The following is a 71,088-nucleotide window of genomic DNA, read 5'->3' on the forward strand; positions in this document are numbered from 1 at the left end:
AGGATTCTCACAGAAGCTCTTGTTTTCCTGCCTAAAGTAAACTCTTGTTATATCCAATCAGCTCCTAGTTCAGATTCTTCTTCATTAATTGAACATATTGATATCTTCCCAGTTGAGCGCACCTCATTACCCTAGTCAAATCGCCCTTTATGATTTTTTTTCTTTCCGACTTAAACGGATCCATGCATGTAATAAGAATTAAAAAAATTAGCCACTGTGTAGAGATAAGCAGTCGGAGATACATAATCTTCGATTATGAGATTTTGACTTCAAGTACGCTATCCTCGTCGTGGTAACCGTGTACCCAGGAGCCCGGCAAGGGCACAGGCCACACCATCGACTCAACGCTTCTCACGGGGGAGCGCTGGGACCTGTCAGGCCTACATCGACAACATCAAGACCAAGATTACTCAAGGATCATCTCTACGACAACTTCATGGGGCCCTGGAGACAGGTCCTGGGTAGCTCATGGTAGCTTGCTGGCAAGAGCTTCACCTAGGGGCTCTACATCAACGACCCGCCCCTGGGAAGGGGATGTTATGTCCCACGCGCCACCCGGCGCATCGTCTGCCTCGTCGTCGTTTTCTCCGTAGATGGCGCAGCAAGGATGGGACGGGACGGTCCATGCAAGCTAGAGGGTGCCCGCCCGTTCCCGCGCGCCACATCGATAGGCATGCGCCATCCCACGAGCCATGCGCGATGCGTGAAGGGGCGCATGGGCAGTATTCTAGTGGTCATTGTGGAAACCCCTTTTTATTGTATAAAAGGAGGTCCTTAACTGCTGTTAAAAAGGTTTGGAACCTAGAGTAGCCAAAGTTAGACTTGGAGGAGAATCACTTCTGAGTAGAGACTTGGGAGAGCTAGTGAAACACGCCATCACCCATCGAGAGAGAGAGAGCCACACCGGCTGGCTCAACACACCGTTGTATCAGACAAGCAGGACGTAGGTTATTACGCCTCATGACGGCCTGAATCTGGGTAAAAAATCTTGTGTGTTTCATGTGTGCATTTTCCCTGTAGAGATTGTTCGGAGCGGCCTGATGACCCGTACCAAACCTAAAGGCAGAGTCCAAATCCTCAGTGTCCGTGGACGCACCCGCGACATCTGGCACACCAGGTAGGGGGCCCAGTTGTTCCAGACCTTCTTCATCATCGCCGACTTCTTCGACGACGACAGCAAGGATGGCGTCCACCCATGGGAGGGAGGTTCCTCGTGCCGCCACACATAACGACGTCAAGCTGGCAGGCTCCATGCTGGCTCCCGCGCGCCAATGCCCCGCTCAGGTGGCCCCAGCTGCTAGTTTTGCCACCAGTAGGCATCCGCAGCCCACACGACATGTTGGCTGCTGCGCAGGAGCAGGCTAAGGACCGCACCCATTGGATTTCGCGGGTAGGGCAGCTTGTCGGATACGCTTGCTCAGCGCTGACCCCGCAAATGGAGTCGCGCTGGGGAGGGCATCGTGCACGTCAGGTGGTGAATGTTGTGCTCGTGGCTGAAAGGGAGGAGGACCCAGCTAACGGGGTGGATGTGGCGTCTCCGACTGGCACTCCCGCTGTTGGGGGCTAACACAGCTGCCCCGGCAAGAAGCCAGACGCAAGCACCCTCAGGAGCCCAGAGAAGAACCTACACGCATCTCCACCAAGAAGCGCCTCGTGTAGCATCCTGTGTACTTTGTTAGTGTCATGTTGTGTGATGCTTGGGAACCCTACCCCAAGATCCAGAAACTGCTCCTGGGAGTCCTTATTGCCTCAAGGAAGTTCAGACACTACTTCGAGGCACACCGCATCACGGTGGTCACTTCCTACTCGCTCGAGCGCGTACTCCACAATCGTGAGGCCACTGGGTGTGTTGTGTAGTGGGCCCTGGAGCTGTCGGGATTTGACCTACACTTCACCAACACCAAGGTCATCAAGAGCAGGGCCCTCCCGGACTTCATGTTAGAGTGGACTCCAACCCCCATTCATGGGGAGGAATTGCAATCCAGCTTGCCCGGAAATGAAGACATCGACCGCTGGACCATGCATGTACTTCGAAAGTGCTTTATCGATCAACGGCGCAGGGGCTGGCTTGCTCTTCGTGTGTCCCACGGGTGAGCACCTCAAGTACATGCTGCAGATGTTGTATGATATAACAAGTTGTCCACCAACCATACCGCCGAGTACGAGGGTCTGCTCGGTGGTCTCCGGGCGGCTACGGACCTCAGCATCAAGCGCCTCGTGATGAGAGGCGAGTCTCAGCTGGTGGTTAACCAGGTGAACAAGGAATACGACTGCCCTATGATGAAGGCATACGCGGATGAAGTAAGGAAGATGAAGCAGCACTTCAGCGGGTTGCAAATGGAGCACGTGCCGCGCGCGCAGAACGCTATGGCAGACGAGTTGTCAAAGCTAGCCGCGAGGAAGGATCCTATTCCACCAGGCATCTTCGTTTAAAGGTTGTTCAGCCCCTTGATGACCCACAAGTATAGGGGATCAATCATAGTCCTTTCGATAAGTAAGAGTGTCGAACCAACGAGGAGTAGAAGGAAATGATAATAAGTTTTCAACAAGGTATTCTCTTCAAGTGCTGGAAATAGTAATAACAGATAGTTTGATAGCAAGGTGATTCGTAACAAGTAATAAGTAGCGATAGTAACAAAGGTACAACAAGGTGGCCCAATCATTTTTATAGCAAAGGACGAACCGGGAGTCTCTCTTTTATTAAGCAAAGCGTTCTCGAGGACACATGGGAATTCTCGTCTAGTCACGTTCATCATATTTAGTTGATCCACGTTCACTACTTTGATAATTTGATATCTGGGTGGACCAGTGCTAGGGTGATGTTCTTACTTGAACAAGCAACCCATTTATAATTACCCCCTCTCGCAAGCATCGCAACTACGAAAGACGAATTAAGATAAATCTAACCATAGACTGAAACTGTTGAAAATATGCCCTAGAGGCAATAATAAATTGGTTATTATCATATTTCCTTGTTCATGATAATCGTTTATTATCCATGCTAGAATTGTATTGATCGGAAACTCAGATACATGTGTGGATACATAGACAACAACGTGTCCCTAGTGAGCCTCTACTAGACTAGCTCGTTGATTAAAGATGGTTAAGGTTTCCTAACCATAGACATGAGTTGTCATTTGATAACGGGATCACATCATTAGGAGAATTATGTGATGGACAAGACCCAACCGTAAGCATAGAATTTGATCGTATTAGTTTATTGCTACTACTTTCTTCATATCAAGTATATGTTCCTAAGACCATGAGATCATGCAACTCCCTGACATGAGGAATACCTTGTGTGTATCAAACATCGCAATGTAACTGGGTGACTATAAAGATGCTCTACAGGTATCTCTGAGGGTGTCTGTTGAGTTGGCATGGATCAAGACTGGGATTTGTCACTCCGTGTGACGGAGAGGTATCTCAGGGCCCACTCGGTAATACGACATCACAACAGGCTTGCAAGCAATGTGACTAAGGAATTAGACATGGGATCTTATATTATGGAATGAGTAAAGAGACTTGCCGGTAACGAGATTGAACTAGTTATGGAGATACCGACGATCGAATCTTGGGAAAGTAACATACTGCTAGACAAAGGAAACTGCATACGGGATTGATTGAATCCTTGGCATCGTGGTTCGACCGATAAAGATCTTCGTGGAATATGTGGGAACTAATATGGGAATCTAGGTCCTGCTATTGGTTATTGACCGGAGAGGTGTCTCAGTCATGTCCACATGATTCTCGAACCCGTAGAGTCTGCACGCTTAACGCTCGGTGACGCTAGAGTAGTATTGGGATATTCATGTTGGTGACTGAATGTTGTTTGGAGTCCCGGATGAGATCCCGGACATAATGAAGAGCTCCGGAATGGTCCGGAGGTAAATATTTATATATGGGAAGTCATATTTTGGCTATCGGAAAAGTTTCGAGTTTTACCGGTATTGTACCAAGAAGCTTCCGGAAGGTTCTGGAACGTTCCAGTGGAGTCCCGAAGGGTCCCTCCAGCACCTAGGACATGCATGGGCTGTAGGGGGCATCCTAGCCTTATTGGGCCAGGGGCACCAGCCCCAAAGAGGCCCATGCGCCTAGGGGAAGGGAAACCATAAGGGGGATGGCCCTCCACTTGACTTGGAGGGCACTCCTCCCCCTTGGACGCCTCCCGGCCTTGGAGGAGGGGCTAGGGCTGCGCCCCCGGGCCTCCCACAACCCTATATATAGTGGTGTGGGCATGGGAGCTGGGCACAACAATTCCCATGCCCTACGGCCTCCTCTCTCTACCGTTCTTCCTCGTTCGTAGTTCTGGAGGCGCTTGGCGAAGCCCTGCTGGGATTGCTCCACCACGCCGTCGTGTTGGTTGAGATCCCATCTACTTCTCCTCCCTCTCTTGCTGGATCAACAAAGAGGAGACGTTATCGAGCCGTGTGTGTGCTGAACGCGAAGGTGGCGTCCGTTCGGCACTTGATTGGGAGTTCGTGGACGATCGTGATTGGATCGCGAAGACGTTCGACTACATCAACTGCGTTTCTTAACGCTTCCACTTAGTGATCTACAAGGGTATGTAGATCCAATCTCTCCTCTCATAGATGTGCATCTCCTAGATTGATCTTGGTGAGTGTAGGAATTTTTTTGTTTCCCATGCAACGTTCCCCAATAGAAACATATGGATCCAAATTAGCCCCTTATGGAATAGCGCATAGACTAAAGTTTAAACTTCCATCACTCTCACAACCCATCATCTACTTACTACTCCTTAATTCCTTCCCCTAGTCCCAATTATGGTGAATTGTTATGTAGTCGACATTCACATGACACCACTACAGGAAGAACAACATACATATCATCACAATATTGAAAGAATATCAACTTCACATGATTATTTATAACAAGACTTATCTCATGTACTCAAGAACAAATGGAACTACTCACAAAGCATGTTCATGCACATGATCAGAGTATAATATATGATTAAGTATTCGAACATATTATCCTCCACCAAATAAACCAACTAGCATCAACTACAAGATGTAATTAACATTACTAGCAACCCACAGGCACCAATATAAGGTTTTGCGACAAAGATTGAATAAAAGAGATGAACTAGGGTTTGAGATGAGATGGTGCTATGGTGAAGATTTTGATGAAGATTGGTCCTCCCATGATGAGAGGATCGTTGGTGATGTTGATGATTTCGCTTTCCCCTCCTGGAGGGAAGTATCCTGGGCGGAATCGCTCTGCCAGAGAGCAAAAGTGCTCCTGCCCAGGTTCCGCCTCGAGACGGCGGCGCTTCGTGTTGGGGAACGTAGTAATTTCAAAAAAAATTCCTACGCACATGCAAGATCATGGTGATGCATAGCAACGAGAGGGGAGAGTGTGATCTACGTACCCTTATAGATCGACAACGGAAGCGTTTGGTTGATGTAGTCGTACGTCTCCACGGCCCGACCGATCAAGCACCGAAACTACGGCACCTCCAAGTTCTAGCACACGTTCAGCTCGATGACGATCCCCGGACTCCGATCCAGCAAAGTGTCGGGGAAGAGTTCCGTCAGCACGACGGCGTGGTGACGATCTTGATGTACTACTGTCGCAGGGCTTTGCCTAAGCACCGCTACAATATTATCGAGAACTATGGTGGAAGGGGGCACCGCACACGGATAAGAATATGATCACGTGGATCAACTTGTGTCTCTAGGGGTGCCCCTGCCTCCGTATATAAAGGTTCAAGAGGGGGAGGCCGGCCGGCCATCATAGGGCGCGCCAGGAGGAGTCCTACTCCCGGAGGGAGTAGGACTTCTCCCCCAATCCTAGTTGGAATAGGATTCCCGAGGTGGGAACAGAGAGAGAGAGAAGGAGGGGGGCGCCGGCCCCCTCTCTCCTCGTCCTATTCGGACTAGGGGGGGAGGGGCGCGTGGCCCAGCCCTGGCCGCCTCTCCTCTTCTTCCACTAAGGCCCATTAAGGCCCATGTACCTCCCGGGGGGTTCCGGTAACCTCCCGGTTTTCCGGTAAAATCCCGATTTCACCCGGAACACTTCCGATATCCAAATATAGGCTTCCAATATATCAATCTTTATGTCTCGACCATTTCAAGACTCCTCGTCATGTCCGTGATCACATCCGGGACTCCGAACAAACTTCGGTACATCAAAATGCATAAACTCATAATATAACTGTCATCGTAACCTTAAGCGTGCGGACCCTACGGGTTCGAGAAAATGTAGACATGAACGAGACACGTTTCCGGTCAATAACCAATAGCGGGACCTGGATGCCCATATTGGTTCCTACATATTCTACGAAGATCTTTTATCGGTCAGACCGCATAACAATATACGTTGTTCCCTTTGTCATCGGTATGTTACTTGCCCGAGATTCGATCGTCGGTATCCAATACCTAGTTCAATCTCGTTACCAGCAAGTCTCTTTACTCGTTCCGTAATACATCATCCCGCAACTAACTCATTAGTTGCAATGCTTGCAAGGCTTAAGTGATGTGCATTACCGAGAAGGCCCAGAGATACCTCTCCGACAATCGGAGTGACAAATCCTAATCTCGAAATACGTCAACCCAACATGTACCTTTGGAGACACCTGTAGAGCACCTTTATAATCACCCAGTTACGTTGTGACGTTTGGTAGCACACAAAGTGTTCCTCCGGCACACTGGAGTTACATAATCTCATAGTCATAGGAACATGTATAAGTCATGAAGAAAGCAATAGCAACATACTAAACGATCGGATGCTAAGCTAATATAATGGGTCATGTCAATCAGATCATTCAACTAATGATGTGATCCCGTTAATCAAATGACAACTCTTTGTCCATGGTTAGGAAACATAACCATCTTTGATTAACGAGCTAGTCAAGTAGAGGCATACTAGTGACACTCTGTTTGTCTATGTATTCACACATGTATTATGTTTCTGGTTAATACAATTCTAGAATGAATAATAAACTTTTATCATGATATAAGGAAATAAATAATAGCTTTATTATTGCCTCTAGGGCATATTTCCTTCAGTCTCCCACTTGCACTAGAGTCAATAATCTAGATTACACAGTAATGATTCTAACACCCATGGAGCTTTGGTGCTGATCATGTTTTGCTCGTGGAAGAAGCTTAGTCAACGGGTCTGCTACATTCAGCTCCGTATGTATCTTGCAAATCTCCATGTCTCCCACCTAGACTAGATCCCGGATGGAATTGAAGCGTCTTTTGATGTGCTTGGTTCTTTTGTGAAATCTGGATTCCTTCGCCAAGGCGATTGCACCAGTATTGTCACAAAAGATTTTCATTGGACCGATGCACTAGGTATGACACCTAGATCGGATATGAACTCCTTCATCCAGACTCCTTCGTTTGCTGCTTCCGAAGCAGCTATGTACTCCGCTTCACATGTAGATCCCGCCACGACGCTTTGTTTAGAACTGCACCAACTGACAGCTCCATCGTTTAATGTAAACACGTATCCGGTTTGCGATTTAGAATCGTCCGGATTAGTGTCAAAGCTTGCATCAACGTAACCGTTTACGATGAGCTCTTTGTCACCTCCATATACGAGAAACATATCCTTAGTCCTTTTCAGGTACTTCAGGATGTTCTTGACCGCTGTCCAGTGATCCACTCCTGGATTACTTTGGTACCTCCCTGCTAGACTTATAGCAAAGCACACATCAGGTCTGGTACACAGCATTGCATACATGATAGAGCCTATGGCTGAAGCATAGGGAACATCTTTCATTTTTTATCTATCTTCTACAGTGGTCGGGCATTGAGTCTGACTCAACTTCACACCTTGTAACACAGGCAAGAACCCTTTCTTTACTTGATCCATTTTAAACTTCTTCAAAATCTTGTCAAGTTATGTGCTTTGTGAAAGTCCAATTAAGCGTCTTGATCTATCTCTATAGATCTTTATGCCCAATATGTAAGCAGCTTCACCGAGGTCTTTCATTGAAAAACTCTTATTCAAGTATCCCTTTATGCTATCCAGAAATTCTATATCATTTCCAATCAGTAATATGTCATCCACATATAATATCAGAAATGCTACAGAGCTCCCACTCACTTTCTTGTAAATACAGGCTTCTCCGAAAGTCTGTATAAAACCAAATGCTTTGATCACACTATCAAAGCGTTTATTCCAACTCCGAGAGGCTTGCACCAGTCCATAAATGGATCGCTGGAGCTTGCACACTTTGTTAGCTCCCTTTGGATCGACAAAACCTTCCGGTTGCATCATATACAACTCTTCTTCCAGAAATCCATTCAGGAATGCAGTTTTGACATCCATCTGCCAAATTTCATAATCATAAAATGCGGCAATTGCTAACATGATTCGGACAGACTTAAGCATCGCTACGGGTGAGAAGGTCTCATCGTAGTCAACCCCTTGAACTTGCCGAAACCCTTTTGCGACAAGTCGAGCTTTGTAGATAGTAATATTACCGTCAGCGTCAGCCTTCTTCTTGAAGATCCATTTATTCTCAATTTCTTGCCGATCATCGGTCAAGTCAACCAAAGTCCATACTTTGTTCTCATACATGGATCCCATCTCAGATTTCATGGCTTCAAGCCATTTTACGGAATCTGGGCTCACCATCGCTTCTTCATAGTTCGTAGGTTCATCATGATCTAGTAGCATGATTTCCAAAACAGGATTACGGTACCACTCTGGCGCGGATCTTACTCTGGTTGATCTACGAGGTTCAGTAGTATCTTGTTCTGAAGTTTCATGATCATTATCATTAGCTTCCTCACTAATTGGAGTAGGTGTCGCAGAAACAGGTTTCTGTGATATACTACTTTCCAATAAGGGAGCAGGTACAGTTACCTCGTCAAGTTCTACTTTCCTCCCACTCACTTCTTTCGAGAGAAACTCCTTCTCTAGAAAGGATCCATTCTTAGCAACGAATGTCTTGCCTTCGGATCTGTGATAGAAGGTGTACCCAACAGTCTCCTTTGGGTATCCTATGAAGACACATTTCTCCGATTTGGGTTCGAGCTTATCAGGTTGAAGCTTTTTCACATAAGCATCGCAGCCCCAAACTTTAAGAAACGACAACTTTGGTTTCTTGCCAAACCATAGTTCATAAGGCGTCGTCTCAACGGATTTTGATGGTGCCCTATTTAACGTGAATGCGGCCGTCTCTAAAGCATAACCCCAAAACGATAGCGGTAAATCAGTAAGAGACATCATAGATCGCACCATATCTAGTAAAGTACGATTACGACGTTCGGACACACCATTACGCTATGGTGTTCCGGGTGGCATGAGTTGCGGAACTATTCCGCATTGTTTCAAATGTACACCAAACTCGTAACTCAAATATTCTCCTCCATGATCAGATCGTAGAAACTTTATTTTCTTGTTACGATGATTTTCAACTTCACTCTGAAATTCTTTGAACTTTTCAAATGTTTCAGACTTATGTTTCATTAAGTAGATATACCCATATCTGCTTAAGTCATCTGTGAAGGTGAGAAAATAACGATATCTGCCACGAGCCTCAATATTCATCGGACCACATACATCTGTATGTATGATTTTTAACAAATCTGTTGCTCTCTCCATAGTACCGGAGAACGGTGTTTTAGTCATCTTGCCCATGAGGCACGGTTCGCAAGTACCAAGTGATTCATAATCAAGTGGTTCCAAAAGTCCATCAGTATGGAGTTTCTTCATGCGCTTTATACCGATATGACCTAAACGGCAGTGCCACAAATAAGTTGCACTAACATTATCAACTCTGCATCTTTTGGCTTCAACATTATGAATATGTGTGTTACTACTATCAGGATTCATCAAAAATAGACCACTCTTCAAAGGTGCATGACCATAAAAGATATTACTCATATAAATAGAACAACCATTATTCTCTGATTTAAATGAATAACCGTCTCGCATTAAACAAGATCCAGATATAATGTTCATGCTCAACGCTGGCACCAAATAACAATTATTTAGGTCTAATACTAATCCCGAAGGTAGATGTAGAGGTAGCGTGCCGATCGCGATCACATCGAGTTTGGAACCATTTCCTACGCGCATCGTCACCTCGTCCTTTGCCAGTGTTCGCTTAATCCGTAGTCCTTGTTTCGAGTTGCAAATATTAGCAACAGAACCAGTATCAAATACCCAGGTGCTACTGCGAGCTCTAGTAAGGTAAACATCAATAACATGTATATCACATATACCTTTGTTCACCTTGCCATCCTTCTTATCCGCCAAATACTTGGGGCAGTTCCGCTTTCAGTGACCAGTCTGCTTGCAGTAGAAGCACTCAGTTTCAGGCTTAGGTACAGACTTGGGTTTCTTCTCTTGAGCAGCAACTTGCTTGCTGTTCTTCTTGAAGTTCCCCTTCTTCTTCCCTTTGCCCTTTTTCTTGAAACTAGTGGTCTTGTTGACCATCAACACTTGATGCTCCTTTTTGATTTCTACCTCCGCAGCTTTCAGCATTGCAAAGAGCTTGGGAATAGTCTTATTCATCCCTTGCATATTATAGTTCATCACGAAGCTCTTGTAGCTTGGTGGCAGTGATTGGAGAATTCTGTCAATGACACAATCATCTGGAAGATTAACTCCCATCTGAATCAAGTGATTATTATACCCAGACATTTTGAGTATATGCTCACTGACAGAACTGTTCTCCTCCATCTTGCAGCTATAGAACTTATTGGAGACTTCATATCTCTCAATCCGGGCATTTGCTTGAAATATTAACTTCAACTCCTGGAACATCTCATATGCTCCATGACGTTCAAAACGTCGTTGAAGTCCCGATTCTAAGCCGTAAAGCATGGCACACTGAACTATCGAGTAGTCATCAGCTTTGCTCTGCCAGACGTTCATAACATCTGGTGTTACTCCAGCAGCAGGCCTGGCACCCAGCGGTGCTTCCAGGACGTAATTCTTCTGTGCAGCAATGAGGATAATCCTCAAGTTACGGACCCAGTCCGTGTAATTGCTACCATCATCTTTCAACTTTGCTTTCTCAAGGAACGCATTAAAATTCAACGGAACAACAGCACGGGCCATCTATCTACAATCAAACATACATAAGCAAGATACTATCAGGTACTAAGTTCATGATAAATTTAAGTTCAATTAATCAAATTACTTAAAGAACTCCCACTTAGATAGACATCCCTCTAATCCTCTAAGGGATCACGTGATCCAAATCAACTAAACCATAACCGATCATCACGTGAAATGGAGTAGTTTTCAATGGTGAACATCGCTATGTTGATCATATCTAATATATGATTCACGCTCGATCTTTCGATCTCAGTGTTCTGAGGCCATATCTGCGTATGCTAGGCTCGTCAAGTTTAACCTGAGTATTCTGCGTGTGCAAAACTGGCTTGCACACGTTGTAGATGGACGTAGAGCTTATCACACCCGATCATCACGTGGTGTCTGGGCACGACGAACTTTGGCAACGGTGCATACTCAGGGAGAACACTTTTATCTTGATAATTTAGTGAGAGATCATCTTATAATGCTACCGTCAATCAAAGCAAGATAAGATGCATAAAAGATAAACATCACATGCAATCAATATAAGTGATATGATATGACCATCATCATCTTGTGCCTGTGATCTCCATCTCCGAAGCACCGTCATGATCACCATCGTCACCGGCGCGACACCTTGATCTCCATCGTAGCATCGTTGTCGTCTCGCCAATCTTATACTTCCACGACTATCGCTACCGCTTAGTGATAAAGTAAAGCATTACAGCGCGATTGCATTGCATACAATAAGGCGACAACCATATGGCTCCTGCCAGTTGCCGATAACTCAGTTACAAAACATGATCATCTCATACAATAAAATTTAGCATCATGTCTTGACCATATCACATCACAACATGCCCTGCAAAAACAAGTTAGACGTCCTCTACTTTGTTGTTGCAAGTTTTACGTGGCTGCTACGGGCTTAAGCAAGAACCAATCTTACCTGCGCATCAAAACCACAACGATAGTTTGTCAAGTTGGTGTTGTTTTAACCTTCGCAAGGACCGGGCGTAGCCACACTTGGTTCAACTAAAGTTGGAGAAACTGTCACCCGCAAGCCACCTATGTGCAAAGCATGTCGGGAGAACCGGTCTCGCGTAAGCGTACGCGTAATGTCGGTCTGGGCCGCTTCGTCCAACAATACCGCCGAACCAAAGTATGACATGCTGGTAAGCAGTATGACTTATATCGCTCACAACTCACTTGTGTTCTACTCGTGCATATAACATCAACACATAAAACCTAGGCTCGGATGCCACTGTTGGGGAATGTAGTAATTTCAAAAAATTTCCTACGCACACGCAAGATCATGGTGATGCATAGCAACGAGAGGGGAGAGTGTGATCTACGTACCCTTGTAGATCGACAACGGAAGCGTTTGGTTGATGTAGTCGTATGTCTCCACGGCCCGACCGATCAAGCACCGAAACTACGGCACCTCCGAGTTCTAGCACATGTTCAGCTCGATGACGATCCCCGGACTCCGATCCAGCAAAGTGTCAGGGAAGAGTTCCGTCAGCACGACGGCGTGGTGACGATCTTGATGTACTACTGTCGCAGGGCTTCGCCTAAGCACCGCTACAATATTATCGAGAACTATGGTGGAAGGGGGCACCGCACACGGCTAAGAATATGATCACGTGGATCAACTTGTGTCTCTAGGGGTGCCCCTGCCTCCGTATATAAAGGTTCAAGAGGGGGAGGCCGGCCGGCCATCATAGGGCACGCCAGGAGGAGTCCTACTCCCGGAGGGAGTAGGACTCCTCCCCCAATCCTAGTTGGAATAGGATTCGCGAGGTGGGAACAGAGAGATAGAGAAGGAGGGGGGCGCCGGCCCCCTCTCTCCTTGTCCTATTCGGACTAGGGGGGAGGGGCGCGCGGCCCAGCCCTGGCCGCCTCTCCTCTTCTTCCACTAAGGCCCATTAAGGCCCATGTACCTCCCGGGGGGTTCCGGTAACCTCCCGGTTTTCCGGTAAAATCCCGATTTCACCCGGAACACTTCCGATATCCAAATATAGGCTTCCAATATATCAATATTTATGTCTCGACCATTTCGAGACTCCTCGTCATGTCCGTGATCACATCCGGGACTCCGAACAAACTTCAGTACATCAAAATGCATAAACTCATAATATAACTGTCATTGTAACCTTAAGCGTGCGGACCCTACGGGTTCGAGAACAATGTAGACATGACCGAGACATGTTTCCGGTCAATAACCAATAGCGGGACCTGGATGCCCATATTGGTTCCTACATATTCTACGAAGATCTTTTATCGGTCAGACCGCATAACAACATACGTTGTTCCCTTTGTCATCGGTATGTTACTTGCCCGAGATTCGATCGTCGGTATCCAATACCTAGTTCAATCTCGTTACCAGCAAGTCTCTTTACTCGTTCCGTTATACATCATCCCGCAACTAACTCGTTAGTTGCAATGCTTGCAAGGCTTAAGTGATGTGCATTACCGAGAGGGCCCAGAGATACCTCTCCGACGATCGGAGTGACAAATCCTAATCTCGAAATACGTCAACCCAACATGTACCTTTGGAGACACCTGTAGAGCACCTTTATAATCACCCAGGTACGTTGTGACGTTTGGTAGCACACAAAGTGTTCCTCCGGCACACGGGAGTTACATAATCTCATAGTCATAGGAACATGTATAAGTCATGAAGAAAGCAATAGCAACATACTAAACGATCGGATGCTAAGCTAATGGAATGGGTCATGTCAATCAGATCATTCAACTAATGATGTGATCCCGTTAATCAAATGACAACTCTTTGTCCATGGTTAGGAAACATAACCATCTTTGATTAACGAGCTAGTCAAGTAGAGGCATACTAGTGACACTCTGTTTGTCTATGTATTCACACATGTATTATGTTTCCGGTTAATACAATTCTAGCATGAATAATAAACTTTTATCATGATATAAGGAAATAAATAATAACTTTATTATTGCCTCTAGGGCATATTTCCTTCACTTCGTCCCTAAAGTCTTCTCTTTTTTTAGGAAAAATGGCTTCATGTAGCAGAAGGAGGATACCAGAGGGCATTGGTGGGCCCCATAAGACATCAAGGCGCACCCTGGGTGGCGGGTGTGCCCTGTTGCCTTGTGGAGAACTGGTGGGCCCCCTCCTGTGGTTCTTCGTTCCAGTATTTTTTTTATTCAATAAAATATCTCCGTAAAATTTCAGGTCATCTAGAGCTCCAGAGAATATCTATCTTTGATGAGCTTCTTTTAGGTTTGGAATTCCAGCTGCCGGCAATCTCCCTCTTCATATAAATATTGCAAAGTAAGAGAGAAAAGGCATTAGAATTGCATCATGATGATCAAAAACACTATAACTAATAGTAGGAAATCATGATGCAAAATGGGCGTATCAACTCCCCCAAGCTTAGACCTCATTTGCCCACAAGCGAATGCGGAACTCGATAATCACGACCACATGTTTAGAGAGAGAGGTGTCAACAAAACAAAATACGAGAATCATGATCATTTTTATAACAAAAACTTTTCATCATAAAACTTATCATGATTTAGTAACAATTCATCCACAAGTTGGAGCATAAAACGTAAATCTTCTTGGAAACTAGAAAAGTATGTTCTGGGTCATTGGAACAATTACAATTCATCATATATCTAAGACGAGTCTATGTAAGAGCTTTTGGTTTAGCAAGTTTCACATACTCAACCATCATATATTCTTCTCTGATTGCTGATATTTAAAGCATATATATTTTAGGAGCAAATGTTTCAGTCAGACACACGGGAAGATGCGGGTTTATTGTTTACCTTAAGGATAGTGTCAACAATAATAATTCATGATTACCTACATCCAACTGGATATGTGTGACTAGATCTTTCCCTACCACATGATGTTTGCCAAGTAGAGAAGAATTAAGAATGGAATAAGGACAAATACTCTTGACTCTTGCATAATAATAAAAACAGAAAAGTAAAAGATAGGCACTTCGTAGAGGGAAGCAAAGGGTGTCATGCCCTTTTTCGTTTTGGATGTGCAAGCTCTTAATGCAATGGAACGCCATGTTATATTGCACCTTATGGTAGCAACAGTCCATCGCTTTTATTTCTTTGCCATCACAAGATTACAAAGCTTATTTTCTCTTATAATAAAATATCAATACATATTTAAGAGCAATTTTTTATTGCTTTGCACCGATGACGAGGAAAGTGCTAGAAATCTGAAACTTATCCTTAGTGCCTCTGAGCAAATGCTGGATTGACTATTAACTTCCACAAAAGCGAGATCTTCCTGTTTGCAGAGGCAGCTCCAAAAGCACATATTTATCAGGAGATCTTCACTTGTGAGTTGGGCAAAATGCCCCTTAAATACTTAGGTATACATGTATCCGATGTTAGATTAAGTAACAAGTTTTGGAAGTGTGTTACTGAAAAAATTCAGAAGAGATGTGCTTACTGGCAAGGGAGGTTACTAAATATGATTGGCAGAGTAACTCTTGTTCAATCCTGCCTCACTAACATCCCAATGTTCATGATGTCTTTTTATCCTTTTCCCGAATTGAATCGGGAAAAAAGCTGATTTCTTCAGGGCGAGGTTAGTGTGGCAAGAAAATGAGGATAAAAAGAAATATATTTAGTTAGTTGGAAGACTTGTTGTCATCCAAAAAGTCAAGGTGGTTTGGGGATCTTAAATTTAGATCTCATGAACAAAGCCCTCTTAGTCAAATGGTTTTGGAAACTTGAGACCGAAGAGGGTCTTTGGATAGATCTACTACTTAACAAGTATGTCAATGGCAAATGCATATCTGGAGTTAAGAAAAAAACTAGAGGTTCCTAGTTCTGGGCTAGCCTTTTGAAAGGTACAGATTTATATTACTAGCATATTAAGAAAAAGCTAGGGGATGGAAGAAACACCCGATTCTTGGAAGACTGGTGGGTGGGCTTCAAACCTCTGAAAGAGGCTTATCCTAGGTTGTATAATATTAGTTTTGATCATGGTATCTATGTGGCAGATGCCATTGACAAAGGATGGTAAAACTTTTCCTTTAGAAGAAATTTGTATGGTGACACTGCTGAGCTGTGGTCCAGCCTGAAATCTAGATGTGAGGAGGTTAGAATGTATGGGGGAAAAGATAAACCCTAGTGTATACTGACAAAGGACAAAATCTTTTCTGTTAAATCTCTTTACTCATTTCTGATTACAACTGATGTTGGGTTCCCACATAAGTTCTTGTGGAAAATAAAAACCCCAGCTAAAATCAAAATGTTTGTGTGGTCAATTGTTCGAGGAAGCATTTTATCTAAAGATAATTTGATCAAAAAAGGTGGAAAGGAAGCAAAGAGTGTGTATATTGTGGTCAAGAGGAGGACATTGACCACTTGTTTTTTAATTGCTCTGTCGCGAGACTAATCTGCAGTTTGATTAAATGTGCTTTTGATCTGACATCGACCCCAAATTGTTTAAACATTTGGTTAAAACTTTCTAGGAACCTGACAAAAATCTCATATTAGTTGGGATCTCTGCGATGTTCTGGTCCATTTGGAAGTGCAGAAATGATGCCATTTTTAGAACAAAGAAAATTCATGATCCCATGATTCTTGTAAGACTAATGTGCAACTAGATCTGTGATTGGTCTATTTTGTAAATAAAAAAATGCAGATCAAAAGTTGTCGATGGTGGGGACAAGACTAGTCGAGCGGGTAGCAAGTGAGACTTATCGCGCGTCGTAGGGATGGAGACCGGGAGTGCAACGGCTGGGCAACTGATGGTGGCGTCGCTGGTGATCTCTCCTCTGACGAGTCCAAGATGATGAAGATGCTTGCTGATTCCGTCTACCCATGCTTGTTTCCTCTTAGCGTCTTGTATGCTTTAGAGCATCTCCAGCCGTCCTCCCAAGAAGCCCCCAAGAGCACTTTTTCAGCACCGGTGGACAAAAAAAGTCTCAGCCACGCTTCCACAACCTCACTTTTTGCCGGATTAGTCAAAAAATACAGCCGGTGAGCCCAGGCAAAACCCAAGATCCTGGGGGCAGCTGGGGGGCACCGGCGCTATTTTCTTTACCTTTCTGGCCCACTGTCCGCGACTTTCCCACACCAGGACGGCCCCACCACGTCCTTCTCTCACCCACCATGTCCTCTCTCTCCCACATTCTCTCTCTCCCTTTACCCCTTTCTCTCATCCCCTCCCTGTCGCTCAAGCTCCCAATCCAAAGCGTCCCGGCGCCATTGCCTCGACCCCCCTTCGCCCCCTGCGTTGCCGGCCGCTGCAACCCACGGCGCCGCCGGCCTCGGCCCCATCCACTGCACCCCACGGTGCTGACGTTGCACCCCACGGCCTCAGCCCCGGCCGTTGCGTATTCTTCCACGGCCGCTGCAATGGTGGCCGGCAGAGTCAAAGGCGGCCATGGGCTTCCAGCGCAGCCCAGCCACACCCAAGACCTCCTACACCACCTCCTCCCGCAAGACGCTGGCACCAGCGCCGTCGCAAATGTCATCCCTGTCCCGAGGGCGGCGCGGCCGTAGACGCCGACGCCGGGGCGGCGGCCCTCAGGCCAGTGCTCGCCCGTGCAGCCCAGTTTCGGGGGCAAGGGCGGCGGCAGCTCCTTCGCGCGCTCCTTCGGGGTCTACTTCCCGCGCTCCTCCACGCAGGTGCAGCCGATACGCGCGGCCACGGCGCCCAAGGCCGCCGAGCTCGCCCGCCTCGTCGAGGAGCTGCAGGAGCGCGAGTCCTGCCTGCGCACCGAGCTGCTCAAGCACAAGATCCTCAAGGAGACCGTCGTCATCGTGCCCTTCCTCTAGACTGAGCTCGCCACCAAGAGCAGCGAGCTGGGGCGGTGCGGGGATGCCTTGTCACGGCTCCAGGCCAAGAACGCCTAGCCGCGCGCTGAGCTTGACGCCGCGCGTGGAGGAGGCGGTCCTCGTCGGCGACGAGCACAAGAAGGTCGTGGGCGCGGGCGTGCACCTGCTCCTAGGGGCGCAACGAGTGGAATTTTTTTTGCCCCCAGACCAAAATTTTCGCCGGCAGCTCCCTAAGCAGCGAGAAAAATGCCTGGGGGGGGGGGGGGGGGGGGGGGCAACGGCTGGAGATGCTCTTAGTCTATTTTAGACTGTCTCCAGATGTTCATGCTGCTGGGTGGTTTGCAAGGTACACCCACGCCTCCCCTTGTTTGTCCGCGAATTTGATGTTGGTGTCCTTTTTAACTTGTGAGAACCTGCTTAGTTGCTGGAGGTAGTGTTTGACGTGAAAAAATAAATAAACACGGGCGTGCCGGTGTACATAGTACACAAAGAAAAGACATAGGGAAAGTGTACGTTTTTATTAATCTCGTGTCGAGAAACAAAAGTAAAAAAATCCCTATGAAGGATGCGTTCCGTTGCCTGCTGGCGTGGCCTATACGACTTCGGCGATGTGAGGTTCTGGTTCATGAGGCCTCAGAAAGCAACCGTTTAATTACGTCCGCGAGTCGTCATCTTCACGTCTTATCTTCTCCGTGATGTTGGAGTAGATGGTGGCGATGTGTTGATGATGGGGAAGGGAAGAGTGATACGCCCATCGCTCCGGCTATGCTTAGCCATAACCCTCCGCCATGCCGATATCTGATGAAGATGTTGGCGGCCTTTGCCTTGTCGGTGCTGGGCCTAGTAATGTTCGCCTTGTCGGTGTCGGACTGGATGGTTTGACATTGCCTCGTCGGCATGTCAAGTAGTAGTTTGCTTGATCGGAGAAAGACATGTCGGCGGAGTATAGCTTCGCCTCGCCGGTGCTAGGACGGTGTTGATGATGTGCAACGATGTGGATGTTGGAGTAGACTTGGGCGGTATCGCACACTCAACAAACGTGTCGATGTACGCAATAGCCTGATCGAGGCGGGAGTCGGTGCAGACAACACCCAACGATGGGTCGTGTCAGCAGAAATGTAGATGGCGCCCAGCCTTGGGCAAGCCCCGTGCCAGGCGGCGTGGACGGCCACCCACCTCGGGTGACCTCCACGATGGTGGAGCGTAGACCAAGCCAAGCCTGGGCCAAGCTCTGTGTGGATGGCGCTGACGGCGCTCCTGTATCGATGGGCTTCGTGTCGATGGCGGTGTAGGTGTCCCACCTCGGCCGAGCATCAAGGCGATGTAGAAGATGCCCGCCTTCAGGCGGGCTCCGTGTCGACCACGGTGCAGAAAAAAAAGCACGCCGACCTCAGGCGGGCTCCAAGGCCATGTAGACAGCACATGTCGTTGCCTTGAAAGAAGGGTGCACCAGGGGTTACACAGCCCCGACACATCGTCGCCGGTGGTGAATCCGGCATAAAGGAATCGTCGAGGGTTGAGTCAGCCCCAGCGTCGTTGTCTTCAAGGCAGGCCGACACGTGGAAGTCAGGCGGAGAGTGCGCCGGGGGCTGCACGACCCCGGCACGCCGTGTCCTGGGTGGAGAGTGTGCCATGGGAAACATGAGCCCGGCACGCCGGCGGAGAGTGAACCAGGGGCTGCACACAGCCCCGGCACACCGTCGTCCTTGTCCTTGAGAGAGTCGTCGATGGTGGAGAGTGCACCCCGGTGCATCATCGTCGTCCTCACGGGAGTCGCCAGTGATGGTCCGGCGTGAATGATCGCCGTGGGTTGCACACAAAACGACAACCCTGGCTCGTCGTCGTCGGTGATGGGTCTGGCGTGAAGGATCGCCAGGGGCTGCACACGAAACGGCAACCCCGGCGCGTCGTTGCTGTTGGTGAGTCCGGCGTGAAGGAATCGCAACTGATTGCGCACGAATGGCAACCCCGGCGCGACATCGTCTTGAGCGAAGGGCGCACCATCACGGTCGCGCCGTCGCCGGTGACGAGTCTGGCATGAAGGGATCGTCGAGGGTTGCACACCAACGACAACCCCGGCGTCGTTGTCGTCTTGAGCGTAGGACGCACCATCGTCGTCGCGCCGTTGGGTGACGAGTCCGGCATGAAGGGATCGCCGGGAGTTGCACACGAACGGCAACTCCGGCGGCGTCGTCTTGAAGGTAGGCCGGCACGTGGAAGTTGTTGACGGAGAGTGCACCGAGGGCTGCGCACAAGCGGCAGTCCTAGCCCATCATCATCGTGAGCGTGGGGCGCACCGAAGGCTTTGCACACAGCGTAACCCCAGCTCGTCATCGTTTGAGCGGAGAGCGCACCGGGGCTACCCAAACGGCAGCCCGGCAGGCCGTCGTCTTGAAGGAAGGGTGCGTCAGGGTTTGCGCATGTGCGGTAGCCCCGGCACGTCGTCATCTTCAGTAGCAAAAGATAGAGGGCGGCTGGCTCCGTATCCGGCCGTGCGGCCGTAGCTTCGGTCACCATCATCGAGAGAGGTGGAGGGAAACGAGAAGAGATTAGAAGAGAAAGGGGAAGAACTAACCATGAAAGAAGATGATCGTCATCTCCACAGACACTTCACCGGCCCGCGGCGCTCGCTCACTGGCCTCCTGCACAAGGAAGAAGCCTTCGGCTGCCGAACTTCTACTCCCATACGCAGACGGGCCACGAGGCGAGCTCGTACCCGAGCCTGGCCGGATGCGATCTCCGGCCACACCCTTATGCGTACGTCCCTCCCGGACGTGAGTTCTTCTCACGGATGCTCCGTGCATGAAGGCTGGATGTGTGATGGATGGATGTGCACGTCCATCTGGCCGTGCCTCCCTGCATACGCGCTGCCGTGGCCGGGCAGCGCCGAGCCGCGTGCATGTTGCCGGGCGAGCGCCCCGCCGCCACGGACACGCCGTCTCCTCTGGCTCCTCTGCCCGCGAGAGTTCTCCTCCTGGGTGCTCCTCTGCCTGCTGGCTGTGTATTTACAGGTGGAAGGTAGGGCGCTGCGCCTTGCGCCCCAGCCGGCCGATCCGATCTTCTTGGAAGAGATATGGACGGAGGCGGTTTAAGATATGTCCGTTGATGCTTATCTTTCAACCTGTGGCACACGCATGACCAATTAAGCATGTAATGTATGGCACGTCATTGATCGGGTATTCGGGTATGTATTCATACACCGGCAGGGTACTTGAATCGCGTACGCCCTGACCGAGACGGGTACACCCACGATAGTTGCATCAAATCTTACTGCATGCATGTGCTAGCAACGTGGGTAGTTTTGCCATGCATCAGCACATGTACGTACGAAGCGCAATATGCATGGCCATGCAGTGCAATTGCAGCCCAACGTACACATACATCAAGAACTTGGGATAGCTAATTAATTAACCCCGGCCATTAGTCCATAAAAATATCTTCCGCTCAGGATTTTCAATGTACGGACACTGTGCACGTGTATGATACACATGCAATAATCATGGGCACTTCCTGCTCCACAAAAAGAAAAAAGAAAAAGATCCTAGGCTTCTCCTCAACTTATGAGGAGTGGGAGAAAAAGATGTTGGTACCCATTCTCCTTAGTTTCGACTATATGTAGTACAAAATCTCGTCAAACAGGTAGAAGTTTTAGGTGGTCCGTGGACATCTCTGTTCGTCCTATGATTTCGTTATAATGAATCCGAGGGGGAACCCTCTTATGCTTTTAAAAAAAACTAGTAGTAAGTGAGTGAAGTTGACGACGATCGATCGGGCGATGCGAAAATACGATGGACGGTCGACAGACACGATGGTAACTTAGCCTCATCAATCATGTCGCTTTTTCCAACCAAACAACACGACGACAGTAGCCGTCCATCACGCATACCGGAGTATTTGGCACCTACTACTACTGGAGTAGTACGACGTTGACCGGCCTCTAGCTTGGTCCATGCGCGTGAGCTAGCCAGCATGGGTGAGAAAAAGCATAGTACTCTCTTCTGTCTTTTTTCCTCTGCATATTAGATTTATGTTACGTCAAACTTTATAAAGTTTGACCAAATTTATATTAAATATCAACATCTATAATATCAAATATGTATACTATGAAACTACATTTGTAATGAATGTAACAACAATTTTGATTTTGCATTAAGAATGTTAATATATTTTTTTATAAATTTGATCAAAGTAGAGATACTTTGATTTCAAACAAAACTTATATGCAAATTAAAAAGACCGAAGGGAGTACTGCATACAAGAATGGACAAAAGCACGGAAGTAGACACAAGAAAGAAACCCGAAGACTCAGATTCGTTTTCCACGAAGGAAACTTGCGGCGCGCCATCCATTCCATTCCATTCCGTGCGAGGAGGAAAAAGTAGCGCGCGCCATCACGCACGACCAAGATGACAGGCTTGGTTGGATGCCCAGGACGCGCACCACTCGCTTTCCACCACTTCACTTTACGAATTCCGCGTCCATCTGAAACGAATCCACACTCAGAAAATACGTACTCGTTATATGCAAAAGTGTACACTACTGTACTCACACAACACAACACCGCAGGATTATTACTTAGGGCATGTACAATGGTGGCATATGTATACATATGCCCCATGACAAAAAGTAATTTGAGGCATCTACATTTATTTTTTCTCTCCAATGCAAGCTATCACTAATGGGTCTCATTAAGAAATAGAAAATGACTTTAGTACACATGCATCTCTACTTTTCATTCCAACCTTTTCAGCTTTTATCGCCGGACCATACTTTTTCTCTTCAAGCACCCGCCTCCTGGGGAGGATCCTGCTTCTCTATCCAAACCTACTTTACGTCATATCCGATCCTACATGGCATGCGAGCCATCACCTTAAGGCTATGCACTGGACACACCCTTACCAGGTTCCAGTAATTAATTACAGTTTGCATGAATAATCGGTCGTGATCGCGAGTAGTAGTTAGCGTGCAAGGCAGAGGGAGAATACATAAACTGCTGAGCAACGCTTGACAAGGTAGGAAGGAAGGATGTATCATCCACGGCCGCCCGTCGAATCGCATCACCTATCAACGACGACGACGACACTTTCCCTGTGTGTCCACATGAGCATCAGCATGAGGCTGAGCTGAGCGTGGAATGGAATTTCAGCATGCAGGTGAAGATACCTTGACGCTTTCAGAAACAAACCGAGCCTCGACGCTTTCCCTGTCCACACGCTTGGTATTCGCCGGTTTTCCCTGATTAACAGTATCATATAGTACGGTTTTTGGGGCCCGTTTCTCCTATTAACCCGATCAACTCTCTTTTTCTTAATGCAACCGGATCAACAACTAGCAGCAGTAGTGTCTAGTAACAAAGATCCATCAGGCGACTCAAAAGACAAGGAGAAGACGGACGGCAACAAACGTAAGCCTCCCTCATCATCATCCTCGCATTCCACACCTGACCAGCAATCCATCATTCTCATTTCAGTTGCACCACATCGACCATGCCTTGGTCCGTGCGCGCCCACGCGTGGAACGGAATTTCAGCACGCACGCATTGACGGTGAGTGGAACGGACAAGTCGTTTTCGACGAACAAAAACAGAAAAAGGCACATCACCTGCATGCATGCATGCATTTTCGGCCGTCTTGTGAGTTGTGTCTACCACCTCACCCTCTGTGCTTCTGCTCCTTTCCAGAAAACCGACTCCGACTCGTTTCCAACCAAGGCCTCTTTTGGTTTGGAGGAATGTCATAAGATTTCTATAGGATAGGATTTGCATAAAAAAATTTCCTTTGAGATCCTTTGGTTTGTAGGAATGAATTTCTATTCCTATGTAGGATAGGAATCAATCATTCGTATTTTGAAGGAAAAAAAACATTAGCTAAGACTCAATAAAAAAATTCCTATCATATGCATCAAATGACATATTTTTCTCTATAGGAATTGAGATGCATGTCATCTTACTTTCTATGATTTTCCTATTCCTACAACATTTCTATCCTATGAACCAAAGGAGACCCAAACTTGCGCCGCACAGCTATCGACCACGAGGGAGGAGAAAGTTGTGCGATCCCGAAGAAGAAACTGGACAACTTGGATGCCAAGGAAGCAAGAAGAGTACGCCCACTTTCAGTTCCCCCGATCGCTTTTCCGTGCTCCATCTGAAACGAATAATCCACAGGGAAAAAAGAATACTAACTAAAATCAGTACAGTGGGTGATTCAGATGCAAAATGCTCTCTAATTGATTTAATTACCAGAGAATCAATCAATTGATGCCTCAGTCAGAATATACATATATACAGCACAAACCAGAACATAGTCCACATGTTGCCTAGAGGTGTGATTATGCTACTCCCTTTTTCTAACCAACATCTCTCACGCTGCTAAGTGTGATCTTATTCCTTCCTTCACAACCTCTACCTTTGAGAGCAAGAAACATCACCCACCCTCCACTCCAATCCACCGCCTATAAAAAAGACCCACTGATCACTTCATTCGACACAAACACCCACACCCGTTAGGTCACCCCTGTTCCACATCAGGAACAGGGATCAAAACAGAGTCCAAGAGAGCTTCAGGACCCATGGCGCCGTCCTATGACAAGACCATCGCGACGGCGGCCTCCCTCGCGGCGTCCCTCATGTTGGTCCGCAGCCTGGCGAGCGAGCTGCTGCCGTCCGAGGCGCGGGACGCGCTCTCCTCGGCCCTCAACAGCCTCCGCTCGCGCATGACATGGCAGCACACCATCGTGATAGAGGAGACCGAGGGGTGGTCCGGCAACCGCGTCTATGGCGCCGTCAAGGCGTACCTGGCCACGCGAACCAGCGCCACCCTCTCCATGCAGCGCCTCCGCGTCAGCAGCTCCGACGAGGAGGGCCCCGACAGCAAGATGGTGGTCAGCATGGAGGCCGGCGAGGAGATGGCGGACGTGTACGAGGGCACCGAGTTCAGGTGGTACCTGGTGACCAGGGAGGTCAAGGGCGACCAGAACAACAGCGGAGGCGGAGGCGGGGCGCGGGAGATCAGGTCCTACGAGGTCAGCTTCCACAAGCGCCACAAGGAGAAGGCGCTGAAAGAGTACCTGCCCTTCATCGTTGCCGCCGCCAAGGCCATCAGGGACCAGGAGCGCAGCCTCAACATCTACATGAATGAGTACGGCGACGAGTGGAACCCCATCGACCTCCAGCACCCCTCCACCTTCGACACGCTCGCCATGGACATGAAGCAGAAGCGGGCCATTGTTGATGACCTCGACAGGTTCATCAAGAGGAAGGACTACTACAGGAGGATCGGCAAGGCGTGGAAGCGTGGGTACCTGCTGTACGGCCCGCCGGGCACCGGCAAGTCCAGCCTAATCGCCGCCATCGCCAACCACCTCAGGTTCGACATCTACGACCTCGAGCTCACCGGGGTTGACTCCAACTCAGACCTCAGGAGGCTCCTCGTCGGGATGACCAACCGGTCCATTCTCGTGGTGGAGGACATCGACTGCACCATCGAACTCAAGCAGCGGGAGGAAGCCGACGAGGAACCTGCCACCAAGTCCAGTCCTACAGAGAAGAAGAAGGCAGAAGACAAGGTAACTTTGCATTTTTGCAGAATGAATACCTTACATCTATGCACAAACCTCTCTGCTTCTCCATTTTGACAGCTTTCTTTCTTACCTATGCTGATGGCAAATTAATTTGGTTGCTGTCTGCATAACAGGTAACATTGTCTGGGCTGCTCAATTTTGTTGATGGCTTGTGGTCGACAACTGGGGAGGAAAGGATCATCATCTTCACCACCAACTACAAGGAGCGTCTCGACCCAGCACTCCTGCGGCCTGGCAGGATGGACATGCACATCCACATGGGGTACTGCACCAAGGAGGCTTTCCGGATTCTCGCTAACAACTACCATTCCATCGACTACCATGCCACCTACCCAGAGATTGAGGCGCTGATCCAGGAGGTGACGGTGACGCCAGCAGAGGTCGCCGAGGTTCTGATGAGGAACGACGACACTGATGTTGCCCTCCATGATCTTGTCGATCTTCTGAAGTTAAAGAAGAAAGAGGCCACTGAGATCAAGTCTGAAAGTGTACGGGCGGGGGAGAAGAAAGATGACAAAGGGGTGGTGCTGAAGAATGAGTTCGCGGAAAACGGAAGCAGCTAGGAGTGCGGAAACTGACGGTGACCAGCGACTACGCGTGTATCGTGTAGATAGGTCGTACTGGAGATCCATTGGAACATATGTTGATCATTTTAACAGCTAATAACATTACATTTGTTGTAGTGGTTCGGCGCACTTGTCTTTAACTTGACACAATGTGCTTCTAAATAATTATGGAAGTGGTGTTGCAACAAGTTACATAGATGCAAACTTGACATCTTGCATAAGATATTGGCAAGATGATGCTAGCTACTGACAAGGAATGATGGACACTCTACTTAATTAGCCAGATAGATAAAGTAGTATGAGTAGTAATCTCATCACTCCTCCCCCAAAAGGAGACGAGTAGCCAGCCACCAGAGTCACGAAGCATATAGCTGCGACGACATCACCTCGGCGTACGTCGACCGGTCTTTGGTCAGAGCAGGCCATGTGTGGAATTCCAGCATGCAGGCGGAGTTGAATGACGGTGGAATGAAGTTTGACAAACTAAAGGTGCGCATGATGTACACCGCATACACGCACCGACTCACCCCAGCACAAGTATAGGCTAGAGAAAGAGTAGGCTTGCAAGGAGGACGTACGCACCTGCATTATTTTCTTCTTCTGCTGCTGCTGCTCTGTCGAGAAGCTAATTGAGCAAGCAAGAAACTTGGATGCCAAGGGAGCAAAGTAGCTTTCCATTCCACGGGCGCTTTACAAATCTGGCGAAACGAGAACCCCAGCCAGCAAAAGAAAAAGGAAAGAACCAATGAATGACTAGCTCAAAACATTGTCATTCACAAGAACATAGTACAGGTGAGTGCTTGATAATTTAGCCAAGAAACAATCAATCGAATGCTCTGCCAGGAGGGTAAATTATCATATGGAGATTCCAGAGGAATTAATGAAATAATTAATCACTACATCTGTGTACTCATATACGATGTTACCTTTTGGTAAGGAAGACCTCTTCTTCATGTGGTGGTTTGAAGTTTGAACAACATGCCTGGTCAATGTATGTAAATACTATTATTCAGACATCTTCCTTTCATCAGCCAGTCAACCAAGCACCCAGACCCAGTGCGCAACACGAATTTGGCCATCTACCTGAAAAGAGTCGTCAGAATTCTTTTCATACAAAAAATTAGCAAAAAGACACACAAAATTGGCAAAAGAATCAAGACAAGTTGCAGCATTTGTCACGGTTCCATTCGGCGATGCAAAAGGACACGCGTTCCGACGTGGACGGTCAGCATGATCATTGGCAACGTAGCCTTGTCAGTTTTCCCAAACAGACAGCAGTAGCCATCCATCACCCATATATTTGGCACCTACATATACTCCATTTTCCAGTTGCACGACGTCGACCCGTCTAGGCCCATGCGCGTGACCTAGCAAGCGTTGAATGGAATTCCAGCAAGCACGCGGCAGCCAACGCGGACTGACCGGTGGAGTGGAATTTATTTTTATTTTTTGACAAACAAAAGGCATAGTACCTACAGCACAAGTAGACACAAGAGAAAAATGGCAAGTGGTAGAAGAAGCAGTAGGCCGCAAGGAAGATATAGACACAACATAGCACCAACATTTCCTGCTCTCGTCCGTCTACCTCCACCATCCATCCTTCCACTCCAGTTTCTGCTTCTTTCAAGAAACCGGACTAGTTTCCAGCAAACTTGCGGCCGCAAGGAAAAAGTTGCGCAATCCCGACGAAGAAACAAACTTGGATGCCAAGGAAGCAAGCAGAGTACGTGACACACCACTGGCTCGCTTTATGATGAATTCCACGGTCCATCTGAAACAGATCCAGAGAAAAATACCACAGTAATATTCAGTAGGTGATTCAGATGCAAAATGCTCGTTAATTATCAAAGAACCAATATATTTTGATGGCTCAGAATATATATACTAGTACAACCGTAACATCACATGTTACTAATAAGTGCCACTTGCAGGCTGCATCAACAACCTACCTTTCCAGGGGGGTTAATTAATTAATTGATGTGGAAGGAAGCCAGTCCAGATTTGCCTAGTGATGTTGATGCTACTAACATTTTCCAACAAAGACCTCTCTTCTTCTCTGTTAGGTGTGATTGCAACCTGGAAGGAAGACCATGCCAAGTCCATTTCTTATTCCCTTTACTAAGATAAGAGGAAGAAACACCTCAATCTGTCAATTCCACCCACCCCACTCCAATCCATCTCGCCTATAAAAACACCACTCATCCCCAAACCTCAACTCATTCAACACACATACACACCCTCATTTCCACTGTTCCCCATCAAGAACAGAGAGGAAACAGAGCTCCCAACCCAACCCACCCTCACCAAGAAAAAGAACAAACATACAAGAGAGGAGGAGCAACAGGGAGCCATGGCGCCGTCCTACGACAAGACCATCGCGACGGCGGCCTCCCTCGCGGCGTCCCTGATGCTTGTTCGCAGCCTCGCGAACGAGCTGCTACCATCCGAGGTGCGTGACGCGCTGTCTTCAGCCCTTGCCAGCCTCCGCTCGCGCATGACGTGGCAGCACACCATCGTCATCGAGGAGACCGAGGGCTGGTGCAACAACTATGTCTACGATGCCGTCAAGGCCTACCTTGCCACGCGCATCAACACCAACCTCAACATGCAGCGCCTGCGGGTCAGCAGCTCCGACGAGTCTGAGAAGATGGTTGTCAGCATGGAGGCAGGCGAGGAGATGGCAGATGTGTATCAAGGAGCGGAGTTCAAGTGGTGCCTGGTCACTCGCGAGGTCAAGGCCGACCCGGACAGCGTTAGCGGCGGGGCCCGCGAGGTCAGGTCCTATGAGGTGAGCTTCCACAAGAGGCACAAGGAGAAGGCGCTCAAGGAGTACCTGCCCTTCATCGTCGCCGCCGCCAAGGCCATCAACGACCAGGAGCGGAGCCTCGACATCTACATGAACCAGTACGGCGACGAATGGTCCTCCATCGTCCTCCAGCACCCCTCCACCTTCGACACGCTCGCCATGGACATGAAGCAGAAGCGGGCCATTGTTGATGACCTCGACAGGTTCACCAAGAGGAAGGACTACTACAAGAGGATCGGCAAGGCGTGGAAGCGCGGGTACCTCCTATATGGCCCTCCAGGTACCGGCAAGTCCAGCCTCATCGCCGCCATCGCCAACCACCTCAGGTTCGACATCTACGACCTCGAGCTCACTGGGGTTGACTCCAACTCCGACCTCAGGAAGCTTCTCGTCGGGATGACCAACCGGTCCATTCTCGTAGTTGAGGACATTGACTGCACCATCGAGCTGAAGCAGCGGGAGGAAGACGATGAGGAGCACTCCAAGTCCAACTCTGCAGCAAAGAAGAAGGCAGAAGACAAGGTAACATTGTCAGGGCTGCTCAATTTTGTTGATGGCTTGTGGTCGACGAGTGGGGAGGAAAGGATCATCATCTTCACAACCAACTACAAGGAGCGTCTCGACCCGGCCCTCCTGCGGCCTGGCAGGATGGACATGCACATACACATGGGGTACTGCACCACGGAGGCTTTCCGGATCCTTGCCAACAACTACCATTCCGTCGACTACCATGCCACCTATCCAGAGATCGAGGCGCTGATCCAGGAGGTGACGGTGACGCCTGCAGAGGTCGCCGAGGTTCTGATGAGGAACGACGACACTGATGTCGCCCTCCATGATCTTGTCAAGCTCCTAGACTTTAAGAAGAAAGAGACCACTGAGACCAAGACTGAAAGTAAGCAGGTGGAGGAGAAAAAAGATGACAATGAGGTGGTGCTGAAGAATGAGTTGACAGAAAACGGAAGCGGCTAGGAGTGCGGAAACTGATTGTGACAAGAGACTGAGCGTAGTACAATGTAGATAGGTCCTACAGGAGATCCACTGGAACATACATATATATGTTGTGATCATTTTGACAACTAATAACATTGCATTTTTTGGACTTGTTCGGCGCACTTGTATTTAACTTACACACGGTGTGCTTCTAAATAATTATGCAAGTGCTGTTACATACTCTATATGCAAATTAGACATCTTGCATATGATATTGGCCAACAGAGCCATGTGACACTACACACAGCCGCCCCTCCTGGCTATGGAGGATGAACAAACGAGGCATGTGGGCTGTGGCCCATACTTGTCCACCAGAACAGAACGATCTTCATCTTCACAGAACAAGATAGTGCTACTGATAAGGAATGATCGACACTCTATTTAATTAGCCAGATAGATAAACTAGTATGAGTCGTAGTAATCTCATCACTACCCCCAAGAGGATACGAGTAGCCAGCCACTGGAGTCAGGAAGCATATAGTTGCGACGACATCACCTCGGTCCTCGGCGTACATCGACCGGTCTTTGGTCAGAGCAAGCCGTGCGTGGAATTCCAGCATGCACGCGGAATTGAATGACGGTGGAATGAAGTTTGAAAAACTAAAGCTAGGCGTAATGCATACATAATACACCGCAGCACACGCACCGACCCCAGCACAAGTGGTAGTAGAGGCGGTTAGCTAGAGAAAGAGTAGGCCGCAAGGAGGACGCACCTGCATATTTTCTTCATCTGCTGCTGCTGCTTCTCTCGAGAAGCCGAGTGACCAAGGAAGAAGCTTGGATGCCAAGAAAGCAAAGCAGCTTTCCACACGCGCTTTGCGAATCTGATGAAAAGGGAACCCCAACCAGCCAGCAGCACTTGTACTTAGCAAAAGAAAAAGAAAAGAATCACAAGATGCAAGCGAGTGCTCGCTAATTTAGCCAAGAATCAATCAATCGAATGCTCTGCCAGGAGGACAAATAATTTAATAATGAATGAAGTAACTAATCACTACATCTATGTATGTATATATGCAAGTTGTGTAGCAATGTGATGTTACCTTTTGCTTTTGGTAAGGTTGAACAACATGCCTGGTCTATGCATTATTCAGACAACTTGCTTTCATCAGCCAGTCAACCACGCACCCAGTGCACAACACGAATTTGGCCATCTGCCTGGAACAATGGCCTGGAACGAGTCGACAGAAAATAAATTATTTTAAAAATTAGCTCGGACACATGCTAATTACTCCCTCCGTTCCTAAATATAACTCTTCTTAGAGATTTCAATAAAAGACTACATACGGAGCAAAATAAGTGAATCTACACTCTAAAATATGTCTATATACATCCGTATGTAGTTGTATTGATGAAATCTCTAAAGGGTCTTATATTTAGAAGCGGAGATTTCAATAAGTCTTTTTAGAGTGTAGATTCATTCTAAACATAAGTCTTTTTAGAGATTTCAATAAAAACTACATATGAATGTATATAGACGTGTTTTAGAGTGTAGATTCACTTATTTTGCTCCGTATATAGTCCGTATTAGAATCTCTAAAAAAACTTATATTTATGAACAGAAGGAGTAACTGCCAACTACAGACAATCGACCACATGCACCCCTCCCTCATCACACACACCAATAGCAAAAAGACAACGATCCACCACATGAGATTCCAGAATATTAATTTATCTACTACTATGTGTTTACCTTTTTGCTAAGCAAGGCTCACTGGTGCAGACCAAGCCAAATCTCTTGTTCAGACCTCTTCCTTCCGGACCAAGACATCACTCAGTCGGTTCACCACCCACCCCACACTCACTGCCTATAAAAGCTTACCCACAGCTCCCCACCCAATTCAACACACACCCTCATCTCCTCACAACCCTGTTCCACATCAGGAACAGAGAGGAGGAAGACAGCCCCCAACCAAACCCAGCACTCCATCAATCCCCTCCACACACACACACACAAAAAAGGCCATGGCGCCATCGTACGACAAGACCATCGCCACGGCGGCCTCGCTGGCGGCGTCCCTGATGCTCGTCCGCAGCCTCGCGAACGAGCTGCTGCCGTCCGAGGTGCGCGACGCGCTGTCCTCCGCCCTCGCCAGCCTCCGCTCGCGCATGACGTGGCAGCACACAATCGTCATCGAGGAGACCGAGGGCTGGTCCAGCAACCGCGTCTACAACTCCGTCAAAGCCTACCTGGCCACGCGCATCAACGCCAACATCAACATGCAGCGCCTGCGCGTCAGCAGCGGCGAGGACGCTGAGAAGATGGTCGTCAGCATGGAGGCCGGGGAGGAGATGGCAGATGTGTACGAAGGAGCGGAGTTCAAGTGGTGCCTGGTCACCCGCGACGTTAGTGGTGACCCGAACAACGGCGGCGGTGGGGCCCGAGAGATCAGGTCCTACGAGGTGAGCTTCAACAAGAGGCACAAGGAGAAGGCGCTCAAGGAGTACCTCCCGTTCATCGTCGCCACGGCCAAGGCCATCAAGGACCAGGAGAGGAGCCTTAGCATCTACATGAACGAGCGCTACGACGAGTGGTCCCCAATTGGCCTCCAGCACCCCTCCACCTTCGACACCCTCGCCATGGACCACAAGCAGAAACAGTCAATTGTCGACGACCTTAACAGGTTCATCAAGAGGAAGGACTACTACAGGAGGATCGGCAAGGCATGGAAGCGTGGGTACCTGCTGTACGGCCCTCCGGGCACTGGCAAGTCCAGCCTCATCGCCGCCATCGCCAACCACCTCAGGTTCGACATCTACGATCTCGAGCTCACCGGGGTCGACTCCAACTCAGACCTCAGGAGGCTTCTTGTCGGAATGACCAACCGGTCCATTCTCGTGGTTGAGGACATCGACTGCACCATCGAACTCAAGCAGCGGGAGGAAGAAGACGAGGAGCAATCCAAGTCCAGTTCTACAGAAAAGAAGAAGGCGGAAGACAAGGTAAACTTTTGACAGCTTTCTTCCTCACCTATGCGTATATATAAACCTCTTTTACTTCTCCTTCAATTTTTGACAGCTTTCTTCCTCACCTATGCTGATGACTAATTTGGTTGCTGTCTGCACAACAGGTCACACTGTCTGGGCTGCTCAATTTTGTCGATGGCTTGTGGTCGACAAGTGGGGAGGAAAGGATCATCATCTTCACCACCAACTACAAGGAGCGTCTCGACCCGGCACTTCTGCGGCCTGGCAGGATGGACATGCACATCCACATGGGGTACTGCACCACGGAGGCTTTCCGAATTCTTGCCAACAACTACCATTCCATCGACTACCATGCCACCTATCCAGAGATCGAGAAGCTGATCGAGGAGGTGACAGTGACGCCAGCAGAGGTTGCCGAGGTCCTGATGAGGAACGACGACACTGATGTTGCGCTCCATGATCTTGTTGAGCTCCTAAAGTTAAAGAAGAAAGATACCACAGCTGAGATCACAACTGAAAGTAAGAAGACGGAGAAGAAAGATGCCACTGGTGACAGAAAGATTGAGGGTACGCAGGTGGACGGGAAGAAAGATGGTGATGGGATCAAGACTGGAAGTGTGCAGGTGGAGGAGAAGAAAGATGACAAAGAGGTGGTGGTGAAGAATGTTCTCACAGAAAACAGAAGCAGTTAGGAGTGCGGAAGCTAACGGTGACGAAGAGTGCGCTTACCATGTAGATAGATCCTACAGGAGATCCATTATTGCAGCACACATATATATGTTGTGATCATTTTGACAACTAAAAACATTGCATTTTTGGAGGAGTTCGATGCATCTGTACTTTCTAACAGTGTGTTTCTAATAATTTGTAAGTACAGTTGCAACGAGTTACATATATGCAACTTAAACGCTCTGCATAAGATATTAGCCAAGAGCCATGTGACCCTACACACAGACACTAGCATAGTTACTACTCCCTCCGTTCCAAATTACTCGTCGTGGTTTTAGTACAAACGGAGGGAGTACCTGGTTGCGGGATGGATAAACCCAATAATATTCTTGATGACATGCAGAAAACTAGCATATAGTGCCCTCGGATTATCCCCTAGCTAGAAGTGAATAGAGCAGAGTAATATGAGAAAAATGGAAGTATTCTCTTGGAATATAGTATACTAGTAACTGACTGGCGTTCACTATGAACCATCGGGTGACGCAAAATAAAAAAATAAAAAAAACACGTGCGCCGATCTGGACGGTCGACTCGATGGTAACGTAACCTCATCATCACTTTCTTCCAGAGACACAAGTAGCCATCCATCCAGCCACTGGAGTCATCCATGAGGCATATATTTGTCACTTATTGTTTCAGTTACACGACGTGGACGGGTCTTGGCCCGTGCGCGTGAGCTAGCATGGAATGGAAAGTAATGACAAGTAAAAGCATAGCACGGAATCGAAAGTAATGACAAGCAAAAGCATAGCACCACATACAAGAATGGACAGTACACACAACAGAAAATGACAGGTAGTAGAAGGAGTAGGCAGCAAGGATGATACCTGCATTTTCTGTTATGCTGTGTGTTGTGTGTGTACGTCCACCCTCCTTTCAGGAAGGATCACATCATCTTCTGCTTTTTTCGAGAAACTCTATATATGTATGTTCTTCCCCGACAAAAAAGAGTGCAATCCCACATAAGAGACGAACTTGGATGCCAAGGAAGCAGAGTACATGACACACGCTCGCTTTACGACTTCCCGCGGTCCATCTGAAAAGAATCCACGGAAAAAAATATCACATTCAGTAGGTGATTCAGATGCAAGTGCTCGTTAATTACCAAAGAACCAATTGATGCCTAGTGCACTCAAAATAGTATGTGCCAGTTTCAGACTGCATCAACAATCTACCTTATGCACACAAGGGGAATTAATTGATGTGGAAGGAAGCTACTCCAGTTGCTTAGTGATGTGATGCTACTCTGCTACCTTTTCCAGCACCCACGCAGATGGCAGCCAACACGCATTGACGGTGGAATGGAATGTAGTAATGACAAACAAAGGCACAGTGTCGTAGGCAAAGGTAGACAGGACAGAGAAATGGCGAGTAGTAGCAGTAGAAGAAATAGGCAGCACCTGAATTTTCAGCTGTGTCTACCTCAGCAAGCTTAAGTGATTCGGATGCAAATGTTCATTAACTATCAAAGAATCATCTTTTTTTCAAACAAAAAAAGAGAGAAAAAACTATCAATTTATGCTTCAAAATATGTACTACTATACTCCCAGAACACCACATGGTTAGTAGGTGCCGGTAAGCGGTAATTACAGGCTGTATGAATAATCTGCCGTAAGTAGGAGATTGATTCCCTTGCAGGGGAAGCTAATGGCTTATTAGTGATGTGACGCTACTACCTTCTTCTAAGGAACCTATTATATTCATTCACACCTATTCCTTTCAAAGGAAGAAACACCAGTAAGTGAGTCAGTCAATCAACCCCACCCACCCCACACTCCACTCCATCCATTGCCTATAAAAGCACCACTGACCAAGATCCCCAGCTCATTCAACACCCTCTTCCACGCCAGGAACACGGAAGAACAGCCTCATTTCCCCACACCAATCTCCCACATCAACAACAGACAGAGCCAGAGCCCCAATCCCACCCACCCTAGCACGAGGAAAAACAGAGCATAAGAGACCTTAAGAGAGGCATGGCGCCGTCCTACGACAAGACCATCGCCACGGCGGCCTCCCTCGCCGCGTCCCTGATGCTCGTCCGCAGCCTCGCGAGCGAGCTGCTGCCGGCTGAGGTGCGTGGCGCACTCTCAGCGGCGATCGCCGGCCTCCGCTCGCGCATGACATGGCAGCACACCATCGTCATCGAGGAGACCGAGGGCTGGTCCAGCAACCGCGTCTACAACGCCGTCAAGGCCTACCTGGCCACGCGCATCAACGCCAACATCAACATGCAGCGCCTCCGCGTCAGCAGCACCGAGGAGGACGTCAAGAAGATGGTCGTCAGCATGGAGGCAGGCGAGGAGATGGCAGATGTGTACGAAGGAGCGGAGTTCAAGTGGTGCCTGGTCACCCGCGAGGTCAGTGGCGACCCGAACAACGGCAGCGGCGGGGGCCGGGAGATCAGGTCCTACGAGGTGAGCTTCAACAAGAGGCACAAGGAGAAGGCCCTGAAAGAGTACCTCCCGTTCATCGTCGCCACGGCCAAGGCCATCAAGGACCAGGAGAGGAGCCTCAGCATCTACATGAACGAACGCTACGACGAGTGGTCTCCGATTGACCTCCAACACCCCTCCACCTTCGACACGCTAGCCATGGACCAGAAGCAGAAGCAGTCAATTATCGATGACCTCGACAGGTTCATCCAGAGGAAAGAGTACTACAGGAGGATCGGCAAGGCGTGGAAGCGCGGGTACCTGTTGTACGGCCCACCGGGCACCGGCAAGTCCAGCCTCATCGCCGCCATTGCCAACCACCTCAGGTTTGACATTTACGACCTCGAGCTGACCGGGGTCAATTCCAACTCGGATCTCAGGAGGCTTCTTGTCGGGATGACCAACCGGTCCATTCTCGTGGTTGAGGACATCGACTGCACCATTGAACTGGAGCAGCGGGAGGAAGATGAGGAGGAGGATTCCAAATCCAGTTCTACAGAAAAGAAGGCACAAGACAAGGTAAACCTTGCAGTCAGAATGAACACCTTATGAGTATATATAAACCTCTCTGTTTCTCCTTATTATTTGACAGCTTTCTTTCTTACCCATATGCTGATGACAACTTTGGTTGTTGTCTGCACAGGTTACATTGTCTGGGCTGCTCAATTTTGTAGATGGCTTGTGGTCGACAAGTGGGGAGGAAAGGATCCTCATCTTCACGACCAATTACAAGGAGCGTCTCGACCCGGCACTTCTGCGGCCTGGCAGGATGGACATGCACATCCACATGGGGTACTGCACGACAGAGGCCTTCCAGATCCTTGCCAATAACTACCATTCCATTGACTACCATGTCACTTATCCTGAGATCGAGGCGTTGATCGAGGAGGTCTCGGTGACGCCTGCAGAGGTTGCCGAGGTTCTGATGAGGAGCGATGACACTGATGTTGCCCTCCATGATCTTGTCGAGCTCCTGAAATTGAAGAAGAAAGATGCCACTGAGATCAAGACTGGAAGTAAGCAGGCGGAGGAGAATAAAGACGCCAATGAGATCAAGACTGGAAGTAAGCAGGCAGAGGAGAAGAAAGAGGCCAATGAGATCAAGACAGAGAGTATGGAGGTGGACGGTGGCGATGAGATCAAGACTGGAAGTGTGCAGGTAGAGGAGAAGAAAGATGACAAAGAAGCGGTGGTGAAGAATGAGTTGACAGAAAACGGAAGCGGCTAGGAGCGCGGAAGCTGACGGTGACCAGCGACTACGCTACCTTGTACATAGGTCCTAAAATAAAGGAGACCCATTGGAACGTATGTTGATCATTTTGACAACTAATAGGAGTAGTGAGGCGCACCAGGGCTTGAGACATTGTGCTTCTAAATAATTTTGTAAGTACTGTGTTGCAGAAAGTTACATATATGCACCTTAACATCTTGCAAAAGATATTGCCCAACAGAGCCTATGCGACGCAGAGATTATGGAGAGAACAAGCCAGGATAAAATTTGAGATCGCTATAACTAGTCGGTAGTGCTTAGCCGGAGATTGGCCGCAGGGTTGATAAACCCAACTATTTCCTTGATGACATGCAGAATATTAGCATATAGTGCCCTCACATTATCCCCTAAGGCCCAAGCTGTGTAGTGGATGGAGCAGAGTAATCTGAGCAAAAAGGAAGCATTCTCTCGGAATATACTAACTGCCTGACATTCACAACGATCCATCGGTTGATGCAAAAAGAAAAGAAAAAACACGTGCACCGACCTGGACGGTCGACACCATGGTAACGCAATCTCATCATCACTTTCTCCAGACACCAGTAGCCATCCATCCAGCCACTGGAGTCATCGATTTGGCACCTGTTGTTTCAGTTGCACGACGTGGACGGGTCTTGGTCCGTGCGCGTCAGCTGGCATGGAACGGAAAGTAATGACAAACAAAAGCATAATAGCAGAAAATGACAGGTAGTAGAAGGAGTAGGCGGCAAGGATGATATATACACAGCACCTGCATTCCAGGAAACTTGCGCCGCACACAGGAGTATCTCTGTATCTTCTTCCCTGCCGAAAAGGTGCAATCCCACAGAAGAAACGAACTTGGAAGCCAAGGAAGCAGAGTTCATGACACACACCGCTCGCTTTACGAATTCCGCGGTCCATCTGAAACGAATCCACGGGAAGATACTACATTCAGTAGGTGATTCAGATGCAAAATGAACATCCATTAGGAAATAATCAGTTGATGCCTCGAATATATACTACTACTGCTACTACGCTCCGGATAGTAAGTGCATTAACAATCTACCATATGCACAGAACGGTGATTAATTAATGCTGAAGGAAGTTACTCGGTTGCTTAGTGATGTGATGCTACCAGTACCTTTTCCAGCACCCACGCGGACGGCATCCAACGCGCAGTGACAAACAAAGGCACAGTACCATATATATAAAGGTAGCAGTAGAAGAAATAGGCAGCAAGTATGATACATGCACACAGCAACTGAATTTTCGGCTGTGTCTACCTCAGCAAGCTTACGTGATTCAGATGCAAATGCTCATTAACTAGCAAAGAAAAAGAAAAACAATCAAAAAGAGGAAAGGACCAATTGATGCTTCCAAATATATACTACTCCTATACTCCCAGAACACCACATGGTTAGTAGGTGCCGGTAATTACAGGCTGCATGATTAATCTGCCTTAAGCACGAGATTCCCTTCCGGGACGAAATAAATTAGTGTGCAAGGAAGCTAGTTGCTGATTACTCATGTGACGCTACTCTACAACCTAATGACCTATATATATTTCTCTCTGCCAAGTCCATTAATTATTCAGACCTCTTCCTTTCAGAGGAAGACGCCACACACCTCTGCCAAGTCGGTCAGTCAACCCCACCCACCCCACACTCCAATCCAATCCATCGCCTATAGAAACCACCACCCATACCCCCAGATCCCCATCTCACTCAACACACTCTTCCACATCAACAACATACACAACCAGAGCCCCAGACCCACCCATCCACCCACCCCCACACAACAAAAAAGCAGAGCTTCAAGAGCCATGGCACCGTCCTACGACAAGACCATCGCCACGGCGGCCTCGCTGGCGGCCTCCCTGATGCTCGTCCGCAGCCTGGCGAGCGAGCTGCTGCCGTCCGAGGTGCGCGACGCGCTCTCCGCAGCCCTCAACAGCCTGCGCTCCCGCATGACGTGGCAGCACACCATCGTCATCGAGGAGACGGAGGGGTGGTCCGGCAACCGCGTCTACGGCGCCGTCAAGGCCTACCTCGCCACGCGCATCAACGCCAACATGGACATGCAGCGCCTCCGCGTCAGCAGCACCGAGGAGGACGCCAAGAAGATGGTCGTTAGCATGGAGGCGGGGGAGGAGATGCTGGATGTACATGAGGGAGTGGAGTTCAGGTGGTTCCTGGTGACCCGGGAGGTGAAGGGGGACCTGAACAACGGTGGCGGCGGGGCACGGGAGATCAGGTCATACGAGGTGCGCTTCCACAAGAGGCACAAGGAGAAGGCCCTGAAAGAGTACCTCCCGTTCATCGTTGCCACAGCCAAGGCCATCAAGGACCAGGAGAGGAGCCTCAGCATCTACATGAACGAGTACGGCGACGAGTGGTCCCCCATCGACCTCCAGCACCCCTCCACCTTCGACACCCTCGCCATGGACCACAAGCAGAAACAGTCAATTGTGGATGACCTCGACCAGTTCATCAAGAGGAAGGACTACTACAGGAGGATCGGCAAGGCGTGGAAGCGCGGGTACCTGCTGTACGGCCCGCCGGGCACCGGCAAGTCCAGTCTCATCGCTGCCATCGCCAACCACCTCAGGTTCAACATTTACGACCTCGAGCTCACCGGGGTCAACTCCAACTCCGACCTCAGGAGGCTTCTCGTCGGGATGACCAACCGGTCCATTCTCGTGGTCGAGGACATCGACTGCACTATCGAACTGAAGCAGCGCGAGGAAGATGGCAAGGAGCATGCCAAGTCCAATTCTACAGAAAAGAAGAAGGCAGAAGACAAGGTAAACTTTGATGTCAGAATGAATATCTTATATGTATACATAAACGTCTCTGCTTCTCCTTAATTTCAACAGCTTTCTTTCTTACCTATGCTGATGACAATTTTGTGGCTGCCTGCACACACAGGTCACGTTGTCTGGGCTGCTCAATTTTATTGATGGCTTGTGGTCAACAAGTGGGGAGGAAAGGGTCATCATCTTCACCACCAACTACAAGGAGCGTCTCGACCCAGCACTCCTGCGGCCGGGCAGGATGGACATGCACATCCACATGGGGTACTGCACCACGGAGGCCTTCCGAATCCTTGCCAACAACTACCATTCCATCAACTACCATGCCACCTACCCAGAGATTGAGGCGCTGATCCAGGAGGTGACGGTGACGCCAGCAGAGGTCGCCGAGGTTCTGATGAGGAACGACGACACTGATGTTGCCCTCCATGATCTTGTCGATCTTCTGAAGTTAAAGAAGAAAGATGCCATTGAGATCGAAAGTAAGCAGGCAGAGGAGAAGAAAGACGCCAATGAGATCAAGACCCAGAGTATGCAGGTGGACGAGAAGAAAATTGTTGATGAGATCAAGACTGAAAGTGTGCAGGTGGAGAAGAAATAAGACAAAAAGGTAGTGGTGAAGAATGATTTCACAGAAAACGGAAGCGGCTAGGAGTGCGGAAGCTGACGGTGACCAGAGACTCTGTGTACCCTGTAGATAGGTCCTACAGGAGATCCATTGGAACATCTGTCGATCATTTTGAGAACTACAAATATTCCCTTTTTTTAGTAGTTCAACACACCTGTACTTAACAGTGTGCTTCTAAATAACTTTGTAAGTACTGTCGCAACAAGTTACATATATGCAACTTGACATCTTACATAAGATCCGACGTCTTGCCATGTCACCCTACACACAGCCACCCCTCAGACACAAGCAGAGGTTGCATAGTTACCTGCTAGTTACCATGAGATGATGGAGAGAACAAGCCAGGATAAAATTTGGGACTAGCATTAATATGCCAGGCCCAACTAGTTAGTAGTGCTTAGCAAAGATTGGTTGCAGGATGGATACACCCAATAATGTTCTTGATAACTGAAGAAAATTAGCATATAGTGCCCTTGCATTACCCCCCAGCTATGAAGTGAATAGAGCAGAGTAATATGAGCACATATGTGTAAAGATAACTTGCATGCCAATACATAAGCATCTGAGTTACATTGCCCAGATTAAATCATAAGCTGCCAATGCAAAAGTATAGCTCATAAGCTGCAACTACTCAAACAAGATTAGATCTTCATAATTCTGAGAAAAGATGGGCGGTGATACCAGAAACCAAGACAAGTTGTAGCATTTAAGCTAAGTTGCCGGGTGTAGTGTTATTTGTCTCCATTCTTAAGACAAGATCCTTCCAAGTATCCCCTGAACAAGACATCAGAAAGATAGTATTAATCACAGGGAGTGGACACCTCTTGTGGAACAAAATTTAAAGACGAACTTCAAGATAATGAAACATGCAGTTACATATAGAAAGATGAGCTGGCAAAATTACCCTTGGGAAATTGGTGACATAATTAAGCGCCCAGCAGAGCACAAGTAGTGCAGCAACAACTACAAAAAGGGAAACCAGATCTTGTATGCAAAGATATAAAAGCAGCAAATGGGCATACAAAAGAGAAACTGCAAGAGATCAGAATCGTAAATGGAACATTAAGCGGATAAAATCCGATGGTTTGACGTACAGACTGGAACCAACCCTGAATTGTTTACAGGTATGGTCCATGCTGTTGGTTTCTTTACGAAGAACAGAGAATTAGATTGATGTCATCAGGAAAGGCAATGCAAGCAAAAAAAGATGAACGGGCAACAGAAAAAATAAATAGAAAGAATTCTCATGCCATTTCAACTTTGAAAGATGGCCAGTACAGAATGATCTTATACATCAGGAAGAGGCAAAGAGATATGCCATGTCCAGTTGTCCACAGGGAGCAACATGCTCATAGAAATAAAAGAAGAAATAAATTTACTCTGCCTTCTAGAAAAAATCATGCCATCTACAATACAACACTCTGTTAATATCTACTCTTGTCAGCGCCATTGCTTCGCAATCTCCTCATCAAGCATATGGGTGGCCTGCTGCCTGGACCTATCATCCAGGTTGGTATTGCTTGCCAATAAACTTCGTAGGGCTCGCAGTTCATCTGGGCTAGCTCTCTGGAAGAGCCCCCTCAGGACAATACTTGGTGGATTCTGAGGTAGGGTATGTTGATTACTAGTGGCAGCATGAGGCCTGTATCTCCAGTACTCTGTACAGATGCGATCTCTATCCCGAGCCTCAATTGCCTGTAAAGGATTAGGAAATAAGTTTACTGCAAAAATACCAGTGACCTATCGCTCCAACAAACTAACATAACTGGAAAAATCTTCAGCAGTGAATGCCAACTGAACCACTAAGTGCCATTCATGCAAATTAAGCAATCGTGAAAACTTAGCACCTGAACTGGGTTTATAGTTTTGACCATACATATCACCTACACTGTTTGTTAAGACATCTGTTTTTACGGAGAACACCAATAGGATTGTTTTATTAATAATAAAATATCATTTTATAAGAATATGTACAAAAAATTAAGGGATTGGCAAGTACAAGGTCAAGCCCCAAAGAAAGACACTACTGACAGGATTAGTGTTGAACTCATCCCTAATTATATGTGACTGCAGGAGCAAGCCTTTCTTAAAACCGGTCTACCAGGATAGGAAGCTGGGGATGACATTTTCAAAATAATGGTATTGGTCCTGAAATTAGTCAAGTGAATGCCAAGCACCAATGTCTCACCCGAACTATTTCTGGTGATAAGAGCCCAAACATTTCAAGACCATCGATAGATCCTGGAGGCTGCAGAGTAGGAACGTTAGGCCTTCCCATACTGAGTTGCCTCCGTATTTCCATGTTCAGCCTCTCTCTGACCATGTTCCAGCACTTGGTAGGCGACTCATTAATGAAAACTTCACCTGGGCAGTTCTCTACAGTAACCTGAAAATGCATCAAGTAAGTAAGATATCAACGATGCTGAAGAAGAGGTACATAGTACAGTAGGCACAAAACTGGAATTTACCATAAATAGAGGTCCTTGCAACCCAGCGTCTAATATTTCGGAAAAGTAGTATGCCATTTGAATTGGATCCACGATGCTCCAGTATTTTACTCTGCTCCTAAATCCTGCATTTACAAAGAGATGGCATGTTAAGAAAAAGCACCAAAACAGATGAAACTGCCTAAGAAAGAAATCATATACGAAGAAATAATATGGATAATCCGTAACATTAATGGGTAAAGGCAGTAGTATATTCAAGAATAATAATAGAAATCCTCCAGCATCGACCAAAACTGAAAGAAGTATCAAACTATTAGCCAACGAACCTTTGGGGAAGATTGCTTGGCCTGAAGACCACATTCTCCCTGATAACACAGTACCAATTTCCAGAGGTTCAACAGAGCATTTGAATCGATGCACGACATTTGCTATGCGAGGACCCCTCTGTGGACCTCCATTCCTGGTGTGCATTTCCAGAGCAGGGTGTGCTATGGCAGATGGATGGGCATGTTGTGCTACGGCAGATGGATGGGCATGTTGTGGTGAGACAGATGGATGAGCATGTTGTGGTGAGACAGATGGATGGGCATGTTGTGCTGCGACAGATGGATGGGCATGTTGTGCTGCGACAGATGGATGCCCCCTGGCTCTAACCTCTACGGCAGATTGAGATTCAGGTTTTCTTTGAAACCATCCATTGTTTGGTTGCTGATTGAAAGTTAAATTTCCATGATGGGCACTGGCTGAAGGAAAACGCCCGTGTGGATTTTGAACACTAGAAGGGTCTATGGGAACAAAGACACTGCTTGATGCTTCCTGTGACACACTTGGTGTCCGTGAAACATTTTGGTTAAACTGCTGACTTGACACAGTACGGAGCTGGCTGTTGCCTTTCTCAAGCATTATTGTGGCATTAGTCTCTGGTGTTATAAGTGCATGATCCCTGTCCGAGTGACAGAGAGTTGCATTAGAGTCGGATGCAATCAACCTGTGAGAAGTGTTTGAGCTATCTAAACTGGGCTTCATGTTGGTTCCGTCATGAATCATAGTAGGTGACCTGTTATGATGCTCAACAAATGATGATCTATATTCTCCAGCTTGCAAAGAAGATTCTCTACTCGCCTTCAATACTGCCAAGCCATGCACACTTTTCGTGGATTCACTTGAAGTATTGAAGGGTCTTGTCACAACATTTGAAGAAAATGATTGGCTGGAAGAAACTGGTAAGACGGGTGCAGAGCTTTTCTGGTCTCCAAGCCCTCCATTATATTGCAATCTGTTAGTGTCATTGTTTGTTGGACAGGATGGCTCATCCTTCATGGAGGACTGCTTTGATGGTGAAACATTTCCCAGTTTCATCTGCTCTACAGAAGGGCAGGCATTGCTAGCCTCTGGGCTAGCTAAGCTTGGCATCTTATTTCCTTTATCTTTCTGTTCATTGCAAACAAGGGAAGGTACCAAGGATACTGTTGACGCCTGTGACATGTAGGACCTTCTTGGGCCATCAGTTGCTCTGCGAACAGTCTTGGAATCCTGGACCTTTTCTCTTTTGACACATGAGCTCAAACTTAAGCCAAGATCAGAGACACCCCATCTGTGAACAGCACTCAACTTGCCCCCCAAAGCATCAGCCAAGATATTAAGCTCATTGACATCATAGCGGAATAGGAAGAATCTTTTGTCCCAGTCACATGAGCAAAGCTGCTTTGCGTGTAACAGGCAAGCATACTTCTCTGGGCAGCATGGACAGCCAGAAGCAGAAAGATGCAAATCATAGTAGCAAAAAGCACACTCCCTATCAGTGGAATCAAACTCAGCATCCATTTTCCTAGATTGAGATGGAGAACATAGATTTTGTCTTTGCGCCAACTCCGTCTCAATTCGTGCCTAGACAGAGAAGTTGTAAAAATATAAGATTCCATTGAGTTTAACAAATTATAAATTATTATTGTCACTGTCATTTACCTTAAGTGATTTGCATATAGTGCTATCAGGTCCACATACACTTTTCCATCTCAAATTATCAGCAGTATTCCTCTTGAGGAATAGGATATCCCACTGAGCTCTGATTGCTTCTCTTGCAGCCCCCAACAACAGCTTATCATGGGAAACAGTTATTTTCCGAGATTGTTCACGATAAAGCTCTACAGCATTCTGTCCAACTGGCAACCAATCAATAGGTGCCACATTAACAGCTTCTGCACAATTGAAGCCACAATTGAACCCAGCATGGTACGCTCTCGGGAATGTCAGGACAAATTCGCCCTCACGCTGAACACAACGATATGCTTGAACTCCTTCAGATTTTAGCAGCGATGGTGAAAATTGAGTAACCTGCATGAGAAGTTGCAATTGTCACTAAAAGATCACATTACAAAAAGCAAAGGATACCTAGGACTAGGAGGGACTAGGTACCGGACTTTAAAGTAGTGAGGGTTCTAACACGAGGTGGCTAGACAACTATGTGTGGTGCTGCCTAAGCCCCTAGATGACTTCTCAAGAAACTACCTTACATACATGTTCTGTTAATGTGTTACCATGTTTTAGTGTTTTACAGAAGGAACAAATGGAAAGCTGAAAGTAGTGAGGGTTCTGACATGAGCTGGCTAGCCACCTATCTGTGGTGCTGCCTAGCCCCTAGATGACTTCTTAAGAAACAACCTTACATGCATGTTCTGCTAATGCGTTAGCATGTTTAGTGTTTTACACGAGGAACAAATGGAAGGCAGAAAGATTCCAGAGAAGCAATGCAAAAATTCCCCGATATAGGTAGTGATAGCAACTTTGAAACATAGTCAGAAAAGGATGGATAAAATACGGATCATAGAGCTTCTTGTACATCACGAAAAAATATTAAACTAATAATTGCCAGTCAAGAGAAAACACTCACCAGGTTGTGAAGCAAATCAGGTTGCTCCTCAAACAAGTCAGGTAGATGCTTCCTCATTGCAGACTCCAGATTCACAGCATCCTTTCCTGGAACTCCATACCACATCTTTGGGGCACCCCAATGCAAGTAGTTTAGCGAGTATAAATGATGATCTTCGACATGCTGTTTTAAACACAACATTGCAGAGTAATCTCAGGGTATGATCATATAGAACCAGCAGTGTAAACAACAAGCACAACTAGAACACGGTGATGAATTCATGATAGGCAAGCAACATCACAAGCTTCTTACCCAGCAGAATGATGAAAAGCACATGCCAACATACACCCAAGGCACCAGAACACCAGAGATGTCACCACCCTCAAAAGAAAGAACTGAGCCTTGTAGTCGAGGCAAGTTGTTTAGATTCCAGCCAGATTGTGCATACTTATCCTCAACATCTGATTTTGTCTCAGGAGGTAACTTTGGAAAGCCACTGCCAAAAGACCCTGTCTCCAAATCAGCGCCGTAGATCACCTACACGAAAATACACCTTCCAATAAGTTAAGAAGCAAAATGCAGGGCAAATAGCTCTAAGAACACTTGAGCACTTACAGCGGCTGAAAAGCAAGTGATGCGACTATGTAAGACTACATGTAATGATGCAAACCATGAACCATATACAGCACCACAACACACAACTTAAGTTGGAACTCTGAATAGCAATAATCCATGACACATATATCACACACTTATGATTTACAGCATGCAAATTTTCTGAAGTTCGAGTTGAGCAATGAACTGAAAAGAGCATATGTGTGCTTTGGTAAACAAAATCCAATACCTCTATCTCTTCTGTGGGACTTTCAACTATACGCCAATACTCGCCTTCAATATCTTCCACTGATGGTGGTGAATTCGTAGATGCATCTTTCTTAAAATACTGCTCGCTGAAGTAATCTGCATACTTCTGAAATTTCTGCAATGTGAGCTCAGGTCCAGGTTCAAATCCAAATCTCTTACTGTTTTCTTCTGGCTCTGAAAGCTTTCTCCGCTTCTTCATCATTCCACCTCTTGTGCTCTTTTTGGATGATGTACGGTTTTGAAGCTTGTCAACCTTTTGTACCCGTGTAGAAAATGTTGAGTTTTCCCACGTTCTCTTCTCTTTAAGAAGGCACGGCGGCTTCCACGAAGGTGGTGGAACAATACGGCAAATCCCATATGGTTCTGCTGTTGGCCGTATGCTCTCGATATATTTAAGGGTATCTTTGAATTCCTGATACACCAGAGGATATATCATAAGAATGGAGTATATAAAAATAAAAATTTAGCAAAGCAACAGTACTAGATAAAGCATGATACAGCAGTTAGCAACAAGATGTAAAGTACCTCCTCGGTAGGATGAAAGACAGGAGCCTCATCAAGAACAGGTCTCCGTGCACCAGCTGGATTCCAACTTGCAACAACCTGCATAATGTGATATCACATAAGCCACAATTTCATAAAAGTAAGACAGGAATTTGGCAATGAATATGAACCTTTTGACAGTCACTGCATGCCGCACATCCTCGAAAAACTCCTTTGGGTAACTGCTGTCTGCGTCTCACTAAACTTGTAGCCGCCTGCCAAAAGAATATTTCAATATTGTGAGAACGCATTAAAATCACACAGTAAACTTCAGTTGATCGGGGAACAAGAGTTTTAAATAAAACATTAGCAAGTGCAACCTTTTCTACTACTTCGACATCGGAATCTTCGTCTGACATATTGTCAAAGCGGCTGTAGTCTACTGGAGGCCTGTTCCGCAGCGACTGCCTACACGTATGGCTCCCGGAAGTACTGCAGTGTGTGTCGTTTCGGCTCTGAGCTGAATGGGGCTGGCCTTCCAGGGATTCAACATGTTTCTTGTCATTCTGAAATACTTGAGCAGGACTAGGATGAGCATCAGCAGGTTTGGCATCCTTCTGGGTTCCTTGCAATGCATATGCAGCAAACGGCCCAAATCCAGGTGGCGGTCCAAATCCAGGCGGGACTGAGGGTTCAGGATCGTCGCCGAGTGAGGTAGTTATGCACTCTGTTCCCATCATCACTGCATCAAAAGAAATACACTCGAATCAGGACATATGTTATCTCAGAAGGATCACAAATGTTTAAGCTGACCATACAAACAATGCCCACCAAGAACAAACCAAGGCAATAACCACACAGGAACTTCGCAGCTTTTAAAATAACAAAATCAGGGCGATGCACATATATACGCTTGCATCAAGTTGCTGTTGAGCGAGAAGCCCAGTCAAGCTCAAGTGTTGAACCAACCACACCATCATGAAAAATCCATTACTCATATCCAACAATAAGCCATCAGAGAGCTGCAGCTGCTGGCCACAACCAGCATTGCCGACGAGCAGAGAAACACAGGGCTGTTAACCCAGATCGGCCGCCGCAACAGACACGCAACATAGACCATAGCGACCCCATAATAGCAACAACTAAAACTCAATCTGTGGCTACTGATGGCTACCCACAGAGAGAGAGAGAGAGAGAGAGAGAGAGAGAGAGAGATCCTAATGCGTATTGCAAGCATACAACAATCGAAACAATCAACAGTTTATGCAGATTTATTTTCCAGAAAGCAACAGAAACCGGGTTAGTGTCTGGACGAGGGATGGGATCTGCCATCTGCCTCTCCAATTCCAACAGAAACAATATATAAACATGAAGCAAAAGCTAAAGCAGCTTGGAATCGAACAAACCCTAGGGAATCACCCAGATGGAGCAGCGGCCAGTGCGGGCTGGATGGTTAGCCCGTACCTGCCCGATTCGTCCGGAAGGGCCCCGATCCACCCCCCTTCAATCCAGATCGGGGAAGTGACTGGCCGGCCCGATTCGCCGAGAGACTCCGGCCGCGGGGGGCCGCCGGCCGGCGTGGTGGGCGGCGCGGCGCGCGGTGGAGGCCGGGCGGGGCGGGGACAGGGGGGAGGGGGGATGAGGTGAGGTGGGTAGTTGACAGGTGAGGGGGCGGTTCTCCCTGCCTTACCTCAACTCTGTCCGGAAAAAGATAATACGTGGGTATATAGTTGGGCACCACCACCACCATGGAAACTGGAGCGAGCTCCAAGAAATTTCCATGGCGGATTCTAGTCTAGCAACAAATCTACGCACAGTACATGCCAGATCTACTGCAGAGGACCCCTAATCCAGGCAGGGGAAAATAATAACCGTAAATAATAATAAATAAAATATGTACAAAAGCAAGGAAGGAAGATCCATCCCCCAATCCACCCAAGAAACTAAAATCAAGCAGGGCAAGGAGGGGGTGGGTCGATTTACCTACCAGGCTACCACCAGCTCGTTCTTGCTGTCTGTCAGGCCGGGTTCAGTGCTCGTTCATGGAGGTTCTTAGGTTCTCGGCTGGCACCAGAACCGGATCGATGAGGACGATGATGCCGAGTCCGGGGAGGAAAGGGAAGGAAACCCCGGAGCAGAGCAGGGTAGTTGTAATCAATTACCAGTTGTTGTTGTTGTTGTTGTTAGTTTTGTTGTGTTCTTTGCTTCGGTTTGGTTTGCTTTCCCTTCCCCAGCCACAAATCCTTTTGCTTGCTTGCTTGTTGTATGCTTGTTCCTCCGGGAGATAGGCAGAGAGGGGTCATTTATGGCAGCAACCAGCACATGTACAGAGAGGGGCTATCCTCTCCTCCCCTCCTCCTTGGTGGATTCCACCCACACAGCCTACAGGAAAGCCCACAGAAACCGAGACAAGTAGGCTTAGGCATTGTTCTTAAAAAAAAAGTAGGGTTGGGCATGTGTTGTGGTTGAGACTAGAACTCGACATGGATTGCCCGGCCCATTAACCTGGATTAGGTCGGTTTTGACATTTGGGCTGGGCTTATGTCTCATTTTTTAGTTGAAAAGGTAGTTTCGGTCGAGCTAGGGCTTCTCTTTTTCATGATTTTCGGCTGAGCTTACATGTGGAGGAACTGAATAGTGTCGTTTCAGCCGGCCTTTCTGGCTTCGGGCTTGTGTTTGGGCCAGGCTCGGTCTTGAAAAAGGAGTTACTTTTGGGCTTGGGCCGAGATCAGGCTTGGGTTTGAATGTCGGTCTTTTGCAAGTCCGGCCCAATACCCGGTCGGACCAATGACCAAGTTTAATTGTGACTACAATTGTAATTTGAGTTAATCGCGCAAAACCATGCATTCTTGGGCTGGGGTTTTCACATAACCACATGTTTTTGAAATAAATTCACAAAATCTAGGGTTCTTGCCTAGTTTCTCAGAGAGAACTCAAATCAACCGTTGTGTTTGCCACACGGCTAAGGCCCTATTTGGTTCAGCTTTTATCGACGGATTCCGCTGCCGCGCAGCAGAATCTAAACCAAAGGACGAACCCAGCAGAATCCGATTCCAGAAATCCGCTGCCAAAATCTGAACCAAAAGCGGAAGCAGCCCAGGACGTGCTTTCCAAAATCTGATTCCGTTGTGGGCCAAAATCTGAAAAAGCTGTATCAGCTGGTTTGCCAAATGACCTACATCTTTTTCACATCAGATTTTCCACAGTGTTTTTCCATAGCAGATTTTTCACAGCTGCTTTTAGAAATCCACAGCCGAACCAAACAGGGCCTAAATCAACGTGGTCAGTTCACTGCCACATCGATTTCCTTCTCCTCGCTCCTCCTATATCTCTTCCTTCTTCATGTAGACAATGTCGTCTAGGTATAATTGCTAACGGTTGGGCTTCTGTCATTCTGACTAGCTTCCCATAATGCTCCCTAGATTCTTCGTTGTCCTCCTTGCCTTTCTTCACTGGCACAAGTAGGGTTGGGCATGTGTTGTAATTGAGACTAGAAGTCTGGCATGGATAGCCCGGCCCCATTGACCTGGACTGGGCTAGGTCGGGCTTGACATTTGGGTTGGGCTTATATCTCATTTTCAACTTGAAAAGGGTAGTTTGGGTCGGGCTTGGGCTTCTCTTTTTCATGATTTTGGGTCGGGCTTACATGTGGAGGCATAAAAAATCAAAAAATCATGGGCTTTTGACAAATTTTTCAGAGAGAGCTAGAACCAATGGTGTTGTTGGTCTTAACTACGAAGCTGGCATCTTGGACCCACTTTGCCACTTGGGGCAGGTCAACGTGGTCAATTGACCGCCGCATGGCCTACACCAGTTTCTTCTCCTTCCTCCTCATATATCTTACAATGTCATCAAGGTACACCAGCCGACGCTTGGCGTCCAACGTCAGGAAGCGAATACAGTCAATAGCTAACATCGACTTCATCTCCCAGTTCGGCAAGACATAGCAATCTTGGGGGTTGTATGTCGGATTCAGGGCTCCGCAGACCCAAGAAAGATTCGAACTTTGGGGTGCGTGTGAAGAACTCAATCTCCCCAGCCTACCAACTCGACGCTCCCATAGCCTAACTCGATGAACGGGAAAGGAAAGGGACACTGCAGTTTACCCAGGTTCGGGACACCTCGCGGTGTAATACTCTACTTCTGCTTTGGGATGGATTGGCCTCGCGGTGGGCTGAGGATGAACTAGTATAGAGGAAGAACTACCTCAGGAGTTCTGTTCTTGTGTTGGTGTGAGCTGGTGGGGGTTCGGATCTCCTCCCCTTCTATGGTGGCTAACCTGTATTTTATAGTGGCCTTGATCCTCTTCCCCCAAAATGAAGGCGGAAAGGGATCCCACAACGGCCAAGTTTGGAGGGAGACAAATAGTACATCTTATCCTGACGAAAGGTGGTCTTCGCCTGCAAAGCTTCTGGTCATGATGTCGTGGTGGGCTCGGTGATGACCTCCGTCCTGGCGGTCTTGGTCTTTTAGCACGGGAATGGAAAACGTTGGCTGGTTCCTCGGGACTCCGCGCCTGCGCTTGCCTCCTTAGCACCAAAGAGGAAACCTGTTGTACTGCGCCCGTCTGGCCTTGGGCGTCATGACTTGCGTCACCTTAAGCTCATGAGGTGATCACCTGCATAGGAATCTCCGCTCCTCAGGAGCAGGCCTAGGGAGGCCGCTCCCTCTGGTGGTCTTGGCGTCGTCCCCCTCGCGAGGCTTGCCCCCCTGTGAGGGTCTTGCTTTGTCGATGCTGAAGATGGGCCGTACCAGGCTGTCGATGGAGCCACGTCATGGGCCGCAGGCAGGCAAGTCTGGGTGCCCTGGTTCCCAGAACGCCAACGTTATAGGTGACGTCGAGGGACACGAGGAGCATCACCTTGGATATGCCTGCTCATCGAAGAGAGTGGCGTACTACCACCAACAATCTCACGTCATGGAAAGACGACAAGGATTCAATGGGGCAACTTGAGGAAGAGGCGGGCTTGTGTTGAGTGGCATCGACGAATAATATTGATGGACAGAGCTAAGCTTGTCTACAACCATATTTGATGTGCAAAGAAGCGGATCAAAGTAATAGCCAAAGTCGTTTGAAAATTCATAACAAATTTATATGAACTCAAGAAAATGCAAATAACATACGAGAATGTTCAAAAAACATCACCCATATATGCTTCTCATTTTTATTCATGGAAAAATTATTGTGTAGGTTCTTTATGTTTAATAATGTTAATATAATTAATAACCTCGGGTAGTTTGACCAATATTTTTTCCTGAGTGCAAATGACATGCATATAAGGGTAATGTTTTTCTTTTTTGCGGAAATGGTAATGTTCCTCTAAATAATTTGATATCTTATTTGCATTTTTATCAGTTTATATGGATTTGCTATGAATTTTCAACGCATTGGTTAAACGGTTAAAGGGCACTTTTCATAAATTAGTCAATGTTTATTAATTTTGACTTAAGACAAAGGTAATATGGAGAGTAAATAAAAACGGTGGGTACATCATTTATAGCTATGACTGATACTGGACCCACTCGCCTGCACATTAATTATTCATTTTTTAGCAACCATTGATTATTCATTTAAATGGCGTGAGCTAAGGTACAAATAGGGTTGGGCCCGGGGGAGACTTAGGCCCTGTTTGTTTAAAAAGTCATAGGACTTTTTTTAGTCCCAATTAAAATGTCTCTAGTCCCTACCTGTTTGTTCCAGGGACTAAACATGAACTAGAGGATAATAAATGACATGCTAAAAAACCACGCTGCCCCTAATAATTAACTAGTACAGATTACATAATAATAACAACAGAAGAACCACTTGTTCATCGCCGATAGAAGTCCCAATTTGGCTCCTGAATGCACTCCGCCGCTAATAATTAACTAGTACAGATTACATAAATAATAACAACAGAAAAACCACTTGTTCATCACCGATAGAAGTCCCAGTTCGGCTCCTAAAAGACCATGTTGCCATGCATGTTGCCAGGCTTCCCAGGGCTCATCCGCATATAGAAGTCCCATGGCTTCTTATACACTTGTTCATAACAACCAAAACAACACTAGAGAGAGAGAGAGAATTTCTTATTTAACACTACCCTAAAATATGATGCCCTTTTTGACACTGGAAAAATATTTCTTCCCTATTTAACTTCAACTTTAAATTTTGTTCCCAATATAACACTTTCATCCATTTTCTGAGGTAACAGTGTTAAATGGCACATGAAATGACATTTTTTCTCTCAAACATCTATTTGATCTTTTTTTTTGCGGGGTATCTATCTGATCATTAGCTGGGGGTGCGCCCTCTCCTTTCTCTTGTATCTCTCTGGGTCCGCCCTCTCCTTTCCCTTGTATATCTTCTGATGTTTGTGCGTGAGTTCTTCCTGGATGCTACGTGCGTGTATGATGGGTGCGTGAGTTCCCCTTGCGATGCCTGCGTATGAGTGGGTCAGACGCATCGCAGCAGTCCAGATATTCTGGATCGTTGATGCCTTTCCTTACCCCCACGACCAAGTTGATCGGTTCCTAGTCAACACGCCTGGAAATAAAAAAAATTCTTTAACCATACATACACAGGTGTATGAGTATTCAGGTATGTATGTGTGCTTGCATGTACGCGCGTGGATATTCGAGTATGTATACGTGTGTCTTCGGCCGCCGCAGATATTCAGGTATGTACAAACGATAAGTATCGGATGGCCATGATTATGTCATCACCATGTACTTGCTCACAATGCATCCATGGATGGGTACGTGAAGGAGAACCCACATGCATGAATAAGTCACTAACTAATGTGCCAGTACACGTGTGTGTGCTTGCCGTTGTTATTGTTTTTTTCTTCTTTTTCTACAACGCCAAGTATAAGTATTTTGACATAGCTCCGTACAAAACCACTTCAAAGAAAAAAAAACACAGAGGCATGGGAAAGAGGAGTAAAAAATATCATATATTAGTTACAGGGGTAATATTGTCATTTCATGTGCAAGTTAACACTGTTAGCTCACAAAACGGATGGAAGTGTTATATTGGGAACAAAGTTTAGAGTCCGGGTTAGATAGGGAAGAAATATTTTATCAGTGTTAAATAGGGAAGATGGTTTTAAAGTAGTGTTATATAAGGAATTCTTTCTAGAAGAGAACACTTGTTCATGCCAACAATTGTTCATAAGAACCGAAATAAGTGAGATTGAACACTTGTTCATAACAACCGAAATAATATATCATTGCTGTTTCAAGCTCCACAACCCATCAGCGACCCAATTTCTAAATTGATTCATAGGTGCATGTAAATACGGTATGCTAAATCTGACAACAATTTATAAAGTGTTCTACACCCAGTTACAAAAAGAAGACGAAATATGGTGTACAGAGTTACATATAAATCTATAGCATTGATAAATATCGTACGCTAAATGACCAAGGTCCAGTAAAGGCTGCACCAGACAAAGAAAAGTAGATGATCAATTCCTTGAAATCTTTCTGCTGGTTAGCTAGTGCCTCTGTTTCTTTATTTCAGTGGTTTCTACAAATTCTTGTTATATTGGAGAAAAACCCCAACTTGCCAAGTCTGTCTATCGAGTGACATGATTTTTCATCATAAAAAGAAGTACGTAGGGTTCAGTATAAATGACAACTATCCAGTTTACAGCAACAGAACAACCAGTTCGTATAAATGACAAATCTATTTAATTATGCATTAGGTCATGGATGACCTGGATGTTCAGACATAATTTTTTTGGGGTAGTTCTTGTCATTCGTAGCATCAATATGGAACTTCGCATACCAACAATTTACTGCAACTTTTGTTCATAAGTGGCATGAAAATCTTTTACTAGCAAGAACACATGGACATGAATTTGCACAACTCAAAAATTTACCTCTCCAAAAACACAGCTGTCGTCTCCATCTTCAAATCCTTCATTGTCGTCGACATCTTCTGAAGGCACCGCAGATGACGACGCACGTTGCCGGCTTGCAACTTGAGAGATGGAGAATCCCCGTCCTGCGACGCCTATGCTGCCGGCCGATGAGGCCCCACGGGCTCGACCTGCACCGCGTCCAGTGCCCTGGAGCACGGACCTCCCACGCCCTCTGACGCCTCCGTCACCAACAGCTGCGCCCGGGGCGACGAATGACCGCATGTGAGAGCCGGATCCGCCTCCAATGTTCAGAGACCGGGCGCGGCCTCCTCCGCCCTAGGACACGGACCTCCCACGACCAAGTCCAATCGGAGGAAGACCATGACCGGCCGACTTGCCACGGAGGAGTTGTTGGTACGAGCCCAAGTCGGGGTAGTCGTCGACGTTGCTGTTCAGATCGAAGAATCCCATTCCCCTTCCCAGATTTGCGCCCGCGGATGAGCCCTGGGAAGCATGGTGATGCGAGGGGGCCTGAGAGAAGAAGTGAAGACCATCGTATTCATCGCCGTCCATGGCGGCGGCGGCTCCGGGCAATGGAGGCGGGTCACGGGCCGGCGACTGGACGTGTGGTGCGGGGGCGGGGAGCGGCGGCGACTGGAGGTGCAGTGCGGGGGCGAGGAGCGACGGCGACTGGAGGTGCGGTGTGGGGGCGGGGAGCGGCGGCGACTGGAGGTGCAGTGCGGAGGCGGGGAGCGGAGGCGACTCTGCGATGCGGGGCGGGGCAGGGAGCGGGAGCGGTGTGGATAAGGTGAGGCGCGGTGGGGGGCAGGGCAGGAAAAAGTCTCAAAAAGACTCTCTAAGAGGGACTTCTTCTTTCTAGTCCCAAATGACTAGTTTAGTCTCTAAAAGTCCCTCCCGTTTGGTAAAAAAGTCTCTAAAAGGAACTTTTTCTAGTCCATACACAAAAAAGTCCCTGGAAACAAACACCCCCTAAGAGGGACTTCTTCTTTCTAGTCCCAAATAACTAGTTTAGTCCCTAAAAGTCCCTCCCGTTTGGTAAAAAAGTCTCTAAAATGGACTTTTTCTAGTCCATACACAAAAAAGTCCCTGGAAACAAACACCCCCTTATTAACTTAACTATCGGCTGAGAAACGTGTGTTATTGCCCTAAAAAGGCTGAGAACGTGTGGAGACGTCGAGGGAAAAAAGGGGAATGTGGCGTGGACCTTTTAATTTTTTTTACATCAACGTGGATCTTTTAGTTGGTTTTTAAGGGTTTGCTTTGTTAAACTTATACAATTTCTAGAATTTGATCCTATACTACTTTTGCATGTGATTTCTAAATTCTAAACTTAGTTAAAACTAGTAAATTTGCACATGCAACACACGTCTACACAAATATACATTAAACTATCAAACATTTGTAGTTCTAAAATAATGCAATATGTGCTATTCATACAAATAAATAAATTGTACTCCCTCTGTAAACTAATGTAAGAGCGTTTAGATCATTATATTAGTTTACGGAGGGAGTAGCTAATAGTGCAAGCTAGAACAAATTAGAAATCACCGTTAGAAAAGTGTACCGATAATTGGCACTAGAACATTACTCAGGCACAACCTAAAGAAGCACCACCATGCATTTATCTAATAGCAATGAATATTTTCATTTTTGATCAGTCAATCACATACGGGTGTTATCGAACCAATTGAACACCTAAAGAATCCTTTTATTTGCCAGCACCAATGCTTCCTCTCAAAGCGCCTGCTGGCTGCTCTCTCTCAAATATCAAATGATTGATTTGCTGCCTGTTGGAGCAGCAATTTCTGCAAAATCAACACCACCAGATACAAACACTCCATTAGCCTTTCAATCCAAATTAAAAAAAAATGAATTAGTGAATCAAAAGTAGGGTAAATGCGGTTGTGAAGGCAGAAGAATCCAAATAGTCTTGGATCAATGAGTTGGAGACATAGAGGCAAACTTTTTCCAAATATGTACTCATCACAAAATCTATGTACCATATATATGTGTGCTTGGAATTCACCACAAATTCTTTATTCATATTTTTTCAAAATCAATTTGATACAGTGTTTTACACAACACCTGCACTATCTATGTTCAGTTGGTTTTTAAGGGTTTGCTTTGTTAAACTTACAATTTCTAAAATTTGATCATGTACTACTTTTTTTAAGCATCAATACAGACACACGAAGTCACTGTCCACCTAACCATCTCAACCACAGGTTGGTTCGCAATGCTATACTACTTTTGCACGTGATTTCTGAATTCCAAACTTAGTTAAAATGATGTGCGCCTGGGTTTGCACGTGTACACTTTTTTTACCGGGCATACTACTGTTCATGGATGGGCTCTATCCGTGTACAACAATGTGTACAAAAATGTCGATGCTTTTGGCCCAATAGGCATTAAACGAGAACACATGAGCCCATTCAATGTTTCTAAAAAAAAGGAAACATGAGCCCATTCAAAATCGACGCGAACTATTCCTATCTTCAGTCTGGCACACCACCCACTTTCCATCCGCTCAAAACAAAAACCCACCAACTTTCCTCTTTTTTCCTCTTTCTTTCATTACCACATTCCCCACTTCTTAACTAGTTGAAGAATTCCAGCTAACAAAACAGTCTATGTGGACATTTTAGAATCCTTCCAGACTAGAGATTTTATGTTCTTAATGGAGCCTCTAAATTATAGCATGATTCCACTGTTGTGTACTTATATTTATTTCGATGAGATCTTTAAAATAAGGCCTCCATAATTATGTTTTGAAGACTTACTTTCTACAATACATTTTCATGCTTGTTCCTGTTGCATTATATGCTTTTATTTTATCCGCAAAATAAAAGTACGCTATTTTTTAGTGCATTTTAATATTAAACTTTCCATAGGGAGTATACTGCATTTTTCTAGTTTTTTATGCAGTCTAGTGCATTTTTGGGCTGGCTCTACCACACTACTCCATTTTTAAGAGAATCTACCGCATTTTTGAATGGGCTCTAACTAAAATGTTTTACTTTGAGTGGAAAACATGGGACCTCCTATTCGGCGTGATACACGCATAATAGATGAGGAATGCCGTACATAGTAAGGGATGGAGCCAAAAAAAATATATGGGAGGGGCCAATGTAACATGTAGAGCATTGGAAGGAGCCAAAAATATACATTTATAGAGTAACTCCACAAATCCATGTATTATATAGGAGTGGCTTGAGAAAAAAAACAGAAGGGGGGGGGGGGGGGTAGCCCCCCCTGCTCGCTTCGTCACTGTAGGTAGTGCGTCCTTGGCCGTCCCATTTACTGTTTTTTGTGCGGTCCTTTGGTTTTTGGCGGGATGGGATAGCAGAGATGGGCTTGCCCGACCCATTTTTTCACCGGTTGTTTCCTAAAATTAACTACTTCAGGAATGAAAAAATGTTCAAGAATTATTGCAAAAAAATTGGATTTTTTTTAAAATCGCAAGTTAAAAAAGGTTCAAGAATATGGAAACTTGTACGCAGAATTTTTTAAATGTTTCAAAATTATAAAATGTTCATCTAAAAATATTCCCAAATTTAAAAATGTTCCTAAATTTAGAAAATCTCTGTGAATTAAAATAATTAAAATTTTCTAAAAATGATCATGATTTTAAAAAATACTAATGACTTTAATGTTGTCGAATTTTAAAACATGCAATGTTAGAAAAACACAAATAAAAATGAAAAAAATAAACCCCGTAAAAACAACAGAAAAGACAAAAATAAATAAAAACTGGCAAAGAATCTTCCCAAACCTAAGAAAACACTACTACAGATCGATATACTATTGACTCCTTATCACTGACTGGCCACTGGCCATGCGTTAGTGATCTAACATTGATTAGCCAAACAATGTGCGTCAGTGATGACTATTTTAGACAAGTCATCATTGACCTACCAATTGTCGGCCAATTGTGTAGTATTCGTTGAAAGGAGCAAACACATATTCACTGAAAGAAAACAAATTCTTATTCACTGAAACTAGCAAATTCTTTGGTTCTGTTTCCTCCTACAATTACATAGATCGAGTTCAATGGTCGTTCATGGAGTTTCTTAGGTTTTTGGCTAGCACCGGCTCAATGGACCGATGGATCAATGAGGATGATGACGAGCCAGTCCGGGGAGGAAAGGGAGGGAAACCCTAGAGCAGAGTAGAGTAGAGCAGAGTAGTTGTATTCGATTGTCAGTTTGTTTTAAGTTTTGTTGTGTTGTTCCTTTGCTTTACTTTGCTTTGGTTTGCTTTCCCCGGCTACTACCACGGGGGCCTGTTCATCCAACCCCAACTGACTAGGGTGAGGCGTACACACACACGACAACAACAGTGACTGTTCATTCACATCCAACTAACCGGTTAGTGTTGGGGAACGTAGTATTTCAAAATTTTGCCTACGATTACACAAGATCTATCTAGGAGAAGCATAGCAATGAGCAGGGAGAGTGTGTCCACATACCCTCGTAGACCGAAAGCGGAAGCGTTAAGTAACGCGGTTGATGTAGTCGAACGTCTTCGCGATCCAACCGATCAAGTACCGAACACACGGTACCTTCGCGATATGCACACGTTCAGCTCGGTGACGTCCCTCAAACTCTAGATCCAGCTGAGGTCGAGGGAGAGTTTCGTCAGCACGACGACGTGTTGGTGGTGATGATGAAGTTACCGACGCAGGGCTTCGCCTAAGCACTACGACAATATGACCGAGGTGGAAATCTGTGGAGGGGGGCACCACACACGGCTAAGAAATCAACTTGTGTGTTCTAGGGGTGCCCTTCCCATGTATATAAAGGAGGGAGAGGGAGGGAGGCAGCCTAGGGCGCGCCCAAGTAGGAGGAATCCTACTTGGGCCCCTAGTCCAATTCGCTCCTTGCCATATTTGGACAAGGGAGAAAGGAAGGAGGGGGAGGGGAAGGAAGTAGGAGTCCAACTTCATACTTTCCTTTTCCTTTCTCCCCACGTGGCTCGCCCTATAGGGGGTACACCAGACCCTTGTGGGCTAGTGTGTTCCCTTACTTGGCCCATTAAGCCCAGAGATACCTCTCCGATACACAGAGTGACAAATCCTAATCTCGATCTATGCCAACTCAACAAACACCATTGGAGACACCTGTAGAGCATCTTTATAATCACCCAGTTATGTTGTGACGTTTGATAGCACACAAGGTGTTCCTCCGGTATTCGGGAGTTGCATAATCTCATAGTCAGAGGAACATGTATAAGTTATGATGAAGCAATAGCAATAAAACTAAACGATCATTTATGCTAAGCTAACGGATGGGTCATGTCCATCACATCATTCTCTAATGATGTGATCCCATTCATCAAATGACAACACATGTCTATGGTTAGGAAACTTAACCATCTTTGATTAACGAGCTAGTCAAGTAGAGGCATACTAGGGACACTCTGTTTGTCTATGTATTCACACATGTACTAAGTTTCTGGTTAATACAATTCTAGCATGAATAATAAACATTTATCATGATATAAGGAAATATAAATAACAACTTTATTATTACCTCTAGGGCATATTTCCTTCAGTCTCCCACTTGCACTAGAGTCAATAATCTAGTTCACATCGCCATGTGATTTAACACCAATAGTTCACATCGTCATGTGATTTAACACTCTATAGTTCACATCGCTATGTGACCAATACCCAAAGGGTTTACTAGGGTCAATAATCTAGTTCACATCGCCATATGATTAACACCCAAAGAGTACGAAGGTGTGATCATGTTTTGCTTGTGAGAGAACTTTAGCCAACGGGTCTGCCACATTCAGATCCGTATGTATTTTGCAAATTTCTATGTCTACAATGCTCTGCACGAAGCTACTCTAGCTAATTGCTCCCACTTTAAATATGTATCTAGATCGAGACTTAGAGTCATCCAGATCGGTGTCAAAGCTTGCATCGACGTAACTCTTTACGACGAACTCTTTGTCTCCTCCATAACCGAGAAACATTTCCTTATTCCACTAAGGATAATTTTAACCGCTATCCAGTGATCCACTCCTGGATCACTATTGTACCCTCTTGCCAAACTCATGGTGAGGAACATAATAGGTCTGGTACACAACATAGCATACTTTATAGAACCTATGAATGAGGCATAGGGAATGACTTTTCATTCTCTTTCTATTTTCTGTCGTGGTTGGGTTTTGAGTCTTTATTCAACTTCATACCTTGCAACACAGGCAAGAACTCCTTCTTTGACTGTTCCCTTTTGAACTACTTCAAAAACTTGTCAAGGTATGTACTCATTGAAAAAATTTATCAAGCGTCTTGATCTATCTCTATAGATCTTGATGCTCAATATGTAAGCAGCTTCACCGAGGTCTTTCTTTGAAAAACTCCTTTCAAACATTCCTTTATGCTTTGCAGAATAATTCTACATTATCTCCGATCAACAATATGTCATTCACATATACTTATCAGAAAGGCTGTAGTGCTCCCACTCACTTTCTTGAAAATACAGGCTTCACCGCAAGTCTGTATAAAACTAAATGCTTTGATCAACGTATCAAAGCGTAAATTCCAACTCCGAGATGCTTGCACCAGTCCATAGATGGATCTGTTGGGGAACGTAGTAATTTCAAAAAATTTCCTACGCACACGCAAGATCATGGTGATGCATAGCAACGAGAGGGGAGAGTGTTGTCTACATACCCTCGTAGACCGAAGCGGAAGCGTTGACGCAACGTAGAGGAAGTAGTCGTACGTCTTCCCAGTCCAACCGATCCAAGCACCGTTACTCCGGCACCTCCGAGTTCTTGACACACGTACAGCTCGATGACGCACCCCGGGCTCCGATCCAGCAAAGCTTCGGGGAGGAGTTTCGTCAGCACGACGGCATGGTGACGATCTTGATGTTTAACCGTCGCAGGGCTTCGCCTAAGCACCGCTACAATATGATCAAGGTGTAATATCATGGAGGGGGGCACCGCACACGGCTAAGGAACGATCACGAAGATCAACTTGTGTGTTCTAGGGTGCCCCCTGCCCCCGTATATAAAGGAGCAAGGGGGAGGCTGACCGGCCCTTGGGTGCGCAAAGGAGAGGGGGGGAGTCCTTCTCCTAGTGGGAGTAGGACTCCCCTTTCCTAGTCCAACTAGGAATAGGGAGGGGGAAGGAAAGAGAGGGAGGGGGAGAGGGAAAGGGGGGCCGCGCCCCCCTCCTAGTCCTATTCGGACTCCCCATGAGGGGGCGCGCGCCACCTCCTGGGCTGCTGCCCTCTCTCTCCCCTCAGGCCCAATAAGGCCCATTACTTCCCCGGGGGATTCCGGTAACCCCTCCGGCACTCCGGTTTTATCCGAAATCACCCGGAACAATTCCGGTGTCCGAATATAGTCGTCCAATATATCGATCTTTATGTCTCGACCATTTCGAGACTCCTCGTCATGTCCATGATCACATCCGAGACTCCGAACAACCTTCGGTACATCAAAGTACATAAACTCATAATAACTGTCATCGTAACGTTAAGCATGTGGACCCTACGGTTCGAGAACAATGTAGACATGACCGAGATACGTCTCCGGTCAATAACCAATAGCGGGACCTGGATGCCCATATTGGCTCCTACATATTCTACGAAGATCTTTATCGGTCAGACCGCATAACAACATACGTTGTTCCCTTTGTCATCGGTATGTTACTTGCCCGAGATTCGATCGTCGGTATCCAATACCTAGTTCAATCTCGTTATCGGCAAGTCTCTTTACTCGTTCCGTAATACATCATCTCACAACTAACACATTAGTTGTAATGCTTGCAAGGCTTATGTGATGTGCATTACCGAGAGGGCCCAGAGATACCTCTCCGACATTCGGAGTGACAAATCCTAATCTCGAAATACGCCAACCCAACAAGTACCTTTGGAGACACCTGTAGAGCACCTTTATGATCACCCAGTTACGTTGTGACGTTTGGTAGCACACAAAGTGTTCCTCCGGTAAACGGGAGTTGCATAATCTCATAGTCATAGGAACATGTATAAGTCATGAAGAAAGCAATAGCAACATACTAAACGATCGGGTGCTAAGCTAATGGAATGGGTCATGTCAATCAGATCATTCAACTAATGATGTGACCTCATTAATCAAATAACAACTCTTTGTTCATGGTTAGGAAACATAACCATCTTTGATTAACAAGCTAGTCAAGTAGAGGCATACTAGTGACACTCTGTTTGTTTATATATTCACACATGTATTATGTTTCCGGTTAATACAATTCTAGCATGAATAATAAACATTTATCATGATAGATGAGGAAATAAATAATAACTTTATTATTGCCTCTAGGGCATATTTCCTTCAGTCTCCCACTTGCACTAGAGTCAATAATCTAGATTACGCAGTAATGATTCTAACACCCATGGAGCCTTGGTGCTGATCATGTTTTGCTCGTGGAAGAGGCTTAGTCAACGGGTCTGCTACATTCAGATCCATATGTATCTTGCAAATCTCTATGTCTCCCACTTGGACTAGATCCCGGATGGAATTGAAGCGTCTCTTGATGTGCTTGGTTCTTTTGTGAAATCTGGATTCCTTTGCCAAGGCAATTGCACCAGTATTGTCACAAAAGATTTTCATTGGACCCGATGCACTAGGTATGACACCTAGATCGGATATGAACTTCTTCATCCAGACTCCTTCGTTTGCTGCTTCCGAAGCAGCTATGTACTCCGCTTCACATGTAGATCCCGCCACGACGCTTTGTTTAGAACTGCACCAACTGACAGCTCCACCGTTTAATGTAAACACGTATCCGGTTTGCGATTTAGAATCGTCCGGATCAGTGTCAAAGCTTGCATCAACGTAACCGTTTACAATGAGCTCTTTGTCACCTCCATATACGAGAAACATATCCTTAGTCCTTTTCAGGTATTTCAGGATGTTCTTGACCGCTGTCCAGTGATCCACTCCTGGATTACTTTGGTACCTCCCTGCTAAACTTATAGCAAGGCACACATCAGGTCTGGTACACAGCATTGCATACATGATAGAGCCTATGGCTGAAGCATAGGGAACATCTTTCATTTTCTTTCTATCTTCTGCAGTGGTCGGGCATTGAGTCTGACTCAACTCCACACCTTGTAACACAGGCAAGAACCCTTTCTTTGCTTGATCCATTTTAAACTTCTTCAAAATCTTGTCAAGGTATGTGCTTTGTGAAAGTCCAATTAAGCGTCTTGATCTATCTCTATAGATCTTTATGCCTAATATGTAAGCAGCTTCACCGAGGTCTTTCATTGAAAAACTCTTATTCAAGTATCCATTTATGCTATCCAGAAATTCTATATCATTTCCAATCAGTAATATGTCATCCACATATAATATCAGAAATGCCATAGAGCTCCCACTCACTTTTTTGTAAATACAGGTTTCTCCGAAAGTCTGTATAAAACCAAATGCTTTGATCACACTATCAAAGCGTTTATTCCAACTCCGAGAGGCTTGCACCAGTCCATAATTGGATCGCTGGAGCTTGCACACTTTGTTAGCTCCCTTTGGATCGACAAAACCTTCCGGTTGCATCATATACAACTCTTCTTCCATAAATCCATTCAGGAATGCAGTTTTGACATCCATCTGCCAAATTTCATAATCATAAAATGCGGCAATTGCTAACATGATTCGGACAGACTTAAGCATCGCTACGGGTGAGAAGGTCTCATCGTAGTCAAACCCTTGAACTTGTCGAAAACCTTTTGCGACAAGTCGAGCTTTGTAGACAGTAATATTACCATCAGCGTCAGTCTTCTTCTTGAAGATCCATTTATTCTCAATTGCTTGTCGATCATCGGGCAAGTCAACCAAAGTCCATACTTTGTTCTCATACATGGATCCCATCTCAGATTTCATGGCTTCAAGCCATTTTGCGGAATCTGGGCTCACCATCGCTTCTTCATAGTTCGTAGGTTCATCATGATCTAGCAGCATGATTTCCAGAACAGGATTACCGTACCACTCTGGCGCGGTTCTCACTCTGGTTGATCTACGAGGTTCAGTAGTATCTTGTCCTGAAGTTTCATGATCATTATCATTAGCTTCCTCACTAATTGGTGTAGGTGTCGCAGAAACAGTTTTCTGTGATGTACTACTTTCCAATAAGGGAGCAGGTACAGTTACCTCATCAAGTTCTACTTTCCTCCCACTCACATCTTTCGAGAGAAACTCCTTCTCCAGAAAGTTTCCGAATTTAGCAACAAAAATCTTGCCTTCGGATCTGTGATAGAAGGTGTATCCAATAGTTTCCTTTGGATATCCTATGAAGACACATTTCTCCGATTTGGGTTCGAGCTTATCAGGTTGAAGCTTTTTGACATAAGCATCGCAGCCCCAAACTTTCAGAAACGACAACTTTGGTTTCTTGCCAAACCATAGTTCATAAGGTGTCGTCTCAACGGATTTCGATGGTGCCCTATTCAACGTGAATGCGGCCGTCTCTAAAGCATAACCCCAAAACGATAGCGGTAAATCAGTAAGAGACATCATAGATCGCACCATATCTAGTAAGGTACGATTACGACATTCGGACACACCATTACGCTGTGGTGTTCCAGGTGGCGTGAGTTGTGAAACTATTCCGCATTGCTTCAAATGTACACCAAACTCGTAACTCAAATATTCTCCTCCACGATCAGATCGTAGAAACTTTATTTTCTTGTTACGATGATTTTCAACTTCACTCTGAAATTCTTAGAACTTTTCAAATGTTTCAGACTTATGTTTCATTAAGTAGATATACCCATATCTGCTTAAGTCATCTGTGAAGCTGAGAAAATAACGATATCCGCTACGAGCCTCAATATTCATCGGACCACATACATCTGTATGTATGATTTCCAACAAATCTGTTGCTCTCTCCATAGTACCGGAGAACGGTGTTTTAGTCATCTTGCCCATGAGGCACGGTTCGCAAGTACCAAGTGATTCATAATCAAGTGGTTCCAAAAGTCCATCAGTATGGAGTTTCTTCATGCGCTTTACACCGATATGACCTAAACGGCAGTGCCACAAATAAGTTGCACCATCATTATCAACTTTGCATCTTTTGGCTTCAACATTATGAATATGTGTATCACTACTATCGATATTCAATAAGAATAGACCACTCTTCAAGGGTGCATGACCATAAAAGATATTACTCATATAAATAGAACAACCATTATTCTCTGATTTAAATGAATAACCGTCTCACATTAAACAAGATCCAGATATAATGTTCATGCTCAACGCTGGCACCAAATAACAATTATTTAGGTCTAATACTAATCCCGAAGATAGATGTAGAGGTAGCGTGCCGACTGCGATCACATCAACTTTGGAACCGTTTCCCACGCGCATCGTCACCTCGTCCTTAGCCAATCTTCGCTTAATCCGTAGTCCCTGTTTCGAGTTGCAAATATTAGCAACAGAATCAGTATCAAATACCCAGGTGCTACTGCGAGCATTAGTAAGGTACACATCAATAACATGTATATCACATATACCTTTGTTCACCTTGCCATCCTTCTTATCCGCCAAATATTTGGGGCAGTTCCGCTTCCAGTGACCAGTCTGCTTGCAGTAGAAGCACTCAGTTTCAGGCTTAGGTCCAGACTTGGGTTTCTTCTCTTGAGCAGCAACTTGCTTGCCGTTCTTCTTGAAGTTCCCCTTCTTCTTCCCTTTGCCCTTTTTCTTGAAACTAGTGGTCTTGTTGACCATCAACACTTGATGCTCCTTTTTGATTTCTACCTCCGCAGCTTTCAGCATTGCGAAGAGCTCGGGAATAGTCTTATTCATCCCTTGCATATTATAGTTCATCACGAAGCTCTTGTAGCTTGGTGGCAGTGATTGGAGAATTCTGTCAATGACGCAATCATCTAGAAGATTAACTCCCATCTGAATCAAGTGATTATTATACCCAGACATTTTGAGTATATGCTCACTGACAGAACTGTTCTCCTCCATCTTGCAGCTATAGAACTTATTGGAGACTTCATATCTCTCAATCTGGGCATTTGCTTGAAATATTAACTTCAACTCCTGGAACATCTCATATGCTCCATGACGTTCAAAACGTCGTTGAAGTCCCGATTCTAAGCCGTAAAGCATGGCACACTGAACTATCGAGTAGTCATCAGCTTTGCTCTGCCAGACGTTCATAACATTTGGTGTTGCTCCAGCAGCAGGCCTGGCACCCAGCGGTGCTTCCAGGACGTAATTCTTTTGTGCAGCAATGAGGATAATCCTGAAGTTATGGACCCAGTCCGTGTAATTGCTACCATCATCTTTCAACTTTGCTTTCTCAAGGAACGCATTAAAATTCAACGGAACAACAACACGGGCCATCTATCTACAATCAAACATACATAAGCAAGATACTATCAGGTACTAAGTTCATGATAAATTTAAGTTCAATTAATCAAATTACTTAAAGAACTCCCACTTAGATAGACATCCCTCTAATCCTCTAAGTGATCACGTGATCCAAATCAACTAAACCATGTCCGATCATCACGTGAGATGGAGTAGTTTCATTGGTGAACATCGCTATGTTGATCATATCTACTATATGATTCACGCTCGACCTTTCGGTCTCCGTGTTCCGAGGCCATATCTGCATATGCTTGGCTCGTCAAGTATAACCTGAGTATTCCGCGTGTGCAACTGTTTTGCACCCGTTGTATTTGAACGTAGAGCCTATCACACCCGATCATCACGTGGTGTCTCAGCACGAAGAACTTTCGCAACGGTGCATACTCAGGGAGAACACTTCTTGATAATTTTAGTGAGAGACCATCTTATAATGCTACCGTCAATCAAAGCAAGATAAGATGCATAAAATATAAACATCACATGCAATCAATATAAGTGATATGATATGGCCATCATCATCTTGTGCCTGTGATCTCCATCTCCGAAGCACCGTCATGATCACCATCGTCACCGGCGCGACACCTTGATCTCCATCGTAGCATCGTTGTCGTCTCGCCAATCTTATGCTTCCACGACTATCGCTACCGCTTAGTGATAAAGTAAAGCATTACAGCGCAATTGCATTGCATACAATAAAGCGACAACCATATGGCTCCTGCCAGTTGCCGATAACTCGGTTACAAAACATGATCATCTCATAAAATAAAATTTAGCATCATGTCTTGACCATATCACATTAGAACATGCCTTGCAAAAACAAGTTAGACGTCCTCTACTTTGTTTGTTGCAAGTTTTACGTGGCCGCTACGGGCTTAAGCAAGAACCAATCTTACCTACGCATCAAAACCACAACGATAGTTTGTCAAGTTGATGCCGTTTTAACCTTCGCAAGGACCGGGCGTAGCCACACTCGGTTCAACTAAAGTTGGAGAAACAGTCACCCGCAAGCCACCTATGTGCAAAGCACGTCAGGAGAACCGGTCTCGCATAAGCGTACGCGTAATGTCGGTCCGGGCCGCTTCATCCAACAATACCGCCGAACCAAAGTATGACATGCTGGTAGGCAGTATGACTTATATCGCCCACAACTCACTTGTGTTCTACTCGTGCATATAACATCAAACCATAAAACCTAGGCTCGGATGCCACTTTTGGGGAACGTAGTAATTTCAAAAAATTTCCTACGCACACGCAAGATCATGGTGATGCATAGCAATGAGAGGGGAGAGTGTTGTCTACGTACCCTCGTAGACCGAAGCGGAAGCGTTGACGCAACGTAGAGGAAGTAGTCGTACGTCTTCCCGGTCCAACCGATCCAAGCACCGTTACTCCGGCACCTCCGAGTTCTTGACACACGTACAGCTCGATGACGCACCCCGGGCTCCGATCCAGCAAAGCTTCGGGGAGGAGTTTCGTCAGCACGACGGCGTGGTGACGATCTTGATGTTTAACCGTCGTAGGGCTTCGCCTAAGCACCGCTACAATATGATCAAGGTGTAATATCGTGGAGGGGGGCACCGCACACGGCTAAGGAACGATCACGAAGATCAACTTGTGTGTTCTAGGGTGCCCCCTGCCCCTGTATATAAAGGAGCAAGGGGGAGGCCGGCCGGCCCTTGGGTGCGCCAAGGAGAGGGGGGGATTCCTTCTCCTAGTGGGAGTAGGACTCCCCTTTCCTAGTCCAACTAGGAATAGGGAGGGGGAAGGAAAGAGAGGGAGAGGGAGAGGGAAAGGGGGGCCGCGCCCCCCCTCCTAGTCCTATTCGGACTCCCCATGAGAGGGGGCGCGCCACCTCCTGGGCTGCTGCCCTCTCTCTTCCCTCAGGCCCAATAAGGCCCATTACTTCCCCGGGGGGTTTCGGTAACCCCTCCGGCACTCCGGTTTTATCCGAAATCACCCGGAACATTTCCGGTGTCCGAATATAGTCGTCCAATATATCGATCTTTATGTCTCGACCATTTCGAGACTCCTCGTCATGTCCATGATCACATCCGGGACTCCGAACAACCTTCGGTACATCAAAATACATAAACTCATAATAACTGTCATCGTAACGTTAAGCGTGCGGACCCTACGGTTCGAGAACAATGTAGACATGACCGAGATACGTCTCCGGTCAATAACCAATAGCGGGACCTGGATGCCCATATTGGCTCCTACATATTCTACGAAGATCTTTATCGGTCAGACCGCATAACAACATACGTTGTTCCCTTTGTCATCGGTATGTTACTTGCCCGAGATTCGATCGTCGGTATCCAATACCTAGTTCAATCTCGTTATCGGCAAGTCTCTTTACTCGTTCCGTAATACATCATCTCACAACTAACACATTAGTTGTAATGCTTGCAAGGCTTATGTGATGTGCATTACCGAGAGGGCCTAGAGATACCTCTCCGACATTCGGAGTGACAAGTCCTAATCTCGAAATACGCCAACCCAACAAGTACCTTTGGAGACACCTGTAGAGCACCTTTATGATCACCCAGTTACGTTGTGACGTTTGGTAGCACACAAAGTGTTCCTCCGGTAAACGGGAGTTGCATAATCTCATAGTCATAGGAACATGTATAAGTCATGAAGAAAGCAATAGCAACATACTAAACGATCGGGTGCTAAGCTAATGGAATGGGTCATGTCAATCAGATCATTCAACTAATGATGTGACCTCGTTAATCAAATAACAACTCTTTGTTCATGGTTAGGAAACATAACCATCTTTGATTAACGAGCTAGTCAAGTAGAGGCATACTAGTGACACTCTGTTTGTTTATATATTCACACATGTATTATGTTTCCGGTTAATACAATTCTAGCATGAATAATAAACATTTATCATGATAGATGAGGAAATAAATAATAACTTTATTATTGCCTCTAGGGCATATTTCCTTTAGGATCGCTGGAGCTTGCACATTTTGTTAGCACCTTTAGGATTGACAAAACCTTCTGGTTGCATCATATACAATTATTCTTTAAGATATCCATTAAGGAATGCAGTTTTGAAATCCATTTGCCAAATTTCATAAAATGTGGCAATTGCTAACATGATTCGGACAGACTTTAAGCATCGATACGAGTGAGAAAATCTTATCATAGTCAACATCTTGAACTCGTAAAAACCCTTTTCGACAAGTCGATCTTTGTAGATAGTAACACACCACTATCAGCGTCTGTCTTCCTCTTGAAGATCCATTTATTCTCAATGGCTCGCTGATCATCGGGCAAGTCAATCAAAGTCCATACTTTGTTCTCATACATGGATCCCATCTCAGATTTCATGGCCTCAAGCCATTTCGTGGAATCTGGGCTCATCATTGCTTCCTCATAGTTCGTAGGTTCGTCATGGTCTAGTAACATGGCTTCCAGAACAGGATTACCGTACCACTCTGGTGCGTAACGTACTCTGGTTGACCTATGAGGTTCGGTAGTAACTTGATCTGAAGTTTCATGATCATCATCATTAACTTCCTCACTAATTGGTGTAGGCATCATTGGAACTAATTTCTGTGATGAACCATTTTCCATTTCGGGAGAAGGTACAACTACCTCATCAAGTTCTACTTTCCTCCCACTCACTTATTTCG

The 71,088-nt window shown here is 46.3% G+C and overlaps 6 protein-coding genes and 1 long non-coding RNA gene across 10 annotated transcripts; 5 read left to right on the top strand and 2 right to left on the bottom strand.

The window, feature by feature from the left end:
* Positions 1 to 23,512: 23,512 nt before the first annotated feature.
* LOC147993003 (uncharacterized) lies at positions 23,513 to 35,113 on the bottom strand. Its single transcript, XR_015610018.1, has 6 exons — positions 34,251 to 35,113; positions 30,810 to 30,937; positions 30,483 to 30,633; positions 26,897 to 27,741; positions 26,553 to 26,668; positions 23,513 to 23,969 (listed from the first exon to the last, which is right to left on the bottom strand). It is a non-coding gene; the product is annotated as an uncharacterized LOC147993003 (long non-coding RNA).
* LOC125531843 (AAA-ATPase At3g50940) lies at positions 24,064 to 26,086 on the top strand. The gene is made up of 2 exons (XM_048696092.2): positions 24,064 to 25,389; positions 25,518 to 26,086. The coding sequence occupies exons 1-2, from the start codon at positions 24,394 to 24,396 to the stop codon at positions 25,965 to 25,967; spliced, it is 1,446 nt and encodes a 481-aa protein (XP_048552049.2). The 5' UTR covers positions 24,064 to 24,393; the 3' UTR covers positions 25,968 to 26,086.
* LOC125531875 (AAA-ATPase At3g50940) lies at positions 28,181 to 29,878 on the top strand. The gene has a single exon (XM_048696102.2). The coding sequence runs from the start codon at positions 28,321 to 28,323 to the stop codon at positions 29,746 to 29,748; it is 1,428 nt and encodes a 475-aa protein (XP_048552059.1). The 5' UTR covers positions 28,181 to 28,320; the 3' UTR covers positions 29,749 to 29,878.
* Positions 31,608 to 33,521, top strand: LOC125540740 (AAA-ATPase At3g50940). Its single transcript, XM_048704315.2, has 2 exons — positions 31,608 to 32,709; positions 32,838 to 33,521. Exons 1-2 carry the CDS (start codon positions 31,732 to 31,734, stop codon positions 33,384 to 33,386), a joined length of 1,527 nt encoding a protein of 508 aa, XP_048560272.2. The 5' UTR covers positions 31,608 to 31,731; the 3' UTR covers positions 33,387 to 33,521.
* A 152-nt stretch (positions 35,114 to 35,265) lies between the features above and the next one.
* LOC125531866 (AAA-ATPase At3g50940) lies at positions 35,266 to 37,294 on the top strand. The gene is made up of 2 exons (XM_048696097.2): positions 35,266 to 36,377; positions 36,502 to 37,294. Exons 1-2 carry the CDS (start codon positions 35,400 to 35,402, stop codon positions 37,084 to 37,086), a joined length of 1,563 nt encoding a protein of 520 aa, XP_048552054.1. The 5' UTR covers positions 35,266 to 35,399; the 3' UTR covers positions 37,087 to 37,294.
* Positions 37,295 to 38,668: 1,374 nt separating this feature from the next.
* On the top strand, positions 38,669 to 40,766 carry LOC147993004 (AAA-ATPase At3g50940-like). The gene is made up of 2 exons (XM_048696091.2): positions 38,669 to 39,892; positions 40,017 to 40,766. Exons 1-2 carry the CDS (start codon positions 38,912 to 38,914, stop codon positions 40,500 to 40,502), a joined length of 1,467 nt encoding a protein of 488 aa, XP_048552048.1. The 5' UTR covers positions 38,669 to 38,911; the 3' UTR covers positions 40,503 to 40,766.
* A 991-nt stretch (positions 40,767 to 41,757) lies between these two features.
* PKDM7D (Transcription factor jumonji (jmj) family protein / zinc finger (C5HC2 type) family protein) lies at positions 41,758 to 49,558 on the bottom strand. 4 transcript variants are annotated; one of them, XM_048696085.2, is made up of 12 exons: positions 49,176 to 49,558; positions 47,573 to 47,934; positions 47,384 to 47,467; positions 47,235 to 47,312; positions 46,690 to 47,121; positions 46,158 to 46,382; positions 45,867 to 46,028; positions 44,942 to 45,310; positions 43,303 to 44,863; positions 42,998 to 43,101; positions 42,718 to 42,915; positions 41,758 to 42,224 (listed from the first exon to the last, which is right to left on the bottom strand). In XM_048696085.2, exons 2-12 carry the CDS (start codon positions 47,930 to 47,932, stop codon positions 41,970 to 41,972), a joined length of 3,828 nt encoding a protein of 1,275 aa, XP_048552042.1. In that variant the 5' UTR covers positions 47,933 to 47,934; positions 49,176 to 49,558; the 3' UTR covers positions 41,758 to 41,969. The 4 variants fall into 4 exon arrangements, with proteins under 4 accessions (XP_048552042.1, XP_048552032.1, XP_048552025.1 ...); XM_048696075.2 differs by having other exon boundaries at positions 49,180 to 49,557; XM_048696068.2 differs by lacking the exon at positions 49,176 to 49,558 and adding an exon at positions 48,657 to 49,028.
* Positions 49,559 to 71,088: the final 21,530 nt, after the last annotated feature.

The sequence above is a fragment of the Triticum urartu genome, chromosome 1A (genome assembly GCF_056163025.1).
Source record: "Triticum urartu cultivar PI428250 chromosome 1A, HENAU_Tu73, whole genome shotgun sequence".
NCBI lineage: Eukaryota > Viridiplantae > Streptophyta > Magnoliopsida > Poales > Poaceae > Triticum > Triticum urartu.

Bases quoted from the DNA above. Each gene is read 5' to 3' on its own strand.
- LOC125531843 (XM_048696092.2), top strand. From the start codon at position 24,394: ATGGCGCCGTCCTATGACAAGACCATCGCGACGGCGGCCTCCCTCGCG. The intron at 25,390-25,517 runs GTAACTTTGCAT...TCTGCATAACAG, and splicing joins AGAAGAAGGCAGAAGACAAG to GTAACATTGTCTGGGCTGCT.
- LOC125531875 (XM_048696102.2), top strand. From the start codon at position 28,321: ATGGCGCCGTCCTACGACAAGACCATCGCGACGGCGGCCTCCCTCGCG.
- LOC125540740 (XM_048704315.2), top strand. From the start codon at position 31,732: ATGGCGCCATCGTACGACAAGACCATCGCCACGGCGGCCTCGCTGGCG. The intron at 32,710-32,837 runs GTAAACTTTTGA...TCTGCACAACAG, and splicing joins AGAAGAAGGCGGAAGACAAG to GTCACACTGTCTGGGCTGCT.
- LOC125531866 (XM_048696097.2), top strand. From the start codon at position 35,400: ATGGCGCCGTCCTACGACAAGACCATCGCCACGGCGGCCTCCCTCGCC. The intron at 36,378-36,501 runs GTAAACCTTGCA...TTGTCTGCACAG, and splicing joins AAAAGAAGGCACAAGACAAG to GTTACATTGTCTGGGCTGCT.
- LOC147993004 (XM_048696091.2), top strand. From the start codon at position 38,912: ATGGCACCGTCCTACGACAAGACCATCGCCACGGCGGCCTCGCTGGCG. The intron at 39,893-40,016 runs GTAAACTTTGAT...CTGCACACACAG, and splicing joins AGAAGAAGGCAGAAGACAAG to GTCACGTTGTCTGGGCTGCT.
- PKDM7D (XM_048696068.2), bottom strand. From the start codon at position 48,942: ATGGTGGTGGTGGTGCCCAACTATATACCCACGTATTATCTTTTTCCG. The intron at 46,383-46,689 runs GTATTGGATTTT...ATTTTCGTGTAG, and splicing joins GTCCCACAGAAGAGATAGAG to GTGATCTACGGCGCTGATTT. The intron at 44,864-44,941 runs GTAAATGACAGT...TTCTCTGTCTAG, and splicing joins CTATATGCAAATCACTTAAG to GCACGAATTGAGACGGAGTT.